We start from the raw sequence: 72,089 nt of genomic DNA, 5'->3' as shown, positions 1-72,089 counted from the left end.
ATTCAAAGTCATATAATTCGGCCATTGTTGAAAAATGCATCTCGACCAGAATATCTTGAAGAACTGCAGACCAGTGTCTGATTTACCTTTCCTATCCAAAGTTCTAGAGCTAATGTTACCAACAGTTATATGATCATCTCAACAGGTTTAAGCAGTTCAAAAGATGTCAGAGTGGATATGGTGCTAACCATAGCACTGACACCGCTCTCCTAACTGTCCATATCGACATTATGCTTGCCCTGAATCAAAAGAAGAATTTGTTCTCGTCATGCTTGATCTGTCCCCCGCATTTGCACACATCGACCGTGGTGTTTCATTACATCGCCTCGATCTAGATGTGGCACCACTCTTACAGTACTTCCATGGTTTCGATCATATCTTGCTGATCCATAGACCTTAAAAACGTTTTTAAGGTCTATGGCTGATCGCAGTCATCGTGTCAAGGTTGGAACTGTGCTTTCTCCTAATTCGCAAGTGAAATATGGTGTTCAGGGATTTGTCCTCGGGCCAATTTTATTCACGCTCTACACAGTACCACCAGACGATATTATAATCGGCCATGATCTTGACTGCATGATGTATGCTGATGATACACAGATGTACATTATCTGTAATAAACCTGACGAAGTTAGCACCAGTGTTGAAACGTGTGTTGATGATATTCGCGGATGGATGAGAAGTAACATGCTGGTGCTGAACCATAACAAGACTGAAATTATTCATTTTTCATAACGCTTAAAAAGATGTAGCAGAACTGAATAGCCTCAGGATTGGTGAACTTAGGGAGCGTTCAGTTATTATTGCCGGGGGTCACCTTAATTTGAAAACTGCTAGGGGGTCAGTATTTTTCCAAACAGCTCAGAGGGAGGGGGTCACATAATTTTCATAAGTATAGATTCCGTCAAAAAGCATTTTCAGTGTTCAAAAATATTCTGGGAAATAAACATGATTCGCTGCATGATTTTATTCTCTGAAGTCATTTAACTGTAAATATGAACAAAGTATAAAGATCGGTTACATGAGCATCCTGCCTTGAAAACTCTGAAGCTTGTCTTCTTGTAATCGAGCTCAGTGAGGGTAATGAACAATTCCTATTACTTACACATTAGAGATATAGCAAGTTTTGCTAGGGAAATATTTAACAGTTATGTGTAGACTCACATGAAAAGTGTATACTTTTAGGTAAAATTCAAAAATCATTATTGATGTCCACATCTGAGCTTCCAAACACCCTATTTGAATGAAATACATTTGTGTCAATTGTCGAACAAGCACAGATTTAATAGTTAAGCATTGTAAAAATATTATTCATAGTTACCTAATAGACTCCAATGCATAGTGAATCAACATTTCAGTGAAATTCCAAAATCGAATGTCTTGCACACACGTAACTTTTAACCATCTAATCAAGTACTTTCAAATTATTTATTTATTTATTTATTTATTTATTTATTTATTTATTTATTTATCTGGATCTATGCTCACAAAAAATATTCAAACAAAGGCAAATGGTGATGCCATGGCGTGAGATATTAGATATGATATGAGAACTTAAGCACTTCTACTGACCTGAGGCAGAACAAAAACAGATCCATATATCAGTTTTCTCGTCAGGTCTGATATGTGGTTCTTCGGTATGAGCTCGTCTGCAATATCTTCAGAAAGTTTCTCTCGTTGGTCTTGTGAAAGTCAGTGCAGAAATTCACTGTTACTAAAATTAAGACATTGCTCTGACTAATTATTTCTCAGTATCCCTTGAGGAAGGATTGTGGCTTCTCATTGGTCAGTAGGTCTGTCGTCTGCTGCACGTTTTCAGGGTCCGGGCCATGTTTTTCTGCACTGTTACGATATCATACTCACTCCTTACATTACACCCTGTATATCTCAAGGAAAGCCAGCTGAAGGCAATAGCTATAAACACGATCTGGAAGTTTCTGTAATTGCCCAAACTATTCAAAAATAATTCGCTGCATCAGAAAACTGACGTGAACCCAACATTGACGCAATAGTGCAATATCGCGTTAGTTGCAGACGATCGTCATGGCGGTGAGACATTTCGGCATAAAGTGCAGACAATGCCAGCCCGATGAGAGTAAAAGAACGTATCGTAGAGAAGGAGTGATGCAAATAAATGAATTCCTACCAACACACTATTTTGCTGGTAGTTTGCCCATGGAAACCATGGAATAGGAAACATATGGCCATAACGGGAGCTCCATACAAAATGGAATACCGTCTGCGTTGAAAAATAGCCAGATCGGAATTGTCCTGAAAATATGCGAACAAGGGGTCATTCAAAGCGTTCCAAATCATATAGATAACTTGGACAACATTGAACCAGTTTTGTGATATTTCGATATCTATTAAGGAATATATTAACGTTGTGGAAAGTGAAAACAGAGTTCATCATGTTGAAGGCGAACTGCGATATGGCAAATGCCAGGACATTCTTGTTGAGAGCCATCGTGGTTTTTCCTCGCCGGTTATCAACTGATGGTTAGATCCTACAGTGCAAAAGGTTATCGATGGCGAGGTCGTTTGAGGTCAGCGGACAATGACATCCTGCAATAGAAAAGTAAACAGTATCACAATAGCTGGACCTTGAGCTCGCCAGAAAAACGATACGAATCACCTTTGACATGCTGATACGATCACCCATAAAGCGCCAGCTGTGGTATGTTCAAACAATTTTACTGAGTGCAAAATAAATTGAAACACCCCTCAGATTGTAACTCTACATATGTCAATTTCTCAAAATTTCCATACGAGAGGGAAACCCCTTCTCGTGATCCCCCCCTGGCGTGTTCTAACAGTTTTACTTAATAAAAAAACGAAATTAGAAACACCTCTCAGATTGCACCAGTCTGCGCCATTGCACACATCAATTTCTCAAAATTTTCCACGCAATATAGAGGACACCCCCTCTGACACTTCCCTCTCAGCTCTCGTGTGTTCTCCCCGGTACGTTCAAATTCTGCCCAGTTGGATATCCTAGTGAAATCCTGTCATGATACCCATCCTAGTTAAACAATGTACTGTATGGTTGGATACTAGTTACTAGTTACTAATTACTAGCTCTTATGTATGTATTTTGTTGTCACTTTGAATTTCATTTTGTTAGTTTTACCTTTTTCAACCGCCATGAGACATGCTATTATAATCTAGCAGGGTACATCAGGATTTGAAAGGTCTTTACTATTGCTGTGTTTATGTAAATTTAACAAATACATGTATCGGTATTAGCTTTTCTAAGTGGGAGGGGGTCAGTCAAAATTTCTGAGTTAGAGAAGGGTTACTCAAATTCATCATGGTTAGCAGGGGGGTGTACTCGAAGTTTCGGAGTTTCCGATGATATTCCTCCGCCCAAACGGCCGTAAATAATTATGTATAATTTAAATCACAGTCCCTCCACAAAAGTATGTACCCGAAGAGCACGCTGAAAACGTACTGAAACCGAATAGTGCAATTGATTGCATGTGTGAGGCATTTAATTCAATTGTAGGATGGTATGAAATGGAATCACTACTCTCTTAAAATTAAAGCACCACATAGAACACCTCGGATCAATTTGTCGCTGCATGTGCATCTGGAACTTTATCTGTATGAATTATTCCTGCAATCCTAAAACGCAGTCCTGGTTTATGTAGAGTCCAAATGTTCCATGTTTTGGAGGGCAAACCCCATTCTGACTGAACACTTAAATACAGAATGCATGCATATTCACGAAAACTTTATTTCTTAAACTATCTCCACTTTGCGTCCCACTATATACATTGTATCTCTACTGATGCCAGTGGGAGCATTTTCAGCAATGAATCAAATATCCCTGGGTGAGGATATTAGAAAAGATTAGACGTTAGCTTTTATTTTAGCTATTTCCGACTCCCATTATCATACCTGATGATATATGCATGTGTCTAAAGTATAGGCGGTTCATGGTACAGCAGAAATAAAATCCTAATTTTCATACTATACCATATAGTTCAGTGGAAGGGTAGTGTCCTAGTGCCTAATTTGCCCCTATACTGCAAACTGTGTATGTTATGGAGTTCTCTCATCATCCTTGGAGAACGCTTAGATGAGCACTCTTAAAGGGCAGTGACTTTTTTACATGCGCCAAAGCAAAATGACCTACCTCCCAGGCCTGAGAAACTGACCTGACACAAAGATATTGATTTTGTGATTACTTGGATATTGTGATAGGCCAAAAAGTTGCTTCAAAATCTTTTCATGCCCTGCTTCAAACATGGGGGGATGTCTTTTTTTTACGTTAATGTGGTAATCGGTCATTCTACTTTCCTCAAGGGCTCAAATGAGTGGACGGAAGTTTAAATTTCCGCAAAACTTGACACAACGTTGTACGGCCAAGGGTGGCATAGAATTATGTATGGTATTGATACTTCATTTTACCACTGCAGCATAAATTGTGACGCTGACAGTTTTCTCCTGTTGATGATCATGAATCGACCAGACGTTATTTCTATGTTGAAATTTCGCGAGAAGATCTTTGTATAGGGTTTCTTAAACTTTGCATCAGTATTTTTTGAGGTAAGATATGTTTTGCAGCGATATTTTTGATGTCCACATTCTATCATCTCACACGTATTAAAAAGAAAATAACAGATCACTATAAAAATATTCGTTCGAGAAATAGGTTTTTATTCATCAACTTTTTTGTGTTGTCAAATGACTATCTCGTAGAGTGTACTTGGTCCACAGCAGTGACTGCACAACACCTAAGACAAACGGCAGCATACACAACACTTGAAACATCGTGCCGTGTAATTGGTCGGCGACGCTGGGGTCAGAGTCCGCCCTTATTTGGCCGTATCCATTGGATTTCAAAATGCCTACCACAAAGACAGGGGCCAATGACTGTGCAGGTTTTATAAAGAGTGCGTTCATTCCAAAGAACATAGATGATAACGGAGACCTACAAAAAGACAGTAAAACGTTGCTGTTGACGAGGTAGACAGGTAAGCGAAAATGAAATAATCGATTATATTATATTGCATTACATTACATTATATAGATTGGATGCTCAACAGTCAGAAAACACAAATCGAACTCCACCACGCCGTGACAATCGATTATGGAAACAAACGACGGCAAAACACTTCCGAAATTTCTGAAAAACACAAAGAGTAAGACTCTTCTTCTCCTGTAGAAAATTTGTCGATCCGCCGCATCCCCTGTTACCATTCCTCGAACACATAGAAGTATATTTCATAAAACAATAAACTTATACAAACACAATTGAATCTGAGAGATAGTGACTTACTTCCTCCTGTGCAATCTCATATCATAGTCAACGCAGTCTGCCATTAGAATACTGAAATAGCTGGATGTTGCGAATGGAAGAGCACTGTAACAAAAAGGACAGTAACTGTGCATATTTGCGATATTGTTTTGTTCAGGAAAACAAGCTTATGAGTATTTTATTCTTCTTCTCCTCGGTGTATGATAAACACAAAGTATTATATACTAGCCATGCCAAGACAACGCATTGCTTACATTATGCGAAGTTATTCAATGACAATGGAAGATAGTCGAAGATGGTTAGTTGTGACACTGTAGACTGTTTTCAACAACTGTAACATAAAGTAGCAGAAGAAAAAACGTATTTTCCCGACAAAAGTCGAACAGAGTACTCATGTACCGTTCTCCGTGATCGACTGTCCATACATCTATCAAGAATAAAAATCGTTTATCCACGATAGCATCGGGCATTAAAAATGGTTTTACGAGTAGAACAAGAAATGAAAAAAATAAAATGGAAATGATGGGAATCAAACGTAGAGTCGATGGAGCTTAAATGATGGGACAGCAGCAAAATTTTCGCTGATTTCATTGTAATACTGATGTCATGAAGAGAGATGTTTGGTTGCAAACACTTTCTGAAAGGAATTTAACTATAAAAACAAAACTATATCAAAACAAAAACGCCATCTTGGGGTTCAACTACACTTTCAAGATACTCTAAATCCTGAGTTTGTTTGTTGAAATCAAACCTTCACGAGACGCAATTCTATATGTGCAGTATGACCTATGAATATTTGTCAGTATGACGCGTTATATCTACACAGTTGAAGGAAGAAATTATACCTTGCACCTTGATTGAATGCTTTTTGATACCCCGGACTTCCTGAGAAGACGAGGAAGCAGTGTTACTTACGTGTCAACCAAGAAAAAGGCAGCCATTACCCACGTGTGTGTTGGTCCAGCTGTGTACATCACTAGGGAGCTAAGTATTTTGATGTAGAAGGCTAACCGATAAAGCTGGTAAGCGCCGTATTTTTGTACAAATTTACTCGATGTGAGCACGACAATCTGAAATGAAAGGTCATGAAAGGTCACAATAACCGAGATACAGAGATAGATATGCATGCATTGTAAGATTAAAATGAGATTCCTCTGATTCAGCCTTCGTCTTCGATGAAATGGTCGTTCCAAGTGGCATTAATAAATCGAAGAATGTACAATCGGCTGACAAAATACCACAAACTCGCAGAAAATTTTACAAGATCTTGTTTCAACTAGAACACATTTGAAGACGTGCATTGCAATTTTTACAATGTCAAAAGAGAGATCTTACGGTGTAATTCAGAAACTTTGTAATAATTGAATAATTTGTTCATGATACAATGCATTGGTGAAACGAAATTCAAACTCACACTCACAAGACAATGTGCTAATAAGTAAATAATGATGTTATAATTAGGCAAAGCGATAAGAAAGCGAACTTTGTACGACACAATGTACTCGGCTTCGCCTCGTACATTATAGAGTTAGCAAAGCTTACTTGAATCCATTATGGGCCGCGAGGGGATATCGATATATTATTTATTATTTTACAGTTTTGCCAATGCCAGTGAATTTGTAGATGAGAAAATATCTTGGGCAACAATATTGGATAACTTGATATAGTATCAGTTATAATTTTGAGGGATGACATCGCAAAATTAACAAAGGTATAATATAATATAATATGAATTATATTATGGGTTTGTCAATACCAGTGAAATTTGCGACGGCATTACCCAAGGTTATTACTGATAATGTACTCAGTTATCGAGCAGTATGGCCCAGGATACTTTCTGTATCTACAAAATTCCCTGGCATTGCCAAAACTATAAAATAATGGCAATTATGTATCCCCTTCTGACCCATAATGGACTCAAAGTGAATTTGCATCCCATAATGTACTCGGCTTCGCTTCCCACATCATGTCGTGCAAAGTTTGCTTTCGTCCAGTATGGGCCGAGATTATTTCTTAAAAATAAAGTTTCTACAGACCTGAGGCAGAACGAAGACAGATCCATAGAGTAATTTTCTCGTTAGGTCTGAAATGTGGTCCTTCGGTATGAGTTCGTCTGCAAATATCTTCAGAAAGTTTCTCTCGTAGGTCATGTGAAACTCAGTACAAAAGTTTACTGTTACTAAAATCAAAACATTGCTCTGGCAAATTATTTCCCAGTATCCCTTCAGAAGGGATTGTGGCTTCTCATTGGTCAGTACATCTGCCGTCTGCACGTTTTCAGGGTCGGCCATATTTTTCTCCACCGTATCATACTCGCTCCTTGCGTTATATCCTGTGTACCTTAAGGATAGCCAGCTGATGAAGGCAATAATAATACATGTGATCTGGAAGTTTCCGTAACTGTTCAAACTGTTCGAGAATAATTCGCACCAGAAAACTGACGTGGATCCCAGCAGTGACGCAATGGTGCCATATTTCGTGAGTTGCAGACGATCTTCATGGCGGTGAGACATTTCTGTATAAAGCGCACACTGTGCCAAACCGATCAGGGTATAGAGTGCATCATACAGGAACAGTGATGCAAATAAATGAATTCCTACCAACATACTGTTTTGCTGGTAGTCTGCCCATGGAAACCATGGTAACAGGAAACATATGGCCATAACGGGAGCTCCATACAAAATGGAATACCGTCTGCTTTGAAAAATAGCCAGATCGGAATTGTCCTGGAAATATGCAAATAAAGGGTCATTCAAAGCGTTCCAAACCATATAGATAGCTTGGACAACATTGAACCAGTTTTGTGATATTTCGTATCTATTAAGGAATATATTTACGTAATAGAAAGTGAAAACAGAGTTCATCATGTTGAACGCGAACTGCGATGTGGCAAATGCCAGGACATTCTTGTTGAGAGCCATCGTTGGTTTATACTCGCCGGTTTTCAGCGGACGGTTAGATACTTCCACGATTATCAATTGCAGTGTCGCTTGCGGTCAGCGGACGATGAAATTTCGCCAAGCAGTGAAAAACAGATGCCATCAGCATGTACAGAGGCCTGGTCGAGAAGATCACCTGAAATACGATAAAATAAATATGACCTTTGGCATCCTGTTATGATGACGTCAGGGTTACAGCTGTTTGCCACATATGTTGGCTATATATAACCAACTGTGAGCCGATGTTCACCACAGTTTACCCAGTTCCTGATCTCAGCTTGACAAAAATTATACATCTGATTCTGTTTGATTTTGAACTTCAAGTGTATGCTGTATTACATTCTGTTTGCACAGTCTGCAGCACAGGCCAAGTATGTAAATATGCTTAAATGTCTTTCACAGATATGTACTCAGTTGTGAGTTAATTATAGCTATGAATGCCACCTGATTTCATTACGGGGCTAAGCTTTTAACTAATTCATGAATGTTCCGTGTACACGCTATGAATAGTCTGTTATCTAACCACATGTTAGTATAAATAGATCCTAGACTCCACGGAATTCTGGTACACGCAGAAGCATAAGGGAGATGTCATTATTTACGGCCTGGGGGTCGGTGAAATGAGAGCGGGGTCTCTCAAAAATTGAAAGCTCCAAAGCGGGTTGCACAAAATCTGGAGAGGAAGAAAGGGGAATACTCATTTTTCGGAAAATGTTCTGGGACATTCGGTGCATTTATGAAATGATACAAATATTAGAGAATAAAAAACATAATAGTTTAAAAAATGGTACAATTTCATAAAAAACATGGTACAATTGTATATGTATGTATACCGAGTATATTGACTATCACCACTAAATGAGTAATTTTTATACTTGCCTCATCAAGCATTAGAAACATCTACACTCTATTCCACAGGGAACTGATTACTTTGGAGAATATGTAAAGAAAGCGAATTCTACAAAGTATAGTGGAGCGCCTCGATAACAAACCCATCTTTTATTGCAAGAGAATTTGTCATCGTCCAAAAATACCTGAGCGATAGAGATTTCTTATATCGTTCAACCAAATGTAAATTGAATCTCTATATTAAATTTTTGTTTTCTTCGTCTTGTTTATTTTCTCTGTCCACTTTGAGACACGTTTTATTTGGCAATCACTTGATAAATATAATATTGCAGAAACAAAAAAGTTTGATATTATATTTATAAAATTCTCTAAGCTGATCATGTCATACCGTTATTATAATACACCTGCGTCTGTAACTATGGTCTCGATCAATAACCTCCACTACACAATGTACTCGGACATAAATTCCGGTATTTTGTAAATAGCCTTACATTAGTGCACAGGGTCTAGAACAAAACTGAACTTTTATGAATTCCCCATCCTTAATTATCATAGAAATATATGTTTGATTGACTTAAGTTCAATGAACATTTTGACATTTAATTATGCCCATCAAAATTAAACAATACTACATGGGTAAGGTTTTATATCGATATTTTGTTGGGACTTAGACTTTTATTTTGTTGATTTCACCTTTTTCAACCGTCATGAGGCAACTAATGATACTTTGGAAGGGTAAAGGATTTGAAAGGTCTTTACTATTGCTGTATCCGTAAATTATAAAAATACTTGTATTGATATTTATTTTTTAATTTATTTAAACTTTATTTAAAGAGGGTAAACATCCTTAACAGGAAACCTGGTTAGCATAAATGCTAATCTTCCCCAGGGCCCTCTATGACATACAAAGTACACAAGAAATAAAATTACAAGGCACAAAAACATACACTAAAAACATCAAACAAAGGGCGGTAAAATGATCAGTACAAACAACGCATGATCTAAAAAGCTTAAAGACGAAAACATTTAAACATTACGTGACGTCAAATATGTCCTGATGTAATTTGTTTTGAAGGTGTTCAACGAAGGTGATGCCCGAACACTCTCTGACAGTGAATTGAAAGTGACGGCACCATGGTGTCTAAGAGATTGTGACGTTACGACAAGTCTCGCCCTAGGGACATACAGAATATCGGTTTGATTGCTGAATCTCGTACTGCAAGATGATACACTGGTTATTTTGGTGAACAAATTTGTAATATATTGGGGTAACATATTATTGACGGCTTTATTCACGAAACAACTTGACTTTTTCAAGCTGGAGTGAGTCAAACTTTCTGTGTTAGAGACGGGGTTTACTCGAATTCATCATGGTTGGGGGTGTCTAATGTAATTCCTCCGACCCACAGGCCGTAAATAATGACGGGTCCCTAACGCCGATTACCGCCGGTAACACAAATACGCTGGACTATACACAGGCTATGTGTTTCCGGCGTAATATAAGGCCTAGCTCCCACCACTAACCCGATCGGGACCGCGTCCACCGGTTTTTCCTATGAAAGTCAGCAGGGCTGTGGTGGGAGGCCGATAACGCCGGGAACACAGCAAGGTACGCAGGGCTATACACAGGCTGTACGTGCGGTCAGATTGTCAAGGGCATGTTTTTACTCATGTGACTTACCAACCGGCCTACCAACCAGTCTGCCCATGTATCAACTTGATAAGTAACCTATAGATACTCACTTGCCCGTAATATGTGCCATACTAACTGCAACGACGATATGTACGGACGTGGCGTCAGCTTCGGTCGGCCCGTTGGCCGGTCGTCCTCACGCTGTCGAAAAGAATCAGCTGATTTGATATCTTTGACCCGGTCGAGTGACCTTTGTGATGAATGGGTTATTGTGTTATGCCTACAAGGTTCTTTCTGGTCATGATGACCTTTCCAAAATGTGGACATGTATTGTGACGTGGCTATCGGCAATTCGTGTATTTTCCTCACACAAAAATATACAATGATTAGACGGATGCTGAAATTTCCGAAAACTTGATACGATGTCTACAAGCACTGTGTAGGGCAGTACAGGATTCTGGTAAGGCTGCATTCATATCTTTGATATCTCGGGGGGGGGGGGGGGGGGGGAGAATCACAACTCTCTCTGATTTGTTCAAGTACCTCCGACTCAAAAAGTTAAAGGGCCTCTCTCCAACTCTATAGTAAATTTGAAGTCCCCTCCAACTCAAAGTATATTTGAAGTCCCCACCTCTAAAAACAAATAATAGGTTATCTTTCGTCTGCTCAGAAAAGGTGGCGACATGTTTCAAATTTGCCTCACAACAGAACAAGTATTACATCTTGTAAAAAACTAGAAAATTGATCACCGAAACAATGGGAACTAGAAGACTTTTAGTCACCAGCTGTAAAAAGCAAAAAACAAAAAAAAATAAAACTGTACGTGATAAACGCATTCGTACGGTGGCCCAAACTACCTGTTCTCCGCATTCAAAGTCTGCGTCGCAATCAAATGTTTTTCTCTCACATATGTCTCTGCATTCAAAGTCTGCGTCGCAATCAAATGTTTTTCTCTCACATATGTCTCTGCATTCAAAGTCTGCGTCGCAATCAATTGTTTTTCTCTCACATATGTCTCCGCATTCAAAGTCTGCGTCGCAATCAAATGTTTTTCTCTCACATAAGCTTATGTCTCCGCATTCAAAGTCTGCGTCGCAATCAATTGTTTTTCTCTCACATATGTCTCCGCATTCAAAGTCTGCGTCGCAATCAAATGTTTTTCTCTCACATATGTCTCCGCATTCAAAGTCTGCGTCGCAATCAAATGTTTTTCTCTCACATATGTCTCCGCATTCAAAGTCTGCGTCGCATTCAATTGTTTTTCTCTCACACATGTCTCCGCATTCAAAGTCTGCGTCGCAATCAAATGTTTTTCTCTCACATAAGCTTATGTCTCCGCATTCAAAGTCTGCGTCGCAATCAAATGTTTTTCTCTCACATATGTCTCCGCATTCAAAGTCTGCGTCGCAATCAAATGTTTTTCTCTCACATATGTCTCCGCATTCCAAGTCTGCGTCGCAATCAAATGTTTTTCTCTCACATATGTCTCCGAGGTATGCCTCAGTGTACGTTATTCCGCGAAGCATAATTTCTATCGAACAGCGCTATTGACAACGACGAACATTGTATCAAGTATTTTCAATAGATTATCGATCGAAAATTTGTTTGGACGGGCCGGGCGCTCGTGTGTTGAGGTCACGTAATAAACATTTCCACAATAACCATATATTGACTTATACACTTAAATATCAACATTGAAGGTATCCGTTGGTTTCCTGTACTGAAATTAAATCGACGACAATTTTTTTAGTTTTGGTGATACTTTTACGTACGTTTCGGCACATTTTGGCGCACCTCGGTGTAGTTTGGCGCCATTGTGAACGGGGGGGGGGACTACACGCGAGTGAGCGAGACAACAATGTATCAATTTCGGACAAAAGGATATCGATCGATAACGTTCACTGCACGATTACAGTGGAGACTCTACGCCCGTTCGCCTCTGTTCTGTGTTATTCTTGCAGTTTACTGGGATTTTCATAGTTAATATTCGCCAAAATTTGGTATAAATTACAACAACCTGACTGGTATTTGGTCTGTATAATTTAAGAGACGCTAACCGATTAAAATGGGTCAATATTAGACCCTGATTCTGCATATGCAAACGCTGTAAGATCGCCATTTTATTGAGGGCAAGAGCAAAAATTCAGCGATCGGAAAAATAAAATGCAACTAAAACAAGTTTCGTCGAGAAATTCAAAAAACTAAAACGACAGCAATTTTGTATATATATCAAGGAAACACCGTGCCACTTTTCACTATAATTGGTTCAGAATTGAGAAATTTGAACGAGCGATAGTTGTACGGTCTGTTCTGTACATTAAACGCAATTGTTTTCTATGGGAAATCGAGCAGAGTAGACACATCGTAAAATGAAAAATACATCTGAAAAAACCGTTGGTTTAACTTTTTCATTTCGCTGTTATTTTTTATAATATTTGGTATGACACATATCATGAAGGGTAACTAAAACTCTATGGTTTTATTTTTTTAGTTTCCCTCTTTTTTTATGAAATGACGAGTTGAAGATCGTTTTGCTGTTGACTGTGTTTTTACTTGATTTTGCATATGTCTCTTATCGCTTACGTATTTTTGGATTTCCTTGTGAAATTCTTCCCAAAATATTATAATTGTAAGGGCAGCATATACGGGAATAGGACCTGTTGCTCTTTCATTAATATTTAGATGTGCAGCAAGGAAATACGGCGAAATTTTCAACATGACGCGGGAGGTGAAATTGACTCTCCGAACGCGCACTCCACGTATGTGTGGCAAAAATTCGGGACGCTATATACCGTACAAAATGGGGCGCCTTTGGCCGTAGTGCACTACGTGGAGTGCGCGTTCGGAGAGTCAATTTCACCTCCCGCGTCATGTTGAAAATTTCGCCGTATTTCCTTGCTGCACATCTAAATATTAATGAAAGAGCAACAGGTCCTATTTCCCGTATATGCTGCCCTTACAATTATAATATTTTGGGAAGAATTTCACAAGGAAATTCCAAAAATACGTAAGCGATAAGAGACATATGCAAAATCAAGTAAAAACACAGTCAACAGCAAAACGATCTTCAACTCGTCATTTCATAAAAAAGAGGGAAACTAAAAAAAATAAAACCATAGAGTTTTAGTTACCCTTCATGATATGTGTCATACCAAATATTATAAAAAATAACAGCGAAATGAAAAAGTTAAACCAACGGTTTTTTTCAGATGTATTTTTCATTTTACGATGTGTCTACTCTGCTCGATTTCCCATAGAAAACAATTGCGTTTAATGTACAGAACAGACCGTACAACTATCGCTCGTTCAAATTTCTCAATTCTGAACCAATTATAGTGAAAAGTGGCACGGTGTTTCCTTGATATATATACAAAATTGCTGTCGTTTTAGTTTTTTGAATTTCTCGACGAAACTTGTTTTAGTTGCATTTTATTTTTCCGATCGCTGAATTTTTGCTCTTGCCCTCAATAAAATGGCGATCTTACAGCGTTTGCATATGCAGAATCAGGGTCTAATATTGACCCATTTTAATCGGTTAGCGTCTCTTAAATTATACAGACCAAATACCAGTCAGGTTGTTGTAATTTATACCAAATTTTGGCGAATATTAACTATGAAAATCCCAGTAAACTGCAAGAATAACACAGAACAGAGGCGAACGGGCGTAGAGTCTCCACTGTAATCGTGCAGTGAACGTTATCGATCGATATCCTTTTGTCCGAAATTGATACATTGTTGTCTCGCCCACTCGCGTGTAGTCCCCCCCCCCCCGTTCACAATGGCGCCAAACTACACCGAGGTGCGCCAAAATGTGCCGAAACGTACGTAAAAGTATCACCAAAACTAAAAAATTGTCGTCGATTTAATTTCAGTACAGGAAACCAACGGATACCTTCAATGTTGATATTTAAGTGTATAAGTCAATATATGGGTTATTGTGGAAATGTTTATTACGTGACCTCAACACACGAGCGCCCGGCCCGTCCAAACAAATTTTCGATCGATAATCTATTGAAAATAACTTGATACAATGTTCGTCGTTGTCAATAGCGCTGTTCGATAGAAATTATGCTTCGCGGAATAACGTACACTGAGGCATACCTCGGAGACATATGTGAGAGAAAACAATTGAATGCGACGCAGACTTGGAATGCGGAGACATATGTGAGAGAAAACATTTGATTGCGACGCAGACTTTGAATGCGGAGACATATGTGAGAGAAAAACATTTGATTGCGACGCAGACTTTGAATGCGGAGACATAAGCTTATGTGAGAGAAAAACATTTGATTGCGACGCAGACTTTGAATGCGGAGACATATGTGAGAGAAAAACAATTGAATGCGACGCAGACTTTGAATGCGGAGACATATGTGAGAGAAAACATTTGATTGCGACGCAGACTTTGAATGCGGAGACATATGTGAGAGAAAAACATTTGATTGCGACGCAGACTTTGAATGCGGAGACATATGTGAGAGAAAAACAATTGATTGCGACGCAGACTTTGAATGCGGAGACATAAGCTTATGTGAGAGAAAAACATTTGATTGCGACGCAGACTTTGAATGCGGAGACATATGTGAGAGAAAAACAATTGATTGCGACGCAGACTTTGAATGCAGAGACATATGTGAGAGAAAAACATTTGATTGCGACGCAGACTTGAATGCAGAGACATATGTGAGAGAAAAACATTTGATTGCGACGCAGACTTTGAATGCGGAGAACAGGTAGTTTTGGGCCACCGTACATTCGGGAAACTATATCTATAGCACAGTGTTTGAATTTAGGCTACACTAAAATACTGAGCATTCAATAGTCGCGGTGAGGGATCAATGAGGGTGAGGGAGGGTGACAGAGGGGGTATGCGGGATACCTAAACGTTCTCATAGCCCCTCGCCGGATACGCCTGAGACCATAACGCCCTCAGAAGTCGAGCTGAGCTCAGCTCAGCCAGAGATATCAAAGATAAAGGCACCCTTACCCAAGTTCCGCTACGCCAGGGGCTGGCTCGGTGAGCCTCGCCTCGGTGAGCTTCATCAGTGAAGCTCGGTGAGCCTCACTGATGAAGACATTTTTTCAAATCATTCATCTGTGCTCAATGAATTTGGCATTCCTTTGAAAGAGAAGTACAAAAAACTGCCTATGTTGTATTGGATAACTTAACTGCACAAAAACCCTTACAAACAACGTTTTATTGCAGGATCAAGCAATTGCACTACCAAACATCTGTCACAATTATTGACTATAATTTTAACAACCATCAAAAATGGTCTTTTTCATTATTGTGACAAAGTGTATGAAACAAGTGGGTTGAATCAAATGTGGATACTAAAAAATTCGAAGGAATTGTTGCTTGATCTAAAAGTCAAGAAAAAAAGTTCAGCTCAATCCGAACATTTGACTTTTCCACATTATACACCACAATTCCCCGTGATAAACTTAAAACAAGGCTGTAATCTCTTGTTAAAGAAGCTTTCCTGCATAAAAATGGCAGTAGAAGGTACCAATACATTACCATCAAACTGTTCGGGTTATTTCAGTAACAACATGAATGCCCAGCACAAATACACAGATGAAGAAATCATTAAAATGCTTAATTTCTTAATCGACAACATATTTGTTAAATTAGGCGGTATGACATTTCAACAATCTATCGGCATACCAATGGGTACAAATTTTGCACCCCTCCCTTCTTGCAGACTTATTTCTGTATACATATGAAGCAGAGTTCCTACAATCTCTCTACAAAGCAGGTCTAAAAAACTTGCAAGGCGTTTTAACAACACGCACAGATATATCGATGATCTGATTAGTCTAGACAATCCAGACATATCAAATTACTTACATCATATTTACCCTGATGAGTTGGAAATCAAAGAAACAACAGAGGGTAGGAACTCTGCTTCATATCTTGACCTGTTCCTACAAGTGGGTACTAATGGGCTACACACTAAGCTGCATGACAAAAGGGATGATTTCGATTTTGAAATCATAAATTATCCCCACTTGTCAAGTAATATTCCATCTGCATCTGCTTATGGTGTGTACGTGTCTCAACTTCTCAGGTATTGTAGGGCTTGTGATTCCTACGCTGATTTTCAACTGAGACACAGCTCATTGGCATCAAAATTACTGAGACAAGGATACACAACAAAAAGACTCGTTAGGACTTTCAAAAGTTCTACGGTCGATATGACGACATTGTGGCCAAATATGACACCTCGGTCACTCAAATGATTAACGACAGCATTCCCGGCTTTGACTTATTACAGTGATTCATATCCTGTATCTTTTCATACAATATTTAGACAATTTTTGGACCAATCCTGACGGGTGTAGCATGCTAGCAGGGTACGCTTAACCATTCCGGACACCTGGTACCACCACTAACTATCAGTGGTTCAGGATGGTCCTACTTAAATTTGTAAATCACAATTGTCCCATGGACCTGGTAATATATTACCTTGAATGGAAATGATTATTGGACCAATTTAATGTCATATTTTAGAAAGACTGTTGAGGGCGCATCACCAATGGTTGAGGTCAGAGCTGTGTAGCGAACAATGGGCTGTGAGAGACTCTAGCGGGAAACCTTCCTTTACTTCCTAAATTAGAGAATTTTGATAATTTGACACATTTTGGAGCAGTTGCATGTATTGTCATGGCTTGAAAACTGGGGAAGACAAATTTCTGTGCATGTAATGATAAACATGACCAGAGATACAGACCATGACACTATCAAAACTGAATACCGGACTTTCTACAAGGGACGAAGGCATAGCCTGAAAATACATCACATATATTTCAGTCGTAGTGAAGTGCTTTGAAGAGCTTTGAAGAACATGAAAACACCATGCTAAATCCCCCTTTAAGTGAACCAAATCTGTGCATTCATACCGGTTATTCTTTATTTGATCATGGAGAGTAATTCAAAGGGAGAGGGACCTACTCGGGATAGCCTAAAGGGTAAACTTATCACACTCATTGAACACGGTTACTTGTCTTCTGTCGTCTACACCGAGAAAAATAATTTCAGATAAAACTCACTTTGTGTCGTGGTTTGAGTATTGGAGGCACTTTGAATTCTTTGAGGGTCATTGTAAACAAGACTTTTGGCGATGTGGTATCGGTTGTCTTTCGCCAAGTAAATATAATAGAGTGTGGGCGATGCGTGATAGGTAGTCTGTGTGTGTGTGTGTGTGTGTGTGTGTGTGTGTGTGTGTGTGTGTGTGTGTGTGTGTGTGTGTTGTGTGATAAATTATACTTTTGTCGTCAGTTCGACCAATTTCAAAAGAAGATACCTTAAATATAATAAGGATAAATATGACAAATAGTCACCCAGTCAGAATATAATGTGCAGTTCGAAATTGTTATGCCAAGTGAAATCATCTACTAACTGATGATGCTTCAATATTGAAAAACAAAAGAAGTCATTCATCTTACTGTTGGAGGCGCTTTATTGCCAACGCAATCTTAAACCCTACACTTAAATTACAATTACATCGTAATTTTAACGCATTCACAGTTATATAGATCTGTTTTATTGCAAATTTGTTGAAATAAATTTATCTGCAAAAAAACCCGAAAAAAACACCTACACTTACACTTAAAAACATTCCCCCTGCATCTTTGTCGGTTTGACCATAGACAGTAGTCTCGCTTCTACCGTTTATGGATGGTCAAAGCCACAAAAAGAGGACCGAAAACTGTACTCCTACATCTTATATGTACAAAGTTCTCCAGTCAGTCGTTTCAACTGAACAAGAATTGTAAGTAACAGATGGTGAGTTGAATTCATTCCACGGCTGCCTGACTCTAGATGAAACCTCTTAACATGTTTTGTTTGAGCGCAAATTTGTACAAGAAATTCGACAGGCTGTATTTCCCTAATTTTAAGGGTAAGAGATCTAAACAACGACACCGCTATCAAAATTAAAATTTAGGGGTAGCAAGAATTGACGATGACAACAACAATACTGCATTAGATATTATCGTTCAAGTAACTCTTCACTGTGTATAAGAAACTCAGCGGAGTAGGTTCATTCATTTCATGCAATATAACTTGAACTGAAAGCCTATTTGTCTTAACGAGTAAATGCTGTGTTCATTGGCTGAAAAACAAATGATTTTGTTGCTAAATCTTCAAGTCTGGACAGACCTCAAGTGAAAGGATGCCTCTTGAACACATTCAGACTATTGTCTCTCACTCCCACATCCTGTTTTCAGTTATCGATCATTCAGCCAAGTTTACGGTGTTCAAATGTGCTCTCGCAGTTTTGAGTAGTTTGACATTAATTTATTCATGGATGTAATACGATAATGTCTCATACCGCCCCCACAGTCATAAAACAGTCTCATCACTTGTTTGCATGCTTACTTCTGATCCAAGAGAAGAATGTCGTATTTATTTCTGTAAATACTTCGCATGTAACCGATAAGTGACTGATAATGTCAAAGCTAGATGACGTAAGCAAGATTCAACTAGCTTTCATGGTAGTGCTCCTTAATCATTGCCTACCCGAAAAAATACTATTCAGGTTTATCAATCAAGTCAGCTTAAGGTACTGTGCGCCTCGAAAGTGAAATACTTCACTTTCGCTCAAACTTTCCTCAAGGGATCTTTCAACCATTCTCTTATAAAATCAAGAACATAAATATGAAATGAATTATGGTTACCCAAGATTTACCGCCGTATTTGATATTCAAAATGGCCGCCATCGCTGTGTTAACTCTACAGAAAAAAAATCAATTTTCAATTTTCAAAAAACTAAGAGGGTGTAAGTTTTTCTTTATCCAAGGTCTTCAAAATGAACCCTCACAAGTGGTAGATCAGAAAAGAATTGTGAAAGTTTGAGAGTCTGAATACCTGTCCCCGAGGCGCATTCTACCTTAAAAGTCAGTGAACGGCCTCGTCTGCTGAGCCAAACAAATTTATGTACCACTTTCATCAATTTCTGTGTTTATATGTACCACTTTTTACTCATTTTTGTATATTTTTCACCACATCATTTACTGTTACGAGAATAAACCGCCATTTGAACAAATAAGTCAAAATCAATGTTTGCTTCATTTGTCTGCATTTCAGGGACAGGCCTCGTATACTATACTGAGCAGAGACCTTGACTGGTAACAAGGACATAATGAGTCAGCGAGACTGACTGTGACATTGACATAGCAGAGAGATCGACTGTCATATAGTCTTCATTGAGAAATGACACCAGCAGGCTAAATCTAGTCAAGGTACATATTATTACCCCAGTGACAAGCCTGGCCATGCCATGATGCTGCACTGTAACGACACTTTAATTCCAGTAAAATGAAATCCCATGCAAACTACAAGCGAATGAACCACAGGCGCAATTAAAAACGTTGACATTTCTGGTTTTTGTCTATATTTATCTTGGATTTTCATCGCTAAATTTCAAGCCTTAACATTTTTTGATGAAAATAAACAACCAAAATAGAGGTGACGCTGACTTTGTCACCTGAAGAACCCTTGACCAGACCCTCCTCCTCCTAACGGAAGATATCAGCCTGTGTGTGTCTGTTTATGTGATATTGCTTTCAATGGTGGAGATGCAAACATACCCCCTAGGATAATCTTAAATTGTATTAGAACTTGACATGACCGCATTACTCCTGAGTTTTCGAGATGTTTTATTTTATTTATTTGCTTTAGCAGTTAACATGATCCAACTGCCGATATAACAACAGAACAGACATAGGGCAATTAATCACGACTGTAAATCAGCGTTGAGAACTGTAGAATGGGAGTACATGTGATCGCAGAAATATTACCTATCTGCCTTTGCAGCAATCTTTGTTCATATGGGGTTTCTTCGACGGAACACATAAAAAAGCTATTGCTGCAAGCTAGATGGTCGCACGCTAGGATGAGAGACATGACCCCTAGTTAATGGTAACAATCGAATCCTCACCCGTTTAAGGTAGAACGCGCCTCAGGGACAGATAGATAGTCGGACTCTCAAATTTCTATCACTTGTTGGGGCTCATTTCAAAGCTCTTGGAGAAAGAAAAAAAATTCACCGTCTTAGCTTTTCGAAAATCAAAAATTTAACTTTCTCCCATAGAGTTAAAACAGGAATATCGGCCATTTTGAATTTCAAATATTGCAAACAAAATATTGTTGTGTTGTTAGGTAATTTGTTTCGCTAGTTCCAAACTTTACAGGTGACCACGATTTGTATTGTTGATCTAGTGAGAGAATGGTTGAAAGTTTCATTCAGGAAAGTTTGAGCAAAAGTTGAAGTCTTTCACTTTGGGGCGCATTCTACCTTTTTATCCAGGCTCAGCTGTCGTGAAACAAATTCATACCGCGGTGCCGTATTTGTATTTGTTGTTGAGTGATTTTCTCAGGGGCAAGTCAGCTGGATGGAGAAGGCCCTAATCCAGGCTTTAGCATGCATGATATGCAAAATTCAAACGTGGTTTTGCATATTCGGCTGGACGAAATATAGCATCGCCTCTGACGTAACCTTTAAGGCTACTTTCAACATATCGGGATGGTACGCAGACGAAAGAAATAATATTATTCGCCTGCAAAATTAATATTTAGACTTCCGCGATATATTTGTAATGGTAGTTTTAAAAAATCACGCTGCACGAGACTTTAAGATATCTTACGTTACTTTCATCATTTCAGGGAGTACTTGCTGATGAAAACAATGGACGCCTTCTTGTGATGAAATAATTGTGGATAGTACCATCTGCAATGAGGAAAATGCACTAAAATCTGTCAGTTCAGATCAGCTTTGCAATGCATGATCACTGTACAAAGGTGGACTTATGGCACACGGTTGGTAACCGACAGGCACATTAAATATTGAAGTCTCGCGAGATCTCGGTAAAGAGTCAAATCGCCATTTCAATAGCCAAAACCAAATCAACTATAACAGCATAGAAAATGACAAATGAGAATTAACTAAAAGTGTAAAATTCTGTTTACGAAACTACTGATCACAGATTTGGTCGCATTTTGAACGTTATAGTCACATCGTGACTGTCTGCAGTGTGTTGTTTCCTTGATGGAAAACGCGATTTTCTATTTATATGCAGTGCTTCCCATAAAAATCAATGTTATAAATTAGTACTGGTACTGAACATACATGCCGCGACTTTAGCTTTCAATGGTAAATTCAATATTGGAACGACTGACAACAATCTCGTCAAAGACAAATGCTATATTTAATGTGTTGCATGCAGGCGGCTCTTGTCTAAAGTACATTCGTATTATATTGAATTTCTCGGGACACATTCTCAAGACAACATGCCTTAAAATACATCCTAGCACGATATCATAACATCGCGTGACATATTGTTGAATTAAAATTTTAATACGGCCCTCTTTTGAATATCCATTTTTAATAGAACTTATTTTAGAAATACAGTATATTCAGAAATAGTCTGACACTACACATTTTTTCCAACGACATTTTCGTATCACAAATGGTAATTTGGTCAACGTCGATATGTTTTGGGTTTTTTTCTTCATTGGCCCAAATAAAAATACGAGTGTTTCCAGAAAAATGCCTCTGAAAATTAGGGTAGGTACTTCAGAGAATTTTTTCTTTTTCTTTTAGTTCGTTGAGACCTATAAAATACAGTAAAACTTAGATAATTTGCTAGAAACTTTTTGAAAACGAGAAAATGACATATAGGATCGGAGGGGTTTTCTATTGTATGTCGCTTTATTGGAAACACATTTTTCTTCATTTGCCCTAGTATAAAAACACAGACCTGAAATTACAATAATATATATTATTGTAATGTCTTTATTCATTATTTACATGTCAAATTATTTACCTACCTATATACTTTGGGAACTCAGATTTTTCTCTCATGAACCTTTTAGCCTGCATAACCGTAATGCAACCATTCAGATAGGAAGGTCATTAATGGTCAGATGTATGATGAATTGACTATACCTGATTATGAAGAATCAATTGTATTGTATGGAAACAATGTCTACTACATCCGAAAGAAATACGAAATGATTACGTACTTCTGTATCGACCCCACTCACTGTATGTATATACATGTAAAACTATGCGCACGCGTCCAAACTTGCTCAACACAATGGAACCAACCCGTTGAAATTTGTAACTCTATTTGCGTCCCATACTGGTGAGCAAGTGACGTTCCAGTGCCAGGCAGCATCGACGTATATCGCCATGTGTCCTTGAAAAATTGTATTTCGAAGGTTTTTTGTCACGGTTGAGCTATTAGATACTTATTTCAAGATGTTATTCTACGGATGACTTATGTGTCGTTGAGACTATGGCTGATATATCGCGGACGAGAAGAGACGTGGCGCTTATATGGGTGTGTTTGGCCAAATATTTTCTGACGGCAGCCTACTCGGTACTAGCACCATTTTATCCGGCTGTGGTGAGTATTTTAAAGTATTGACCTCCATAATGATAAAATTCCCCAAATTGTGTTTAAGCAGGCGACAGTTTGCAAACTTCAATAATAAACTATTCAAGTTGGTAGTTGTTTAATCTATCAAAAGGTGACAGTATGGCCGCTTCAAGGTGGAATGTCGTGGTGCAGTCGTTCCACCCTTGCTTTGTTTATCCAATTCTATTTATGTCCAAAACAGTAAAGTATTCATTATATTCCAAGCGCTATGACAGTTTTTGCAAATACATTATCGCCTTGCACGACCGATAAGACATTTCGTTTCTGTAATGGTTGACTCCAAAGTTAAAACGTAGTGCATTTTTATCGAACTCTGGTCATTGGCGCTTTACCTAATCCGTCAAGGCATTTTCAACGTCAACGATATTAATCTATACAAAGTAGAACGATATTAGTTAATCCAATAGTAAATACGGTCAGTTTGCTTTAACGAATCTATAGTGACCGAAATGTTATTACTGGCAATGATGTCTGGCTCATAAAACACGAGTATATGTACCGACTTTCGATCACTTTTTTATAAAAATAAAAGTGTTCTTAATGTAACTATTATTTTCATTCATGCTTGTGAGAAATTAAGACAAATATTGCAACGGTAATCGACACATCGTTATTTTAAAAACAACAAACAAACATCTCTTTTGTCAGGATTAAAGGGTTAACACCGTCATCGCCATCATGTTGTATGTGGGTAATGGCGCATTTTAGACGCGTTTCATGGGCAAAGGAAATAGTCGAAATTCATTCAAAGTCCTCCCTGCATTTTAAAAAGTGATCGGTTTAAATGACCTGCCAAACTACAAAAATTAAACAAATGATGGCAGACTTTGACTGACTGGATCCTCACATCGGCAATCAAGTGTAACACACTTATCTCACCCACAGCAACTTTATCAAGGGATGCTTCAAGTATACCAGCAATTAAAGCCTTTGACTTTGAAATTATTCAGAATTTACCCAGCTCAAGTGAATACACAGAATGAAGAATAATCAAACCTTCGTAACACATAATTTACACGGTGTATACAGTAGGAAAATCTCTCTCTCTCTCTCTCTCTCTCTCTCTCTCTCTCTCTCTCTCTCTCTCTATATATATATATATATAATGCATACATATGTGGCATTTTTACGATCTGTCATCCTTTCATTCAATATGGTTTTTGCGTTTGTCTGTTTGCTTTCAATATAACAGGCTCTGGAAAAGGGTGTTGATCCACTGACCATTGGTTTCGTCCTTGCCAGTTTTGCTTTGGTCTCCTCAATTGTAGCGCCACCACTCGGGAAAAGCGTAAGTAATGTCCCAAGCTGACCTACCTATGCTATAGTTGTTTTAATAATTAGTAATTATAAATGTAAGTGAGTTTGAACATATTCGCCTTGATTCATAGTCTTCGCTATATATAGCAGCAAGGCGTGCTTGATCTACTAGCATGTACAAATGGCGTTCAAAATTCCTGGTATCTGTCGGCTTTACGGTGGTGACGTCATATGACGGTGAAAGGTTAAATTCACTCTGTGAGCGTACAGAACGACACACACGTATATCTCAGTGCATCCCTTATCTCCAAAACATTCTGAATGAAGTATAATAACGACGCGTACACGTAAACAGGATTCTGGAAGTTGTGTACTATTTATCAACAGCTTACGGTATCGTTAATGTTGGCACACTGAGACACATGCGATTTAATATGTCAACTGTTTCATATAGAATTAGAAAATTCAGAGTAGAGTTGACCTTTTAGCCCCCTCCACTCGTCTACCAGTAAACCGAATATTTGCTTTGTTGTTCTCTGGTAATTGAGAAATCAGAAATTTCTCTGAAATATTTAAACACTGTCGACATACAGTATACTGTATCAGATATATCATATAATACCGTTCCTTTCGATAGAGTGCCATTATAGGAAGCTGTATTGGTCTTAACCGGCCAGGTAAAGAGGGAAGCCGGTCGGTTTTCACTTGATGGCATTTTTTTTTTACATCAGAATATAGGCTTATAGTATCCAACGGTTAGAGTTGACTATAAGAGTGTACAAGGACTTTGAGGAGAAATTGGCAAGGTATTGCATTGTTAAATATGAGGCTGTTCTTTCAAACAGGACGAGTGTTGTCATTAAGAGAAGTACAATGCAATTATGGCTTTCAGCAATAATCAAACCCCAACGATCGTTTTACCACAAAATTTTAACAAGCTTACGACTTGTACGTACTCAATGTCACTCGTAAATGTGTATGGAGTGAACTGATCAAAATCAACTGGTATACCCCGTCGATGGGACAGTTTATTGCTTGTCTATTATAACAGCACATTGAAATTCATTTACATTCACGAGTATTTAGTTTCCCTGTTGCGTAATTCTGCATTGTTGTAACTGACAACCGATTCTTTATTCTCTATTGAATGTTGCACATATAATATTATTCAACTGCCTGCATAAACCTTTTATTTATCGGGGTAGATTTTCTAAAGGTGGGCATTTTGTGACATCCACGAGGGCATAGTTTTCAAATTACCGATGCGTGCACTGTGCGAAAACGGTCATCACTGAGGTTTGGTAGCGGCAATGGTTATTGTTCTGTGTTTATCGCTATGAGATCTGAAGAAGAATTACATGAGAAACCAACCTACGAACCTTCAAATGTCACATGAATCAATTCATACGATTGAAACTCCCCTATGTTTATTTAAAGCCATATGCTGTCCTATATTTATACACTGTAATATGTTGCTCGACATGTACTATTGTGCGATGCAGCAATAACAACCATGATTGTCCTTTCGTAGGATTGTGCCAAACAGATATCATTTACCATCGACTGTTTTGAGAATCACGTGATTTGAGTATAGAATTGCGATTTATTCTGGTGGCGAATACTTCACAAGCTTTGCTGTATATAACCGTTGTCCCTGTTTTAAATTTCTGCTCACTTTATAGGGCAACATAATAAAGTATGCTTTTGTCATTTTTTTAAATATTTCAATGCTGTCGCCCCACATGTTCGACAGACAGACAGACAGACAGACATAAATTATGGGTGTCCAGTGTTTTAAATCTCTAATATTTAATTAATTGGATTAATTGTGTTCTCTTCAATGGTATATGTAACATAAATGTTATCGTACTCATAAAATTATAGCGCTCTTATGAAAACAGCAGACCAAATAAAACTACATGTGTTTGTTTGCTAATTATTGTAAGCAAGCCCGGGAAGTTTGACATTTTATGCAAGGAACTCAGTGACGTCACACAATGAGAGATTGAACTTTCAAGAGAGCGAAGAAAATTTTAAAAGACGCAGCTTCTTACAGGGACGCATGTTAATTGATACCAAGACATTTGGGTCTACACAATGGGATGTAGTCAGATCTAGAGTAATTTTTGAAACCAATGCAAGAATAAAACTCAGGGATCATCGCGCAAAATTTGGTATTAGAGAGACAAATTACTCAAACTTTCCCGATATTTGACATTCAAAATGGCCGCCATCCCTTTGCTAACTCTGTGGGGAGAAACAAGTTTTCGATTTTAGAAAAACTAAGACGGTGAAAACTTTTCTTTCATCAAGACCTTTAGAATGAACCTCCACAAGTGGTAGATCAGAGAAGAATTGATAAAATTTGAACGCCCGAATTTCTATCCCCGAGGCGCGTTCTACCTTAATCATAAATGCATGATTGTGTAAGTGCATTTAAAACAATAATAGGTTTTACTAATAATGGCATCTTGAGATACCTGACCTGTTTTCGTAATGAATGTTGTGATGTGTATTTATTTGTGACCTTGGACATCATGTACTTCATTCCATGTTTGTATCGTTCCATTAAAAATTTTCCAGCAAGTATAAATGGTGAAAAGTGGCAACGCGCTAAGCGAAATGGAACACTTGCGTGACACAAGCAAATCGATGTATTTTTGGTCGATTTCAGATTTCTAAATATGGTTCCAGGTTCACGTTTTGTGCTGGTTGCGGACTTGCCGGGCTTGCGTCACTGGTCTTTGCGTGAGTATGACACAGCAATCCTTTGGCCCTAATCGGGTCATGAATGACCTTTTCTAAGGTCACAATCATAAAATTAACTATATAGATGCGTGAAGCTAAAGTAACAGAAATAATTACTTTGTACTTGAAGTAATTTGAGTTCTTATTTATAACGTTCTGCTTGTAGCATCGAGCACTATAATTTCCAAGGAGGACATTTGTATACTTACATAATATATATATATATATATATATATATATATATATATATATATATATATATAACTGCCATGTTCCTCCTTTTCTAGCTGTTGACTAAGGAATTAGACCAATTGCTCGGGCAGACCAGTTTGAAAATTACTGAACACGGTCAATTCTTCTTGGGCCAAGGCGCATGTGTTTTTTCTATCATAAAGTATTTAATAATGACCTCACCTTAGGTCACAACCGCTACCGACAACCATAGCAACGATGCGTCTGATACGTCATTAAAACCCGTTTAAAAACTTCGAAAAACAACCTGTGTATTATAAATTAAATGACTGTACACATGATATTGACATAATTGATATGAAAAAAGGTGCATGACACGGAAGCCCGAGCCTGTATCTAGAAATATTATACAATATTAGTTTATTTCATAACATACTAGTATATCTTCTTTATACAGGTGCCTTGACGTCATACAAAATTCTATATATTTCGTCATCATGTGTTTCTTGGTTCGCATTATCCAAGCAATCGGTGTGCAGGCCGGAAATACAGCCTCTGTCGTGATTGCATATGAACTTTTCCCGGACAACATCAATTTTATCCTGGTGAGTAGTGTCTTTGAAATCGACGATGGTGAGACTCACCACCATTTCTTGCACTATTGTCGTCTCATCATCATCATCATCATCATCATCATCGTCGTCGTCATCGATCAAGACTAGTGTGACATCGTCATATGTACAACCGTAATAATAATGTACATTACAATTGATACTAGAAGGTATCTATAACAAGTGATATAAAAGTTGCAGCGTCTTTTGTAAAAGTAAGGATTGTATGTCTCTATATTCCAGGGTATCTCCCAAGCGTTTTCGGGACTTGGACTAATCACAGGACCAACACTAGGAGGTTTACTTTATGCGGTATGTAAGATGTGGGTGGTCTTTCACATCAACATTGGATGGTGCTGGTACGGGTTAAAATGGATTAGAAAGGGATTAGATCTAAAGAGATAATGAATTGATGGTAGATTGAGTCTCGGATGCCTCAGAAATTGTCAGCGATATTCTGCATGCAGTCGTAATTTGTTAATAAAGTCATGGAAATGAGAGCGTGTTTTGGCTTATAGACGTCCAGTTGTCTCAAACACGATTATAACTAATTTGGGATAAGATGGTGAAGTAATGTCGATTTCATCTACAAATGTAATCTCATCTGATTTTCTTTTTACGTTACACACTGTTTTTATGAGTAATTTGCAATAATATAACATTCAGCTATACGGCACCTAACACTTTTGAGAAATTTGAAAAATATGAATATCCAATTATCCAAATTAGTTCCAATCGTGTTCTTATGTGATAGATGTTTTGAAATCGACTCAAAATGGTCTAACACAAATATACTAAATCGATAATTCACTAACTGTATACTTCCCTTTCCTATACAAAATCCAAGCTTATAATTTCTACTTTATTTACAGTATATGGGGTTCATGCTACCGTTTCTATTACTTGGTGGGATTCTTCTGCTGTGTATACCGTTTTGTTTATGTCTTCTACCAGAACATGATGGTACGTTATAACATTCTCAGTAAATCTTTCCTCTGAGTTCACTTGCAATTAGCATATTTTAAGGATTCCACCTCTCATCTCTCATAAACGTTTCCTTCGGAAAATGTATTTCAACGAAAGCAAAGTATGGATTAGATGCATTTGAATTAGCCCGATATTTTATGTGTATTTATCCGAAAAAATAATTGATTCGAATGTCCGTTCAGTTTTACTTACATTTATACAATATCCCTATAGACGTTGAATTATACTCGGATTTGATGATTCAATATTATTGCATTTATCTCCAAAAATATCATAAAATCCCATTTTTACTTTATGTCAAATATTAATCATTTGGGAAAAAATGCTAGGATTACACTGTACATTAACACTTGAGAGTTTTTCACGTTGAATAAAAGCTGAATAATTTACAATATTTAGCTCCGTCTCTGTGTCAGAATACAAGTTATTTACTTGACAAGATCTGTGAAGTACATAACATGAAATCAAGTTGTTTTACTATTTATAATTTATTCTCAGCGCCAAACTGCTTATTGGAGACCCGAGATTTCCGACCCTTACTCCTGATGCCTGGGGTATTACTAGGAATGCTTCTGCGCGTGATCTCAGCCATCGAAATAACGTTTCTTGATTCGACGCTAGTGCTTGCCTTGCTTGAGGTGAGTGACGTCATAAACCGGCTTGCGGGTCAGGTCGAAACCGGCAGGGTCACAAGATAGTATGATTGTTAACACAAAGAGAAACATTTAAACATTATTTCTATAGCTGTTTTGAGTCGAGTTGCTATTTTAAATGCGTCTGGAATAGCGATGAATAATGCGGTGAACCATTTTTAGAGAATTACTTTTGCAAGTCAATGATATTAGTCTGTCGACATATATGGAAATATCACCGGAATTTCTGATAACGTTTTCGATATTATTGTTCTACTAGGCAAAAAAAGCTTATTTTCCCTCTCCATAAAGCATTCAAAGTATGTTGAAAGACAAAGTGATAGCCTTGACAACGAACTGTGTACAATGGACAATGTTACTGGTGACAAACCAGTTTTAGTCCGAACTAAAATTAAGTTCATTAATAACACCGGGAACAGCACACGTATAGAAGCTGTAGTGAGTGGATGCGAACACCGTGCATTTCGACAAGACTTCGACATCAGAGCAGGAAACTACAATTTTACACAGAACTTAGACACTAGAAAGGGAAATAAAACAGTCGCTACTGTAACAGCATACATATTGTAATATTACTATCCGAGTCTTTGATGAAATGAAAGTTAATCAAATTCTAACTTTGATTCCAACATTAGGATTTAAAATCTCACACCCATCAAAGTAATGTACAGCTACTGATCCCATATTATCACTTTAGAAGCAGACCCAAGAAGATCCAATGTTTCCCCTTTTTGTTGTATCGCGTTAGAAGTGTACCGAAATTATTTTCTAAGCCGTGCCTTTTTTGACAAAACGTCATTTGAAAATTATGTTTGAATGAGTGTACACATTTTGCGAGGAAGTAGTAAACAAGCTCATCGTAATCAGTCTGATGGTGTGATAATATTCACTCAATTGTTGTCGAAAGATTATTACATTCACAATGAAAGTCGTCAATGTTTCCGTTACTTTCAACTGAATTCTATTCATCTGTGTTTCAGTACGAAACTGCGTTAACAACCGCCGTGGTTGTGGCTGTGATGTTTCTCCTGGCTGGCATCGGCTACGGAGCGTCAGCTCCGTTCTGGGGTCTTATAGGCGATAGATGGGTATGTAGCTTGGCCGTCTTCTAGAATTTTGTCACATCTGCTTATGCTGCTTTTAAAATATGCTCTGCTCGATAAATGATTTATATGAAAAGAAAAATTACTATTTGAGTGGGATTGTACTGAATGATTTCATGACAAGTTTCATTTAAAGTGATATTGAGTACTAAACCGTGAGAAATATTTCGAAAACTATCATCTCATATTGTTGAGTGCGATGTTGACACTAGAGTTTGCGCTATTGTGGGCTCAAATAGCGTACATCATGAACGCAAAACAAGTACATGTTACATACATCGTTTTATGAATAAACTATCAAGCGTACTAAATGCAAGCACAAACTGACTCAGTGAAATAACCAATGAATTTAGCTGTAAGTTTTGAAGATGTTTTCCTTTTGTTTTGATTTGTATGTCAATTGTAAGCTGTTGTTCTATTCGCCAAAGCATGTTGACACACCTAATATTCATCGTGTAAAATGCTCCGTTATTGTTTACATTGGAATTCTAGTCCGGACCTGAATTCATTTATCAACACCACCAACAACAAGGCAGTATTTTTACATGTACAGGCTGGGCTGGCAAACCTAAGTCTTGGTATCTCAACATGCTGTAGGGAATAGAACAACAAATTTCAGTTGACATTGAAAGAAAAGTAGCGAAAAAATCATCAAAAGTTACAATTTCTGGCACTTTGACATCTGATGGTCACAGTTGTAACATGTAGATGAAGATGTGTGTCACCAAGATTTCTTTGTTTCCGTTAGGATATATCTAAAGAACTCAACCTTATAGGACTGGCTATTGGTGCCGCTGGCTACGTACTGATAGGACCAAACCCAAATTTAGGACTTGAACAGTAAGTGTAGTATACTCTATGGATACACCAACGAGGCAGTTAAACTAACCTTTTTGTGGAAAGAAATTTTTAAAATGATGACCTGTCAAATTTTGTAATGTCCACCAAATCCATTTGAGTAAGTTTATGTAACGCACAGATTAACCTCGATGCTAAGGTATCTGGTCTATACATTGCATAGCATAGCTCGCCCAGGGAGAACATTATGTTGTTGTTCTGGTCTTGTCATGTGACCCTATTTATAGGCTGAAATGCGTGCCGAATCCTACTGTCATGCGTGTTTTGGCCCGGCAGCGCATCATTGTCACGTGGTCTGTCTCGTCAAATAAGATGATTTTGATTTTTAACAGGCGAATAGGAAGAATAGCCACTGATTGTCATGCTGTCGATGTAAAGGGATTGCATTTTGATTCGTCAATCTTGGCATGTATAAACGCAAAACATTTCAAAAAATCCAATTGTTTTTACAGCAAAATTTATGTTATACTTATATCGAGTTTAGATAACAAGAATTTTGTCCCTTTTCAACACCACTAATAATATCATCAAAAGATAAAAGTTCAAAAGTAAAAAGTTATCGCTTAATCGATGATGGTGTCATTTCGTTTAGAACTACTGGTCTACTAGCTGCTGGTCTGATAATCATGGGTATCGGAGTTGGTGTCGTGATTACAGTAGTGCCAGAGATGGCAAAAACTGCCATGTAAGTTTGAATTCATTGGTTTCCTTTGTTCTTTCTCAGGTTTGTACAAATAAATCCCAGCTTTATGAACAACGCGAACGTGCAGAGTCTACAAAACAGAAGTTTAAGTTTGTGCGAACACGATTTTTAGATAATGAAATACCCTGCAAAAGTCCACAAACAATGAAAGGATATCATTGCCCTACTTGTGTAATGTAATTGTTCATAATTAATCAGCAGGATAGACCCTGCAAGACCTGAACAGTTTACAGGGCCTAGTAAACGAGATATTTACTGTGCAAGACTTTATTCACATGACTTGACATGTCGTATTGACCTTCGGTGATTTTGTAAATGAAAGTCATTCAATGATTTTAGCAAGTTATTTTTATCTGAAACTGTTCGACCTGAAAGACGGCAATATGACCGTGCGCATCACTATTGTGTGTTCGATTCACTTTTATTTTGTGATTCTATAATCACCACCACCACCATAACCACCACAATCATCATCATCATCATCATCATCATCATCATCATCATCATCATCATCATCATCTTGATATTCCTGTTTGTAATATGATGTTTTTCAGAGAACATGGGCAGGAAGAAAATACGGCTCTGTACGGGTCAATATCCGGACTTTATTACTTCGCCTATAATCTCGGGTAAGATGCTTTGTTTCTGTTTGAATGATACATCCGATAACATAGATATAATAAAGCAGATATCATTGGGCCTATCTGTACATAGTGATTCGTTTTGCGAGGGCAAAGACTCGCACATTTGTCCAATGTAGCAATTAAATTCTTAGACGCGAAATAAGTCTGTGTATCAGATAAAGTCTAACGTTTACAATGTCTTTCCGCTTTAGAATGTTCATGGGGCCGATACTTGGCTCCGTCTTAGCTGTGAAGCAAGGTTTCCAATGGAGCTGCACAACCATCTCTCTCATTGTTGTAGCAACATTCCTACTGTACGCCCTCTACGTCGGCTACTACAGATGTTCGCAGCTGATGAGATCGACAGCCGATGTGCGGAAACACGAACAGGAGGCGGGCGAAGGTCCGTCGTCAGGTCTTTATGAGCCGTTTTACGAGCCACAACCACAAAAAGACATACCAATGGACGATTACGCTGAATATGATGAGTATGATGAATACGATGCTGAGAAAAATCCATTTTACACAGCGCCAACAAACTACGAGGCCACAGACTCTGGCATATCAAGATAGTGATCCTTAAAGAGTTAGATGAAAATAACGTGCCTGATGCACGAACACACTGGGACATCCTCTGTCCGAGTTTACCAACTCTGGACACCTGATCGGTACATACGCGTAGTACTATGAAAGGGTGAAATTTAGCCAATATCGCTCTTTTAATGGTCCAGGACTTCTACGTAATAACAAGGAAAAAGATCCTGACCAAGAGAACACATCTGACGTCACTCAAAATGTACAAATTTATTATAAAAATGTGCATTTGAATTTGCAACTTTTTAAGTGTTGTTTGATTCTTATGTAAATTGTTCAAAAAACAAGGATTGTAATTTAAAGACACTTTCATTTATCGTTCAGATGTTAGTGGTTCGCCAGAATAAGAACAAGAAAATAAGAACAAGAAAAAAGGAAGAAAAAAGATATTTAAATAATATGAGACAGGCTGAAGTAAACAATATAATGATTCTTCAATCAGCATATATGACTGCAGGTCAGCACGTTAGTGTTCTCTTTATCAAAGATATGTTTTGGGATTTTTGGTGTTTAGCTTCAAAGCCCCCTAAACAAAGCAAGTGTTATAAATCCAATTTGAATTTCAAATCGCATGTTTTGGATTTTTTTACGAACTTAAAGATCCATTTGCTGTAACTTTGGTCATTTTTAAATTTTGTTTGTTCTGTGTATCATCTGCAGTTTCTGGTTTGAATCCCTGAACAATGGAGAAATTCCTAATATTTAGCTCATAAATATACCCTATATGAGTATAATCTGTATATTGTTATTGTTTAAATTTTGTATTCAGGTCCGGAATATAATACATCAACAATAACAATGGTCATTTCACATACACAGGCTGTATTGGCAAACAGAACACCGGGCATTGGTCATCAGTGATGATCGGATTATAGTAGTTGATACATTGAAACACAGTAGTGAAAAATTAGTCAACAGTTACAGCTAATGTCCCTTTAAGGAAACATAAACACATTTTTAAAATGCACATGACTAAACTTTCTCCATTTTACGAGAGTCACAGTGGATTGACTTTAAACTTTGCGGAAACTAGTCACATGTATATAAGCAGTTAGTTCATCAAAATTACTATTTTTCACCATTGTTAGGTATCTTCAGAATTCAAATTTGAAATTTGCGACTACATTATTTTGAACTACCGTCGAAATACCGACCGCCGTCGAGTCGTATTCTAATTATCTTTGCAAACAGAATGCTAATGACGTAATGGAGAATATTTAATTTACGTAAAGTTGTAACTGTTTCATCTTACAAATGCAAGCAAATTTTTGATAAGATAGAGTTATTTTAACAGTATGCGATGTGTGTATCTAAATATTTTGTGCTTACCTGCAGCATCGAGTAAATATATGATTCAAATTTTTCGTAAAAATTCTCTTGTGTTTGTGTATCTTCTGTGACAACCTATCGTTTTGATAAACGAAGTGCAGTTCAAATCTACTGGCAGCATTGCGCACTGTTTATTGCGCAGTCTCCAGTGTACATAGCTGTAGTCAAGGCTGAAATTTATGTTCGTCGAAGAGTTATACACGAGTGCTTTTAAAAATTATTAGAGTTTCATGGCATTCACCAACCCGGACCATGTCTATACTGAATATCATTGACATTATAGACCAGATAGATTAACATTTTGTCGGTAATAGTGACTGAATACGTATTCACTGATATCTTTTGGTCTGTTATTTGCTTTGAACCATTGTCAGTTCTACTCGGTCAAAGTCACAGCGAGATAATATCTTTCCCTTCGTGTGCATTCTACTGTGTCGTCCGTCATGGCTTATATGCTTGTCGCGTTTAGTTTAGTTACATATATTCGGTGTTTATAACTGATACTATTATCATGATAAATTTCTTTATTTCAAGCCATCGATCCATACAATAAAAAGAAGAACACTAAAATGTGCCACTGTAAAGAAGGAAAAGTTGAAATAATCCATAAATATCACGATACGCCTCAACAGCGGGGCATTTCTGAAAGTTCAATCATTTCAGACGTTTATTGGAGTAACACAAATGGCTGGGGTTTTTTAATTGAGTAGATTATCACGTGAAAAGACAACGATAACAGCGGGCATACCAGTAAGAGAGTAACTAGCATGGCTGTGCTAATTTCATCTTCAGAGTAGTCAAACCAGTAGATGCTAATAAGCAACTCGATTGGTGAAACAGTAAATTAGCAATTAAAAGCTCACAATAAGTGAGATTGACACTCAAAACTATGATACACACTGCAGAAAGAGTTTTTATATATTCTTCATTTGGACGAAATTGTTTCAAATTGGTGAAAAGGGCTGCGCATAACGGTCCTCTGTCAGTGACATTTTAGCAACCACCTATCAAACAAGCCACCGAAGGCCGCTAAGCCATCACACGGCCAAGGACGTGTACAATTGCCGTAGCTTCTAACTAACTTCACCCGCTAATGTAATGCACACCGTATAGAACTTGTTCCATTTTATTCTGGAAACGAATGATTTGATATTGGTATACACAGAGATGGTCTCTGAGTTGGTTGTCTTAGTTTCGACAAACATTCGTGTTGACAATCTTTCATGTCGTTTCAAAACACAATATTGACGAAAACCAAACCGATTAAATTTTGACACTATGTCAATAGGTTAACCCTGACATATTTACAAAGACAAAACGACGCTGATAATGGTTTGGTGTGTGTCTTCAAACCTGTCAAGTTCAGAGTAGTGATGTGTAAAAGTAGCCAAACCGAAGACCAAAAAATAATGCAAGAAATGAAAGTAAAATGCACGTAAATGAAATCCTGACTGACTAAAAAGTCCTCTTTGAAATCAGTGTGATTTGAAAGAAGGACCAAAACGTCCAGAGGACATGGAATCCTCAATGATAAAAACAATCAAACAAACAAAAACTTACGCATGCGCAATACGCCATTCGCATGGGTGAGATTTTGTCAAAACATGATTAGTCTTTTTCCTTTCAACGAGTCCTCAAATGTCCTCACGTATCGAGAATAGAATTTCAGTTATATTATCAACCCTCCAGTGACCGATGAAGTCAAAGCATAAAGTCATTGCTTTCAATAAGCAGAAGTGTGGGTAAGGCCAAGAAAAATAAAAAGTTTGTTTCTCACCCTAGACATATTGCAAAAATGATGCTGTGACGCGAGGTTTTTTTCTCTCAATTTTTTTTGTATTTTTCAACCAACAAGAAGGCGCAAAAAGTATGAAAACAACATAGGAATGCACACAGAGATAAATGCGCAGCAGTGTTGCTTTATTATTTGTGTATAGCAACAGTTCTGCGGTTTGACGTTCAGTACAGCAATGCGTATGTGTACAGTTCCAAATGGAATGTTAGTGTCACTTATTTTGTTTACAGTTCTGTTTTATACAGCACTGTGTTATGCACTATCGTCGCGTTTTTTTTGGTTTTTTTATTTCCCCACGAACAGAAAACAAAGATTGACGCGGCGGGTCTAAATTGACGTGCGCGAGGATGAGAAACAATTTTTTTATTTTCCTTGGCCGCGCCTTATGTCACAATTTTACCAAAAACACACTGTAGCTCAAAACATCAAGGCCATGTTCCTACCTTTATTGTTATCGTGAGTAATTCAACTCAGGAGAATTAAGAGATGACACAAAAAGGCAGTTTTGCGTTACCAGAATGTGATAATAAAAACATGTGAAAAGATAAGTTTATCAGAAATTTCAATAAACACATGTTTCAGCATCTGGGATTTACAGTCTCTTGTCGCTGGATCGCTCGTTTTACATGTATAATCAACGTACTAATACTTAGAGACCTTAGAATGTGTTATCGTCCTCTAGATGGCGTGATACTGCAGCTGTCATTATCTGTCTTTGTTTGAGTAGATGAGTTGTGCTCTGGTTGAAATGGGGACATGTTTATTTTTGTGACACATATTTGTTTAGAGCACATGACTGTCAATAATTGACAGGAAAAGGTCGGGCAAGGTAAATCATAGTCCAACTGTTTTATCGACTTATTGCTAGCGAGCATATTAGGACAGTAACTTTGGAAAACCAGTCCAGTCGGCGATACGTTGTCTGATATATCGTACATATAAACTGTCCCAATCGTCCCTTCTTTATCCGCCATGATGGCTAAGCAGTTCACGGCGCTATGCTGTATTGTGGCAGCAATCTTACTGTCGTCTGCAGCCGAGGCACAGAACATCATGGACGGCACGTTTGAAGAGTTGAGAAAATCACTGACACCAAACGCTACCAATCCTTTCAAGAACGTAACAGAGAAATGTTACTGGGACACCGTACAGTACATGTTTGATTTTACGCTTTTCAAGAAACCATACTCAAGAGAAAGTGAGTGTACTTATTTGGATGTTGTCTTGACGTAAAGTTTTAGCAGAGATTCAATGCATATTTCAATGCATTAACAGCACTTAATATCAACAGCTTGCAGTGATCTCTTGCTTGCATGACTGGGCGGGGTAAAACATGTAGGTGTATCTGGGGTCGCTGTTGTTAAAATGACTATCAAGAATGCCATTATTATAAAAGGAGAACAACTGTCCAAAACTATTCGAAATTGTCATGGGTGTAGCATATTATTCACTACAACACGGCTGTATATACAAGGTGACTGATTAAGCTTGAATATTTAGGTCCAATATCGTGGGTATAAAACGTTAGAGTTATTGGTCGATATACGAGACCGACATACTCGATAGATAGAGTCATTCTGTTCCAATGCTTAACCTTCGGTCTGTCAGTTTTGTGTATGTATGTATGTATGTATGTATGTATGTATGTATGTATGTATGTATGTATGTATGTATGTATGTATGTATGTATGTATGTATGTATGTATGTATGTATGTATGTATGTATGTATGTATGTATGTATGTATGTATGTATGTATGTATGTATGTATGTATGTATGTATGTATGTATGTATGTATGTATGTGTGTGTGTGTGTATGTATGTATGTATATATGTATGTATGAATGCATGCATGTATGTGTGTGTGTGTGTGTGTGTGTGTGTGTGTGTGTGTGTATGTATGTATGTGTGTATGTGTGTATGTGTGTATATATGTATGTGCATTCGCCATTCAAGAAAGGTGATTTGAGAAAGGTGATTACGATCCCCTCATTGTCATTGGTCTTCATGTTGTATTGCTATTTTAATATGCGCAATTAAAATCGCGTGTTATGTTGTTACCTGGAAGATATTACTTTGGGAGTTTAGAAACATGTCACCGTTCTTAAATAAATCAATAAAGAGAAGGAAAAGTTATACATGTATAAGGCAGTAGGTTCCTCGAAACCGAAAGACTTAAACTATTGCTCAAAATTTCTTTGGGGAATTTAAACCACGTCCTTTCGAAATCAAAATCAAAATCACGAGTCACCATACAAAATGTTGTACTAGTGAAATAAATGACTCAATATTTATCGACACTTTAAATCCAAAATGGCCGTCATTTCCGATTTTCCAAAAATAAGCAGGGAAATTTTGTTTATTTTATGAGCTTCAAAACTAGCCTCTGAAAGTGGCAGGCCTAAAAGTATGTTAAAGTTTTAAAGTCAGAATATCTATCCCAAGGCGCATTCTACCCTAACTTGGACGCACATGTTTGTCACAGGTCGCAATAAACGGCACGCTGGTTCTCCTAAATAGCAGATCCAGATTCAGAGTGCCACATCCTGAAGTCAGATGTGTGTTTTCATTCAGAGTGCCCTTTGCTGAACCATTACAGATGTGTGTCATCACCAGGCTTAAGATAAACAGATAATAAAGACAATAGATAAAATGCAACGAAAAGGTGTGACGTCGACTCTAAGTCATTGTTACAGATGAGTGACAGACAATGGTGACGTCAGGTTCGTATCGTTTATAAGATCGCGTGACAGACTCTTGACATGACATATCATTGTTGCATTCCACATGAATCAAGCATAGCTCTGTGATGAGTGCATTTCAATAAAATTGTGAAATGTTGTTACTTTTGACTTGGTACTTTAGGACTTTCCGTTCAAAAGAGTCATGGGGTTATTGTCTCAAAATAGCTAATTTGTCCTGTGCAGAAAGATTTTTAATTCGGCCTCTGAAAATGACAATATTTCTATTGTCTTATGGTATGAAAATTTGTGTGATTTACTTAAAGGGGTTTGAAATAGCCTTTACCCTGTTTTTGTGACACCTTTACGGGCTCTTCAAATAGGAAGGCATTTTCATCACAAATATTCGTTGACCTAAAACCCTACACACGAATTGTTTGGGTATGTTTGTCTAGGCGTGAAACTCATGCTGGATAAGTGTCAATGTGCACGTTTCGAATGCAGCCAGCATATAGACCTAGAGGGGAAAGCAAGAACAGAATGTAGAGTACATTGAAGTGTGAACAGACGGGCAATGTGGAAATCCTACAGAGAGAGAGAGAGAGAGAGAGAGAGAGAGAGAGAGAGAGAGAGAGAGAGAGAGAGAGAGAGAGAGAGAGAGAGAGAGAGAGAGAGAGGGGGGGGAGAAAGAGAGAGATACATGGACAGACTAGGACAGCTGAATCGTGACATGATATGGCAGAATACAGAGATAGAATCAGATAATTATTTGAGGAGTAGCATTGTGCGTTTCCCATAACATTCCCTCAGGAAATAAGGTAAGTTGGATGGGAACACTTTTCTAATTTTAATTTTTATTTTAATTTGAGTGTGACTTATAAAAACACAATAAAATTCGGAAATGGAAGAAATTTAGGGTCGGAGCGTTTTGAATGGGTATGGGCGGGTTACCGGAAACGTTTTTTGTTATTTTTGCCTAATGTACTCAGTCTACTGTCAAGAACACAACCGTATGTTGTACACAATAATAGTTTTTTTTATTTAAAATGACGATAAAATCGATTAATATCATTTCTTCTACAGTGTACTATTCCTCAGCTTACTTTCGAGAAGACTATGACTTGACATGGAACACCAAAGACCCCGGCAACTTTCACATGTGTAGACAGGTCAAACCAGGCAACGAGACTACATTTGAAGCCACTTACTGCTATACATTAACTATATTTCCCGCGGTTAGTATGCTGATTTTGAATACTTTGTTATGAAAATGTTTTTTGCAACATGTAAAGATGTTCATATTTCTACAAAAGTGCAAGAATACTATATCGTTCACGTCATGATTGCTCACGAGCAAATTTATTTGCTTCTCTAGAACAACATGTGGACTGATGTTATATTGACCGTGGCGAAGGCACAAACACAAACACACACAGAGACACACACACAAACAGTCTGTTTATACTGTTCTGTGATGTATACATTTATATAATGTAATATATAATATTGATCAAATATATATAATATATATGGATATATGAGAGAGAGAGAGAGAGAGAGAGAGAGAGAGAGAGAGAGAGAGAGAGAGAGAGAGAGAGAGAGGAGAGAGAGAGAGAGAGGAGAGAGAGAGAGAAGGAGAGAGTGTTTAGATTCGTCATAAGCTTATCAAAATGACTCTTAGAAACACCGGGCCTCCTGCAAGTTATTCAACTCATCGGCATCTGGCCCCACTCTCCGTCTTTCAACGAAGATTACCAACATTAAAATCCCACTTTCTAAAAAATATCATTCTGCGGTCGTATTCTCTCTTCTGTCCTTGACGCGCGCACTTAAAGGGTCTGATGCACCCGTAATACACATCTCCAAATGTTAATCGAACGTCCCAACACCACTTCCTTGCTCGACGCTACGAAATTCACGTGTCGGGAGCAGAAAGCAAGATAGGGGACAAAATTTTGACAATCTTCAAATACACTATAGGTGGAGTTGCGCGGCTCATCAGACTCGTTGGCCTTCTGAATACGGGGAGGGGAGTTGCATTAAATGGCTACCAAACTTTTTGCTTTCTGAATTCCTGTAGAGAGGAGATACATTGTCTAAGGGAGTGTGTTATCCGAATTCCTGCACACCGGAAGATATACAGATACTTGTTCGACAAGGTACTGTGTTTAAGTCAACATTAAAGTAGTACGCGCCTCGAAAGTGAAAAAAACTGAAACTTTTGCTCAAAATTTCCTCAATGGAACTTTTAACCATTCCCTTACCAAATAAAGTATAAAAATTAGGGGTAAACTCGCAAAGTTTGGAACTAGCGAAACAAATTACGCAACATTTTGCGATATTTGAAATTTAATATGGCCACCATTTCCATGTTGACTCTATGGAGGGAAAATTAAGTTTGGGATTTTCGATAAACTAACCTGTGAAAGTTTTTCTTTCTCCAAGAGCTCTAAAATGAACCCCAACAAATGGTAGATGAGAAAAGAATTGTAGAAATTTGAGAGTCTGACTATACCGAGTCCCCGAGGCGCGTTCTACTTTAAGTACTGGTATAAAATAGTCAGTATTTTTGTTTACTTTATCAATTGTTTCATTCGAATTAAATGTTTTGAAAACTTTGATGTTTGCGATAAAATCTGCATGTAGCTTTGTCGTAGTTTTTTAGAGTTCTGTAATTAGTCCTCGTTAATTTACTTCCAATCCAGGTTTAATCAGCTATCCTACCGTACCACCATGGATCATCCTGATAGCTTCCTGCGCCGAAGAAAGTTATGAATTGAGAACAAGCGATATTGTAGCAATGTGAGTCTACAAATCTCCTTTAGCAATCATTTAGTGTCTGGGCTGTATAGCTTAGTTGCACAACATTCTCTAAGTTGTGTACCTTGAGATCAACTGTTTTGAATTCTGTATGTCTTCTCTTCAGCCTGTGTATTTGTTTTTTGTTTGCAAGTTGAATTTGCAATAGAGCATGATCTAGTGTCAATAAGCCCAATAGGCTCCATTGATGTACCGTACTCAGTAGCTTACAGACAACCAACTATATTTGGCAAATAATTCGTCACAAAGTATACTTGCAAAGCAGATGTAAATGATATGCAAATTAGGAAAAACTTGATACCCTTGGTATATTGTTTCAGAGATTTTAATGAACTAACACGATGAACCACACTGTGATATTTTCCGATACAGATAAAGCTAGGAAAGTTACAAAACTTCCTTTCTATAATTTTAATTTGTATGAGCCTCTTGGGATAGTAGTTACGTTCGTGTGCCAGTGGCTGTAAGTTTGGGTGATTTTTCTTGTTTTGTATGTCAACAGCACTGTCTTGTTCTACTCCCCAAAGCATGTTGAGATACACATTATTCAGCTTGTTTGCCTGTACAAGTGTAAACTTGCGTTGTTTTTGTTGATGGGTGAATTCTGGCCCAGACCACAATTCACATGTCAATACTAACAATTCACATTACACACATAAATGTTGTGTCGAATACGTGGAGTTTCGACATGCTTTGGAGAGTAGAATACGAAATTCCAGTTGACGTACACAACAAAACTAACAACGAAAGAACGTCAAAATTTACATCTACAGAACGTTTTATTATGATGTTAGGTCATGCTATTATAGTAATGATTATAGTTTATTTTCAGTACACTGTGTGCAGTTTTAGCCGCTGTTCTCATATCCGGAACCACCTATGATCTGATACAAAGACACAGGGCAAAATCAGATCAAACGGAAGCCACTGAGCCTGTTGACATAACAAGCAACAAAATCGTCGATGAAGCTGAAGCTGAAGCTGAAAAACCGCAAAATGGCTACGTCATAGACACTCCACATCAGGAAATCTTAGAGGTGGTCGATTCCGAAGAGGAGAGGCCGAATCGAGCAGCAAAATGCAAAAGTAGGATGTTTAACAACAGAATAGCAGCATCACTTACCAACATTTGATAGTGATGAGGTTGTCTGTCATTAAAATAATTCATTTTGTTTTTTCTGTGAAGTTTCACCAAACAACAGACAGATGAGTGCTTTGGATATAATATACGATTGCGTTAATTTTAAAGTTATGTTCCATAAGTAAGTCAATGACTATATAAAACAAAACTTACAATATAGAATTAAAGGGAGAAAGTTATTTAAATTTCTTCTAGTTACCCACTAATCTATTTCATTTTTCGCTCATTTAACTTTTCTCAGTCACCACATTCACGTTAATTTAAAACGTTATTTTAAATTACTTTTCATAAGTGGGACTTTCATTTTGAATGACTCGACAGAAATTAGCCCATTGTCTCCTAAACGATGAGTTAATGTTTTTATTGAATTTCATGACTCATTATGGCAGAGTTCCTTAGCAATTGTCTGGTGGCATTCTCTGTCCTCAACGCTGGACGAAAGATCCTGAGTCCACCAAAGGGAAGTCGCAGCATAGGATGTTTGAACGGAATTCGAGTTCTGAGCATGTTTTGGCTGATCCTCTATCACACCTGGTTGTTCCTCGGATCATCATGGTCTTACCTCGGTAAGTACATGGCGTAGAAATGTTACATAGAGGGCAGTGATCCACTGACAATCACGCTACATGTTCTTTATTCTCACGTGAAAATTCACCACTAGTCAAACAATGATCGATTTTCTCAAAATATACATGTAGTTTGACATTGAACATATGTGTTTCGTGAATGCAAATTTATCTACAACGTGACTGACTGACCGCCTCGGATCGTTTGGTTGGACCACATCCTCTAGAAAGACACACAGTGGTTCTACAATTACCATTGCTATTAAATTTATAAAAAAGTTTGACGTGCAATCCGATGTAGCAATTGTCTACTAGAGGCAGGGATTGGCTGTCTCGATCATCCTTCGAACTGCAGTGACTATCGTGTAAGTGCTGTGTTACAATGTTTCAACGAGGCAGCATAATGTAATCGGGACACAAATGATGCTCATATACTTGCGGCGGGGACACAATTACTGTGGTGCAATATTATCTTCAGGTAAAATGTGATGAAATGTGTGGAAAAACATCTAAAATGTAAAACACAGATTTCTATCACCTTGTAGCATCATAAAGTTGACCCCGAATACTTCAAACCATATTGAATACAAAAAAAAAAGAGGACAGATTAGCATGGGGAGAATATTTGAGGAGGAGGAGAAACTGAATGCCGAGAGCACAATTACTCAATTGAATAGAAAGCACGTGAAATCAGGTGAAGAAATTGGTCAATGGAATGAAACACTTTCTCTTTCTTCTTGATACACTTAACACGATTGGAACTAATTTGGGATAATTGGATGGTGAAGTAATGCCGATTTAATGTTTAAATGTTATCTCATCTGCTTTTCTTTTTAGATTACACACTTGTTTTTATGAATAATTTGCAATATTGTTACGTTTTGTTATACGGCACCTAACAACTTTGAGAAATTTGAAAATCCAATTATCCTAAATTAGTTCCAATCGTGTTACTTTTGAGGAAAGATCAGAAGAACATTGGAAAAGAATAGTCGCCACGTACCAAAAATGATAAACTGTGGACATTCCAGGGTTCCCCGGACCGTATTGCGCCTCTAAATAACCCTGAGATTTTAAGTTTCCTCATAATGTATACTGTGCATTAAATTAAATTGAATCAAAAAATCAACTCAGTACAATTTTCTTCGACCTTCGGTTGTTATGGCGCCCTCTATTTCTTACATATCATTACACATTTGCTACATCACCAATGTACTTTTACAGACAATCCAAGGTATGTCACTGAAGAAGTACGACGACGTTTGGCGACACAAGCCCTTGTGGCAGGAGATCTTGGAGTGGAAGCGTTTCTTGTTCTCAGGTTGGACTACGTCCTCTCTCTGTATATCTTTGTGTCTTTGTGTGTGTGTGTGTGTCTGTGTGTGTCTGTCTGTCTGTCTGTCTCTGTCTGCCTGTCTGTCTGTCTCTGTCTCTGTCTCTCTCTCTCTCTCTCTGTCTCTCTCTCTCTCTCTCTGTCTCTCTCTCTCTCATATACACACACCAAAACTGGCTTTTATATTACAATAAAAATGAGATCACGCTTGTCCGAAACATACTTTATCTGTTCTCATTATTATTTATATATATATATATATATATATATATATATATATATATATATATATATATATATATATATATATATATATATATATATATATATATATATATATATATATATATATATAATTGATTTCCTGTTTTGCATTCATTTTACTGTCTCTCAGTGGCCTTTTGGTAACTTACTTAACTTTGAGACAAATCGACCGAAATGGTGGTCCACTTCGCGTCAACTGGGGGCTTTTTTACCTGCATCGCTATTGGAGACTGACACCAGTATATGCGTTTTGTTTGATGATGTACACAACATTAACTCTACACATGGGGAATGGTGTATGGTGGAACTCCTGGCTTGGTGCCCAGGAAATATGTCAGGAGCGATGGTGGGCTAATATGTTTTATTTTCACAATCTTTATCCGTATCCCGGAACAGTGAGTGAGGTATGTAGATAGAATAGATCGCTCTTTGCATTGTCACGCTTGTCTTATGTATCCTCGAGTGTGACGCGTTCGTTCAAAACCCATTTATGGATACATTGGTCACTTTGACGATGGTGGCGTTCTGCTTCAAAAATTCAGTGTGATAATAAACTGACTAATAATGTCGTCTGCTGTACTTGTTATCGAGGGTTGTACAGAAGTTGCTCATAACGACAAACTCTTTTATGAATACTTGGTTTGGAGTTGGCAAAGTAAACTTATTTTCCCTACAAAACATTCCTAAACCAATATACTAATACATGAAAAGTAAAAGATAATGGCGCTTTTAAATTCTCGACAGCATAAAAATAATATAAATGGTTTGTCGACGATTACATAACGTCACTAGTCTTTATTATAACACCTACACGGCTGGTGTGGTAGAAATCACATTCTGTGTGCCCTAAATATTCCATATTTCATATTTAAGAAAAATTCACTCGAGACAGTTGGTTTTTTTTAAAATTTCTTTAAAACCATGAGCGTTCTGGGACAAGGAACATACTGAGTTCTCATCTATTGAATTTGTGTGTGTACATTTCTCTTGCTGTTACAATGTAAGCTCTAATCTGTCGACGTCTTGGTCGAAAGTACGTACGTCAGTGCTTCGCCGTCACCACTTCAACATATAAATGGTCACGGCTTTCCATCCTTTAAACAAAATAAACATGCTATATTTGACTGGATTCACACCTTCAGTTCATTCTTTGGTGACATAAATGAACAAACAAACACTGGACATGTTTCTGCATCTCGAAAAATTAATGTTCTGCTCCTATCCTTGTGTTATGCTTAGTGTATGGGCTGGACGTGGTATTTATCAGTGGATATGCAACTGTTTATTTTCAGTCCGATATTCATACTTTTGTTCTACAAGTAAGTTTCCTTTTCCCTTATTTTGCAGTTTATGGATTAAAGGTATACAGTCGCCTGTAATCTAAATATGCCCATATATGGTCAAAGGGGCGTTCCTTGGTATTCAAAATGCCCATGCAAGGGCGCTGTTTTTAAAAAGCGGTAACCCGCTTAAAACCTGTGATTGGTTAGATTTTCTCTTTACCATGGTAACTGTGGCAAAAATTGGAACAGGTGACAGTATACCTTTAAACCTTAAACAGGTTTTGAGAAAAAAAAACCGCATCTCTTCACTTATAATGGTACTTACTAGTAAAGTGGTAGGGACTCGATATGAAAGAAAAAATCTTGATTAAGGAACTCTCTGTTTGTTTGTGTAGGCTATTTGGTTTTTCTAGAATCATTAATCTTCCTACATTTATCCATTCCACATTTATTGGCATTGCAGGTCATGGATAGGCGGAACTGTTGTCTCCGTAATTTTATCTCTCGGTTCGTTCACTTACAATGCGTACATATCGTACGTACAGGGCAGGACCATCGGTGGAGACCCCGAGTAAGTTTCGTGATAACTTCAAGATACTAATGAAGTGACAAAAAGAGTGTCCATCGAGTATCAAGGAAGCAAATACACAACTTGAAACTTGACGCCCTTCACCTGATGACGCACAATTTAAAATAGTCGTTCCTGTCTGTATGAGAAGGAAACTTTGTGGTAAATCTGTAAGATCGACCAAAATGTACAAAAAAGTATAAATGTTGATTTTTGTAAGAATACCAGTGAGATTGTGGCTTTATACCGTATTAGCAAATGCACAGCAGTATTAAAATGTATTGTCTTCTCTATTATGGCTGTCTGTAACGAAATATCTTACTTAAAATCTGTTTCTGTCAGGCTGTATAACGAGCCGAAGTACGACGAAGGAGCTTGGCTGTACACGAAACCATTCTATAGACTTCCTCAATATCTTGTCGGTGTTGCCCTTGGATACGTGATATTCAGATTGAAAGGGAGAAAAATTCATATTAACAAGGTAAGAAAATAACTGAGGACATTTGAATTGAAGGATAGTGCGAAGCAGAATAGAAGTACGCGGACAAAATCGACAAGATTTTACATAAGTCGATACTCAAAAAGAAAGGACAAAACACTGGCGGACAAATAGGCAGACCAATAAATATACACCGTACAAGTTTTGAATTATACATGAGAGACAATAAGAAATTTAGACAAAGTGATAGACAGATAGATAGACAGATAGATAGACAGACAGACAGACAGACACAGACAGACAGACAGACAGACAGACAGACAGACAGATAGACAGATAGATAGATAGATAGATAGATAGATAGATAGATAGATAGATAGATAGATAGATAGATAGTTGTTGTACTTAAATTTCAAAGAATCAAGACTAGGATATTCCTTTGCCACAATTTTTTTCTACTTTTTTCTTGCTCATTGCAGATTCTCAACTTGTTTCTATGGTTTTGTGCGGCAGCTATTGCAATAGCTGTTGTATATGGACCCTACTCACCTTCTTATCGTGTACCGCAATGGGCCGCCGTTCTCTATCAGTCCGTGTTTCGCTTTGCTATGTCGCTCTCCATTGCTTGGGTGATATACGCATGCGTCACCGGAAATGGAGGTGGGTTTCATATCAAAGTCTTCCTGTCTCATTGGCTGACACAATGAAACATCAATGGCCGGATAACTCAAAACCTTTGGGAAGAATTCCATTTGCAATTGATGTGTTGTCACCAGAAATGTTACTACGTATTTAAAACTGGAAAGTATGGCGAAAGAAAGAGCCCTGCAGAAAATGACGCCGTTTCAGTATGTTGTGTTACAACCGTGAAAATTTAGAAATCCGATAACAAGTATCGGCGACATGAACTAGTCTAACCAATTAACCTCAAGGCAGCGTTAATTTACTATGCATCTTTCAATTTGTATTCATCTTCTCTCTGCCAGACCATGCATTCTGTAAGTTTCTATGCGAATTTTATCTCTACTTCTGATATATTATCCTTACTTTTCCGAATCTGTGTGTCACTAGGACCAGTAAATAGTCTGTTGTCATGGCGTGGTTGGTTACCACTGGCTCATATGAATTACTGTGCTTATCTGTTACACCTGGTCGTGATCTTCTTGTATACGTTTGGCTTCGAGACTCTGTGGCACTACTCAGACTTCAACTTTGTAAGTATTTGTCACGTGATATTGGGGATAATTAATTAAGTACGTGTAATTGATATTTCGATATATTTAGTAACACTGTGTCTTCAACCGTTTCGTACAATACCGATTAGGTTCGTGGTATGGAACAACACCTTGCTTGTCACAGTATCTACTTCTAGAATAGTTTTAGTATATTGTGTCGATTTTCTGGAAAAAAGAAGTGAAAGATTACATATTACGTCATGAGTTTGTAGTATTATCAATGAACAGTTATATTCGCTCTTTGTAGCTGTAATCATAAGGAAAGTTTCAGTGCAATCGCCAAAGGGAATACTTTTGAGATTCTCCTAAAATAATCTGTCATAGCCTGATGACAAATATCAAGTGGTTTGTGACAAAATGATTGCCTTGCAAATTGTTATAATGTTTGCAATTTGACTATACGAATCTGGATAAATTTAGAAAAAGGTATGCTGCACTAAAGGCATGATACATTAATTGTCACTCGACATGTGATAGTAACAAAATGTCTGCCCTTCCCATTTCAACTCATCCAGGGAATGGATTATGTGGCGATACTGGTGATGACATATTCCCTGGCATTCGTTGTTGCCACTGCAGTGGAAATACCTTGTCTGAGTTTCGAAAAAGTCGTCATTCCGGACAGAAAGAAGAAACTAAACAACTCCTATCAGTTCAGCCAGGGATGATAGGATTTACTGCTTTTAGCTTTGACTATATATACTAGGTCGTCAATGTGGAGAATTTAGGAAATTATAGCTGTACCAGTGTTATTTCTCCTTTTACATACAATCTGTATTATATGGTAGCTTTGTGATACTTGTGTCTTACTGTTATATCATAAGTATAATCAGTCGATAGCGGCAATAGGTGCGTGACTTTGATAATATTGTATTAAATTTATTCTATGAAACAAAGACATTGATCTCTGTCTCTGTCTATTGTGTTTATACAAAAACAGCCTTGCTACACTGCGCTAAGCATATACAGCCTTCCCCTCCACTGTCTTTGTGCCAACTCAAGGTGCTATCAAATCGTAAAAGAGTGTTCTTGGTGTTCGGAATCACGATTAAGGGGAACTTCAGACCACAGTACGCGTAGATGGAGTAACTGGCGACACGGGAATTAACGTTGCGCTCGAAACTTTATTTCCCCAGGTCAGCCTGATGGCTGCCTGGGGCAACTCTTAGCTCCGAGAGCGTGGAGATATGCTCACTCCAAGGCCCCCAAAGTCCGACTCTCAAAGTTACAATACTTTGTCGACAAGAAAACTTGCCAACGCTAGTTTCACAATGATTAATTCGTAGTATGTATGAGACATGTCACAACATCATTGTTTTAAATCCAAGCTGTGAAAATATGAAAAGCGATACTTAACAGCTACAGTTCTGATAAAAGTTCGTCTACATTGTCTTTCTATTGTCCAACCTTGCGTGAGACATTTCATGCATAATCATAGGAATTCACGATACATGAGGGTGCCAGGAATGGTGCTGCCATTGAATTTGAACACAGGAGAGACTTGCAAATGTAAATTTGCCGCCAATTTTGAAGAATTACACCTCCGGCAAATCGTGGAAATTCAAGCCCAAGTGGCGAAATGTTGAAATTTGGCGAATTACTAGAATGAAGATTTACAGTAACCGGTACAAATTATAGAAACATGACAGTGCCATGCCGTGTACGACGTTATCGTTGACGAGGAATTCTAGTCCGGACTGTGATTCAGTCATCATTAACGTTGTACATCACACAAATAAAGGCCCTATCGACAAATTGAACAGATCAGCTTTGAACACGATTGGAACTAATTTTGGATAATTGGATGCTGAAGTAATGTCTTTAAAATCTGCAAATGTAAACTTATCTTATTGTCTTTTTACTGTTACACACTTGTTTTTATGAGTAATTTGTAATATTGAGACATTCAGCTATAGAGCACGTAACATTTTTGAGAAATTTGAAGAATATGAAGATCCAATTTTCCCAAATTAGTTTCAATCATGTTTTTAAGTGAAATTGAAGTGAGGTAGAAAGGGTATTAGCAAAGCTATAAACAATCGTTAGTGTGAAGGTACATACTTGCGTCTTCCCTTTGCTGTTTACTAGATTTTACTTAATTTTGAGGCAAGATAAGATGTGTGTCTAAAATATATTCACAATGTGTCACCAATCACGTCACAGCAGTGTTTACTCAAAGTAATAAACCATCGCTACATTCAAGCATCTGTGAGTCTCGAGTCAATGCGATGGCATGGCTGTGTATACGCATGGCGTACTTAACGATCGACATCAGTACTACACATGGGGAGAGTTGATTTTCCTAGCAATGTCGTTGATTGAGATGCTCGTTAAATTATGGACATTGGTTATATAACTTTGACTATATTTTATATAGGCAGTAGATTACTCGCACCGCTTAGATTATGCTTGTATCTCCAAGGCATGTATGCTGTCGGGCAAGGCTGGCGTTGAATTGACGGAAACGTTATCGAGGTCATGAAACTATCAGTACGACTACAAATATGATAAAATTTAGATGCCACAGTGAAACAGATATTTTTTTTTTTCAGTTTATTTTTTTATTTTTTTTTCGCTAGAAATATAAACTTACATTCACTCAAAAGACACATTCACTCAAAAGATTTATTAACTATCAGCTGCAAAGTGTTTTCCGTTACCGAGTAAAGATCGAGTAATTTAAGATGTCTGACCGATCGAGAAAATACGGAATGAAAATGACCTTTTTATAATCTGCTAATAAAATAAACACGTTTCAAGTATATCGATCTATCTCTTTGTAGATTTGGTGACTTGAACGAAAGAAACACTATTAATGCTTTTTTCGATGTTTTTACTTCAAACTACTCTGTTTAACTGTTTCAAATACTTTTGTAATGTTTTCAATGTAAACATCTTGCAAGATTGTGCTTGGGTTATTATTATGAAAGCAATTTTATTCCTCATCAATGACTCAATATCGGCTTTTAAAAACTTGCCCAGCTCGTGACAGATTATAAATAATGCAACTCAATGAAAGCAGTGGAAATGTAGTAAAGGAATATGGAAACCTGGAATTAATTTTTGAGGGAAATTATTAAAATTTTACGATAAAGTGCTTCAATTGAAAAGGACAATACTTTTACCGTTGGCCCGAGAACTTGGGTCTGTAAGTTAACTATACAAACCCATGGTTATGATATTCGGAGGTATTGTATGCCATCTCCTTCCTAGCTCCATGATATCAAATCTGTAAAGAAAATACAAATTTTTTGAAATATATGTAGATTCTTGGGATTTTAATTTGCCCTTCAAATAAATTTCAGGTGAGATAAAAATCACTATTTTTATGGCACCTTGAGAAAACGTGTACAGGAACCTCCCCTGTATATGCAAATGTAAAAGTCACGCAACTGATCGGACGTGCTTGGTCCAAGAATCCCGTAATTTTGTTGTCTCAGGCGTGTATTGTCATTGAATCTTGCATATGATGTCTTTTAATATACAGCGACTGAACTTGAGTAGAAAATAAACTAAAAAAAAATGTTCTGGTTTTATTTATCAGAGAACACATATGTTTCAAAGGCGTATTCCCTAAACGATCATTTGACCCACATTCGCAAATATGATGTCACGAACGTGTCAATCAAAGAGATAAAAATGTACAGATGTAGCAATAGTTTGAACAATTGACTCCCTTGTATTATGATTTAATATTTTTGGGCGAAGCTCTATAACGACCACGTTTTGCCTTCTAATGGTTGTGCAAAATTGTGAAACTCCCCAAAAGGAAAGCGTGAAATTTCATGACCCAAATGCTGGTGCGAAACATTGCGACGTACCTAGAAAACATAGCCTTCCCCCGCAATGTGTGTGTGTGTGTGTAGGTGTGTGTGTGTGTGTGTGTGTGTGTGTGTGTGACCATTGCAACAGTTGCCAACCATTGCATACTTCACCTTGGTATTTGGTGGACAGTGTATCAAACTGTGTTCAAATGCACTTGGCATAATGAATATCACTAATTCGATCGATGAGCAGAGAATCGATCGATCTAGCAGACAACTCAACACACGGTCACCTGTGGTTGGGAAAGAGTTGTATTGGGTCAGTTACTGAAAGTGTTTCTTATGACATCTACATTTTATGTTTGAAAGATTAACATGACATAAACAACAACATAAATAACAACAACAACAAGCAGATTTCTTTGTTCCTGGCATTCAATATATATCAGAGATTTTACTACGTACCTAGATCAAACAATTCTAATTTCAATGCTGTATATTCTGGTAGCTATGAATATCCAATATCATATATTATTACACCTCACATATAGTACAGATCTCATGATTTGCTATTTAGGGAGCCTTCAATAATTACAGTGGGGTGGGCGGGGGAACTCTGCACAAACATATACTGTATCCTCCTGCCTAAAATGTGACCCTACCCTCTTTCAGACATTCTTAAACTTAATTGACCCTCCCCAAACCACTGCAGTATTCTCCCCAGGAATAACTGAAACACTATCTGCTAATTTACATAACATATGGTTAAATTGTTATGTAAGTTAGAGACAAATTACAGGGGGGAAGGTTCACAATTTATTATGCAAGCAGTTTTGAAGGAACATGATATTTCATACATTTGCAGGAGGGTCACCATATTTTGTGCAATTGTAAGAATTAAAGGCAAGCTGTGACTGATATAGTATTTCATAAAAAAATATCAAATTATACATGCAGTCTACCAGACAAACTATTGACAATTTTCCCCCACAAAACAATCTATATCTGTACATTTATATATGCTTGGTAGTATATGTAAATGTATTTTGCTTGAAGTTGGAAGTAAAACGCACATTGGTGTACAAGAAATTAGATTTTCGGATTTCATCGAATGTTGATTTACTATACATGAACTATGAGAAAACTATGAATAATTTTTTATCAATAAAAAACTAGGTAAATCTGTGTATTTATGTACCCTTTATCATTGATATTACTGTTTTTGATCAGACTAGGGTGGTTACAAGTCCATGTGTGCGCAAGAAATTTGATTTTGGGATGTCACCGAAATTTTGATTCACTATGCATGGCAGTCTATGAGAGAACTGTAAACATTTTTTTCCAAAATTTAAAATTTAAAAAATTCTCTTGCTCGAGCTCCAACCTGATGTAAATGCCAGCTTAAATTTGAAGTGTGTATGCTATAGGCCTTAATTCTTAATTATGGTGGCATCTCTTGTACAGCACCCAGTTGTTTGTATTATATAAATTATACACCACGCTTTCATTTCACACAGTGTGTGCATATCAGACATCAAAACTGGAAAGTAAGGAGCTGTAGGGTACCGGCTCTAAGGACCCTCCCCCCCCCCCCCAAAAAAAAATAATTCTCTTGCTCCAGCTCCAATCTGATGTCCATGTCCACTTTCACACAATGTGTGCATACCAGACATCAAAACTTGAAAGTAAGGAGCAACAGGCTGTAGGTACAGCTCTAAGGCCCCCCCCCCCCCAAAAAAAAAAATTAATTGTCTTGCTCCAGCTCCAATCTGATGTGCATGTCCACTTTCACACAATGTGTGCATACCAGACATCAAAACTGGAAAGTAAGGAGCGACAGACTGTAGGGTACCAGCTCTAAGACCCCCCCCCCCCCAAAAAAAAAAGATTAATTCTCTTGCTCCAGCTCCAATCTGATGTCCATGTCCACTTTCACACAATGTGTGCATACCAGACATCAAAACTGGAAAGTAAGGAGCAACAGGCTGTAGGGTACCGGCTCTAAGGCCCCCCCCCAAAAAAAAAAATTAATTCTCTTGCTCCAGCTCCAATCTGATGTCCATGTCCACTTTCACACAATGTGTGCATACCAGACATCAAAACTGGAAAGTAAGGAGCAACAGGCTGTAGGGTACCGGCTCTAAGGCCCCCCCCCAAAAAAAAAATTAATTCTCTTGCTCCAGCTCCAATCTGATGTCCATGTCCACTTTCACACAATGTGTGCATACCAGACATCCAAACCGGAAAGTAAGGAGCAACAGGCTGTAGGGTACCGGACACCGGTATCATTATCAGAGGATGGTGAGTCTTAATCCTGTACATGTAATTCCAGAGTAACAGACTCACTGTCAGTGGATGGTGACTCTAAGGCTTAAAAAAAAAAAAAATTCTCTTGCTTGAGCTCAAATCTGATGGCCATGCCAGCTTTAAATTTGACGTGTGTATGCATAGGCCTTATTTCTTAATTATGGTGCCATCTCTTGTACAGCACCCACTTGTTTGCATAAATGTAAAATTACCACATTTTTTTTCACACAATATGTGCATACCAGACATCAAAACAAGTCTTGGTCAGAGTTCATGTCCTAAATGGTTGCAGAGATCTGACTTCATTATATTTATATTCACCCATCATTTATAATAATGATGGATGTTGTGTGGGGTTGTATGTGTTTGTGTGTGACAATCACTTTGCCCATCATTTATAAGAATGATGGGTGTTGTGTGTGGTGTGTGTGTGTGTGTGTGTGTGTGTGGTGTGTAAGTGACAATCAGTTTGCCCATCATTTATAATAATGATGGGTGTTGTGTGGGGTTGTGTGTGTGTGTGTGTGTGTGTGTGTGTGTGTGTGTATGTGTTTGTGTGTGACAATCACTTTGCCCATCATTTGTAATAATGGTTGGGGTGTGTGTTGGGGTTTGTGTGTGTGAAATAGTCATAAAGCGGAATCGGCTACTTTGTCCATCATTTATGATAATAATGGTGGGGGTGTGGGTGTGTGAGATAATCACAATAAAGTGGAATTGGCCACTTTGTTGTTTATCATAATAATGGTTATCACCTTCCCATTCTCAAAGACAATGTCCGGTATATGAACATTGTAAATGTTCTTTATGAACTAGCTTCACCAGTCCTGGGCATGTAGTTATCTGCTGATGCATGGATTTTACAAAATTATCCAGTTTACTTCAGAATCTCTGTTTTGTGATTAGGTTTTTTAAAGCAGAGCCATTTTTATCAACCAGATTCCATCAAACCTCATACAAGGACTTTACAGCTTTGTATATGCAAAGACATCTCATGATATCATCCAATGTTTGTACGATAAGACTCTTCAACTGAAAATATTTACAATTATATGGTGCCAATTGTGCACCTGTATTTTGATGTCCAGAGCACAGAATTTTAAAGATCCAGATCACTTACAAAATTATATCTGATCAAACCTGAGACTGCTGTTATTTAAAAACACATTTTCACAAAGGGTTGTCTGACTGCTATTTCAATTTTGATATAATAATATATCGTTTTAATTTTTGGTATTTGCATTCAAACATGAATGGGTTTGTTTGAGGGATTTTATGTTTCTGAAGCTTTGATATTAGTGCAGTAATATCAATGATTCTGTTGATAGCCAAATAATGATGTATTTTGCTGGTGTTAAAATATAACAATATAGCGGAACTGGCCTTTTTGATATTTATTCATATAATAGACCCTTTTCATAACTCTAGCGCCCTCCTGTGGCCACTGTGAATTTGAAGTCAAAGCGAAGCCAATGGAGAAAACCCTCCAGCTGCTGCCCAGCACTGGGGAAAACCCTCCAGCCGATGCCAAGGTTTTTCCCCAGTGGTCTCGCTTTGACTTCAAATTCACAGTGGCCACAGGAGGGCGCTAGACTTACGAAAAGGGTCTATAGTTGTCATATGGCAATTTTTAAAGATTTACAGGCATTGTTGTTCTTTATCAAGTGCCTAGCAAAATTCTTACTCTCCTGGCGCTTTGATTGACATATTAACCCTTATCCTAAATAGTAAAATCGAAAAAAAATATTAGGAAATAAAATAATACAAAAAAATAATACAATAAGAATAACAATAAAACAATAAGAATACCAAAGCAATATATATGAAAAATATCAAAAAACAATGTATATGGGAAAAGAAGAAATACAATATATCTATAAAAAAAGAAAAAAGTAATTATTGTAATAAAAAAATTGGGAAAAAAATATATATATATAAATATCAAAAAACAATGTATGGGAAAAGAAGGAATACAATATATATTTAAAAAAACAAAAGTAATTATTATAATAAAAAATGGAAATAATATATATATATATCAAAAAACAATGTATATGGGAAAAGAAGAAATACTATATATATATAAAAAGAAAAAGTTATTGTAATAAAAATGGAAAAAAATATGTTATTAATATATAAACATCAAAAAACAATGTATATGGGAAAAGAAGAATACAATATATATAAAAAAAGAAAAAAGTAATTGTATAAAATGGAAAATATATATATATATATATATATATATATATATATATATATATATATATATATATATATATATATATATATATATATATATCTTTATTATAAAGTTTTGTCAATGAACTTGGCAGGATAGGGGTTAATGCATGTCAGTTTATTTTGCAATGGTTTGCCTATCCGTTGGCGCTTTGTCAGGAGTTGTTAATGCAGTGTCTTGATGAACCTCTAGTAGACTTTTATGGCAGATATCTGCCAGAGTGCCAGCCATTAAATGATGTTAAATTGGTCACAAGGACAAATACAGTATGTGCAGTACCCTGTGTATCAGGAATATTACTGGACGTATTATGGTGTGATGTTGATAATTCTTTACTGTATAGAAAAATGTATATTGTATATGCACATTATCTGTTGGCAATGAGATGTACTTTACTAAACTGAGTGGCAAAAATACATCATGCTTAACAGTAGAACAAACTGTCTTTCACTTTGGTACCATTTGCAGCCCTAGGTTCCGGAGGCCTCTGTGAGGAGTTGGAGGTCTCGTCCTGAGATCCACTTGGCTTTGAGGAGGACAGTAGGGCCATTGCAGGGTGGAGTAGTCCCATTCTCGCTGGATCTTCAGTTGGATATCATCACGTGGTCAGCTGTGGCAACTAGGTTTGCAGCTCTGGCGTTAGGGGCTGTTATTTGGTACAGGAACACTGTCTTATGGGGATGTCTTTTCACACACGATGCTCAATGCTCATTTCATTAACCATTGGGGAGCATTTTTTAAGATTTCTGTAGGGTAATCGTCCAAGATATTGGTGCCCAGTATAACTTTAAGGAATGTCAACTCAGGATCCATCTGTAAGGTAATCAGTAAAGTTATAGTGTCTCAATGTGTTTTGATTACCTGCAAGTCAAAAGTGTGGGGCCCATAATTTTGGTTAAAATCCCTTGAAACAGTACGGGTAGATATATTTACACTTATTTGATTTGTTTGGAGTTAATAAATTCATAGTATGCAAATTTCATCTTGTTTCCACATTGGTCATCTGAACACTTTGGGATATTATAGCTTTAAGTTAATACTGAATGTCATCATCATGTTGAGAGAACAAAGTGGACTACCAGACATCTGATGTGATAGATGAAACAATTTCTGACAAAGTTTGGCAATATTAAAAAAGACTACTAATATGCATTATTATGTTGACCTGTTTACCCCTGATGTCTGGTACTTTACTTTGTTGTTAGGACAGTTCAATGTATTGTAAACTGGAACATTTTTGCAATGAGATGTTAATAATGACTTTTTGATGTACAACAATTTGTGACCATTGATTTTTTACTTTTTCCAGATTGTTGGCAAAATTTTGATTTTATCACAAAATCATAAGTTTTGCAGTACATAATTTCATCACCACTAATTCAGTTCATTCGCAAAATTGAATAATCGCAAACAATAATATAGAAAAGCAAAAACTATATTGATATTTTTGTTCCATTCACCAGTCTTGCAGTTGTTTCACAAATTGTCATCCAGGACAACTTACAATACCATCCTGAATTGATGATGTAGAATGTTTCGAAATGTTGTGCTCCATTAAAATGTATTTATATCAAAATATGTTGTAGACTTTTAGAGCAAATGGAATTCATTTGCAAGCATTTTCCAGTTTACAGTATGTGACATTTCAGATCTATTGTAAAGTTGTTCACACTGTATTGCTTGACTTACTTTTATAAAGGTTTTACACTAGCTGTTATTAGCACAATTTTACTGTAGATTTGTCATTATCTACATTTGGGGGGGGGGAAGTAATTTATTACTGACTGAAAATCTATGCCTCTTTTTATCATACTGACATAATCTTCTCCTGCCAAGAGACCCAGTTACAGAAAGTCAATCTGCCCTAATAAAGAGAGCCCAGGTTATGATGTCATTGGCCAGGGCCTCCCCATGGAGCCCAGTCATATGACATCACAGGTATCCCTAAGCTTGCCGTAATTCCTCTGCGTATCCCTGCCTCTCATGAATGGCAGGTCATCAAAACATCATATTAACATGTCCTTTTCAGTTGGAACAGTGAGTTATTGTACAAATTGCACCGTTAAAATGTCATGTTGTCAAAATTTCCATAACATTTTCTAATAATTTACTCTATGTACCATTAAGTACATGTTCAGATGTGCCTGGTTTGTTCAATTTCCACCGAGGTATGGCTTGGTTTGTACAGTACATTCAGATGTTGATAGGGTGGTTTTATCATACTATGGACATTGCTTGTTGTACAGTTTACATGTCTGTCATTTCCTCACAGTGTAAGGAGACAGTCCTTTCCTAGTATAGTGTTGCTTTCATTGCAAACTTTCCAGCTGTCAAGTCTTATAGTGATACTGAAGGATTCAACATGCACATAGTTTCTAAATTTGCACTCTTGCAGTCAACAATTTGTACCATTTTCACAGCTTTTTGTACTGCTGTGTTTAGATTGTATTTTGTGTTTTTTCCTCAGTGCCAGAGTACACTAGCTTGCACCTGATTGGATGGAGCTGTTTGATAAATTGCAGATGACATCATTAGAGTCCATCAATGAATATTCAAACAGTACTGATCACAGTTACTGTGGCTAGCACATTGCTTTCACAAATTAACTTTTTTTATCAGATAATTTTTATCAGATAATCTTTTATTTTTTTTTGGTCATCCCTGTAAGTGGCACATCAGGGCAACTCCATGACACCACAATCTCTCTTTGAGTAATTCAAAACCAACATGCAGTTTTCATCTCTGCAGTTTTGGAAACAAATTTCTTTACCGAGTTGCTGAACTTAAATTCTACCACTTTTGTATGCACATTTTTGCCTTCTGTTATTTTGATGTGCTTTATAGGTTGCATACATTTAGAAAATTTTTGAGATGTTTCCATCTTTCTTCTTCTTTAACAATCATTCAGCATGAAATCTAGAGGATGTTTTCAGGTTAAGTCCCATGTCTACATTTGCCACTGTACATTTCTGCTGTTTTCTGACCGTATTGTCCCAAGATTGATTTTTCATCTCAACGATAAAGCATAGTTTACCAAAAGAAACTCAATAGCAACAAAGCAGTCATCATGACTGTACTGTCCAATTCTCTTAGGGATAAACCATTTTGTTTTTAGGGTTTCACCACAGAAAGTTGTTCCTAGGAGTCCTGGTAAGTTTCAGGTATGGTTGCCTCTCTTATTTTTGGCTAAAAACCTGTTTCCTCCAGGATGATGACTTGCCCTCTGGTCTGATCGACAATTCCATTTTCAGTAGTTGTTTTCTGTTGAAAGGTTCCCTACAGATTTAATATTTATTAATTTGGTGTCCCTTGTGTGGTACCAGCACATAATGTCAGTTTTCTCTCCCAATACACATGTAGGCTTTCCTCTGTTCAGCCTACTCCTCCTTGCTATATGGTCTTTTTAGCTTCCCTGTCAGTGATGAATTATTCTGATTGGCTGAATATTTAGATTTTAGAGCCTTTTTGTCATATTGTAGTAAATTTCACTGGACATAATGCTTGATATGCACTTAGCATATTTACGTATATTGATGTATATGGAACAGAATACTAATTGCATACGCAACGTATATCTTTGTATATGGAACATTCCAATACGTTCATGTGCGTAGCGTATATCTATGCAGATCATGAGTATACGTAATGCAGATCTTTGTACACTAAGTGTACACTGTCGTTTTGCATTTTATTAGCATACGTACTGTATACTTAACGTATTTGACACATGTACAGAATCAGCATATGTGTAAATATTGTTGTATATCAAGCAATTTGTCCAGTGTTTGTTCCAAATTTCTTTCTACAAAAGAGCATCTGACAACTTTCATACTGGATGCTTAGAATCCTTGTGACACATTCACATTTTATTTTTATCAAGGAAAGGTTCCAGTCCTAAGTTCCAAGATAACTGTCTATTGCCACTTGTGGTATTGTGAATACCATGTCTGTAATTTATTGTAGCTTGCCTTGTTGTGGATTATCAACCAACAAATCAGACATTTACATGGAACAGTAAAATGTTTTTGCTCTTGCTGCAAAGAACAGCTGTCTAGATTTCTGCGCTTGTGCTCTACATTACATGCTTGCTGGCTTTTACTTTTTGGTGAACCAGATAGTTCAGACCGTTACGCTACCAAGTGTTCGAAGTTATCGGGTGTCACAGCTGGAACAGCCTCAGACTGGCTGCCACGCAATCACAATCAATAAAGTCAGTCTCGCTGAAGTTTTTTCTCCAAAGTTTGGTGCATTACTGGTACACACGACTAGTCTACTATCATGTCTTACTATACAAGGTATGTTCTAATTTTATCAATTTTTATACACTATATCCAGATACATTAGATCAACCTGAGTCTCAAGGTCAACAAATGTATTGTTTGATGATGGTGAGATGTACAAGTGATATATAACAAACAGTTACAAAATGGAAGAAGGTTGACTTCATTGTTTTAATGATATAGGGGAGCATGGAAATAAAGGAAAATATTGTTGTGCTTCACTTTCGTGCCATTTAAGATTTCAACGGACATACATGTACTTGATTTGTGATAAAGAATGGATGTTCCATATTGACAGAGCTGTCTTCTTTTACAGGTCAATGCATGTTGTTTCCAGTGTAGAGAGTTGGATTACACAAACTCCCTGGCCCAGAACAGTATGAGTGTAAATATACTTATACAACAAGCCACACATCAATTTTGTGCTCGGTTTTTCACAGATTCAAAGTTTTACCTTCATGTCAGTTTTAAGATACAATACCTGCATTTGCATTTTGCCATGGACTTTTGAATTGTCTGTTTGTTCAATAAAAGTTATGCTTTATTATGCTGATACATTACCACCCTCCATAATTTTGTTCCAACACAAGACTAACACCAACGAACTTATCATTTCACTCATTCCAATTACACCATTGTAGCATCAATGTCATGATGCATGCAGTTTTTTATATATGATTACATACTTACATTTCATTGCAAATCGAAAGGATAATTAGTGAATTATTAAACATTAAACTATTTCAGATAATGAAACTGACTAGAAGGGGTTTTTTGTTTTCTTTTGAGTTTACCTTTTTACTGGTATGTGCTTTTTCATCATTGCCAATATGACCGAAGGAGGCAAGCAATAGTGTCTGTAGGCAAAAAAAAATTCTTCAAGGAAATAATTATAAAATACAGTGTGAATGACATAATTCTTTCCCAAAAGTCAAGTATTCCAAGGGATGCTCTGTTACAGCTTAAATGGAGGGGTGGTCAGGATTCCAACATTTATTTCTTTGGGATTCAAATCTTTAAAAAATTTCTTATCTGGATTTTGAGGGATATATCTGTTACATTCCATTTTTCCAATTCTTTTAGGGGGAAGTTGAATTTCATATGATAGAATATTTTCATTTCAAAAGACAGTACAGCAGTAAATTGCAGACATTTTCCCAATTTAGAGCACCCCTCCCAGGTACTAATGGTTCATCCCTACTTGAACATAATGATGACATTCAATCTTCATAGTGTTACTTTATTATGGAATTCATCAGAAAGATTTTCTTGGCGTATTATTCTCAACCCAAAATAAAATTGTTTTTCAAATGTAAATTGAGGTTTTTACATTGTGCTAAGTTTGTGTAAATAACTTGTAAATCTCATACCGGTACATGCTGTATAATAAAATATAACGAAGCATGATTGTTCTCTTGTGTTATTTCAAGGCATGTTTCAAAAGCATACGTGTCTTTTCTCCATTAGTCTGTATGCCTTTTAGTCTGTCCGTTCTCTATACATGATTATTAAATAATTTATGGGTACAAGTAGGTGTATTTCCATACACGTTTGAACACACTGGTTTATTTGTACCACCATCATGTGCTGGTGTCTGAGTCTACAGAACTCACATATTCTCTTCAATTTAGAGGAGAACCATTTACTTGGAAACCTTTTAACAACCATGGTTTGGCTCAAACTGGGTATTTTTACTTAAGGTGAGTGTAGTCCTTTTAAAGGAACATAAGCTGTAACTTGTGGCAAGTTTTTCAGTATTCTGCTTCTGTATATCAACTACTGTGTCTGACCCTAATCCATTTGTCATGCTGAAATTTCGAGTATTCGTTTTGTCAAAACAGCCTGTTTGTGCGTAGTGATCATCGTTTATTGTTTACAAATGAATTCTAGTCTGGACTTGAATACAATTTTCAACAATAACAATGGAGATTATAGTCATATAGGTTGTGTTGATATACTTGGTATTAAATTACAATTCAGGGCCCATGTAGAAAGTGCAGGGAAACCACGTAACAAAAGTTAAAAAAAAATCGCTAAAAGATACAGCTTTATGGAGCTTTAAAAGAACGTAAGGATGAACAGATCAAAGTACCAAATCTGTTGATTCTAATAGGGTTATAAATTTGTAAGTATTTGATGTTATTGTTTTTAGTAATTTTCATATGCTTTACTAATATACATGCAAAGCTAGATTTCACCATGCATGTCACTTCCTCTTCAGTTTCCTACATTTCCAAGATCGTTTATGAATTCACAATTCATCAGAGAACAGCATGTAAAACATCAAACCAAGTGAAACATAATTTGAGTTTACATGAGAAGCTAAGGAAAAACAGGCCTTGTTTTCACTTCATATCCTTCATTAACAATGTCAAACTGAAATCATATCTTACAAAAAATGTTCTAAGACAAAAGGTAATGTTAATTGCTTCAGTCATAGGTGGAAATGAGTTCCCAGATTAAATGAACACTGTGCAATGATCAAAGACTCTATGCTAATGTCTTCTTGCAGACTGCAAAATTTTATTACTCTGCAGGATCAGAAGGTTGTGTGATGGTAATGATTTAACTGATGTTGGAGTCCAAGCAGGTGACGGGCCATTTCATTTTGTTGTATGTAAGTATCAACTCAGCTGTCAGACGAAACCCACTAACTGGTTGAAGTTCGGCTTTATTGAATAAGCAACTTAAAGGTATGGAAATCGATCCCAGGGCCTAGGAGTGGCACATGTAAACAGTGTGTATCTTTGCTTCAGAGGCGGAATAAACTATGAGTGTATCTATTTATCCAGGAAATCTAAATCCCGACTGCTATGTTTGAATGCACATAGTGCCAGTCGACGTTAGGGACACAAAATACAAACACAAGGAACAAACAGACAGGGTTTTGAACAAAATGTAGCCGGTACTTCACCGATGTCTATAACTCCATAGGCCTACATGAAAATATTCGTAGCTTGACGCACTTTGAACATAGCTCGTACAAGGGACTGTGGAAAGCCAGTAGTAAAATAAGGTGTACAACTGGATAAAGTAAGAATTTTTACACCCATTTTATTCATTTATCTACATGGAGCGAAGGAAAAATTAACCATCCATGTAACTAAAGTATGACCCTGACCTATATACGAACTCACGCACAACAGCTTGCGCAGCAGTGCATTGTCCTGAACTAAGCGGGGAAATTCCCTGCTGAGTCAGGTCCTGGACTTGCGCAATACACTAGCTGGGGACAACTGATGCTGGGACATGTAGAAACTTGTTCTGTCTGACCTAAACACACAACATGTATAGACACGTTCCGAAGGTGTACGGGAAATTCCGTGTGAGTCATCACCATCAAACTAGCCTATATAAAGGAACTTTTACCCGTGTTGTCAGTCAGTCGCGGAGTCTAGCTGATGTGAATTTTTCCTACTGCATGACTGAGGTCTGAATTTCCGGTAGTTTTTTTTTTGAACTCGGAGTTCTTATCGGTGCGAACTTTGTTCACCCGATAGATAAAATTTTAGTAATTTCCTCTGAACTTAAAATATGTCGGAAGACCATTACTTCAAACAAAATGAGTCGTTTCAGATGAATGGTACTGATATCTAAAGTGTTCACTCTTTTATCTCTACGTACAAATGTAGTTCCTAAGTCGTTCTCTACTCTATTCCCACCAACAAAACATTCAATACTCATTTCATTGCGATCTTTATCAATACTTATGATAATATCACAAGTTGTTCTGTTATCTGTTTTCATAGCATAATATCCAACCAAATCGTCAAATTCATCTCCAGTAGCTAACTTTACACATCTAATGAGAACTGTACCATGTTGAAGTATTTTCATATTATCAGTCATCTGTTGATTTACAGTCTGTAAAGTGAGAACAGCTGCCTCATCACCGACACTTTTAAGACCCAGTTTCTTTAAAGTTGTGTCCCAAAATAATCTAACTGGAACTCCGCTAGCTGTATACGAGCAATAATTCTCCCCCTCGTTTATCCACCTTCTTAGTGTATTATCTGCCTTCATTATTGTATTAAGAGGACTAATTTTAAGGTGAATCGGTATACCAAGAAGTGCAATGTATGGATTCGTAGGAGTAAGCCAACTACGAAAATCTAGCAACTTGTACTTGTTAACATTGCTATCGAAATAAATAACATTTGGAGTTCCTGGCAGTTCAGCAACTCCACCACTAATTTCACTATCCAATATATCTAAGATGTTACGCGGTACATTATAAGGCATGAATTTCTGACTAGTCGAATTCCATGTCAGTGCAAAAGGAGTAGGATCGTTTGAAGCCTTTGTGGCGTCAATTACGGTTTCATCAATGTCTGTAAGTTCAGAAAATTCTACGGCATGTTCGTGGGGCGCCGCGGCTAAAACGAAATATTTTTCGCGGTCCTTGTAACGAAGGACATAATCCTTATTATGATTAGTAGCTATCTTAGTATTATTGTTCACTTTAACATCACTCAGATCTTCAAGCTCAAGATTTTGTACACGAATTACACCTAGACCGGAGTTACTTGGACCAGACATGATTTACTCCGTAGGGACCTATATACAGTGAAAAATAAATAATACCTTGTAATAATATACAACATACAACGATGATCATTAAGATTGTAAGCAAAACAGGCAAACCGGTTACTATGTATTTTAACCCTTACATTGACATATCACAGTTTACGAAGATAAGACTGCTCGAGTGTGGACTGTACAATTCATGGCATAACATAACATCGACGAATAATGTATTAAAATACCAAGAAGGCGACCAAGCGAAGAAGACTAAATCAATACGTCCAGGTAACTACAATATCGATACGTTAAACAAAGCAATCGGGTTGCAGCCGAAAATCAAATTTGAAAAACATCTGCCGACAGGTCACGTTCTTCTAACTTTGGCTAAAGATATTAAAGTCTATTTCAATGCCACAGGTAGCTTCGCCAACGTAGTTGGTTTTTCAGATAAACCTGAGGACAACCCCGTGATAAAAAGTACTATGAGTCCAGGTCTAGCAGATTTCTTAACAGTCACTGAATATATAGTTCATTCAGATGTTGTTGATTTTACTGGAAGTTATGTTGGCTTGGGCTCTGACGAATACATACAGGGAGTATTATCAGACTCTTTAAAAACACTTCCCATTCAGGATACAAAAGAAATAGGTGAAAAGGTCACCTATAATTTTAAAAACTGGGGCTCAATTTCCATGCCATTGAGAAAAGGCTCAGACCATATGAGTTCAATGCGTATTTGGATAACAGATCAGGATGGAAACATGATCAATTTCAATAACTGGCCAACTAGCTTTTGTATTGAATTATTGTAGTCGTTCCGCCTACCGGTGTAACCTATCGGAAGATAAACCATCCACGACCAATCCTCCAGCAATATAGATCATCTCATATTTTTTTTGCTCTTGACTTGGCTGATAATAATCTGAGAATTGAACTGCTTTGCTTTGCACCGCTTCTGCTTCTTCCAGGATTTTTTCTGCATCTGTATCTCTTAATTCTGCCGCAGCATGTGCATCCTTTGCCTGATTTTCTCTTTCCCAGTCAGCCTGTAGTAATCTTTTTTCTGACCAGACGTTGCGATCATGTTCAAATTTTTCTAATGCTTTATCATGTCGGACTTTCTCTTCAATAAGAGCCTCACCATTCCCAGAAAGCTTTTGTCCGATAATATTTCCTCCTGTGAATGCCGTTGCATTTAATACAGCACCGAGAACTGTCATTCCTATAGCTGAAGCCATAGCTAACTGTATGTTGATATATATTACAAAGTATAAGGTTCTGCAGGAATAATATTTTTCTGTTCAAGGAGATCTTTGGTCGCAACCGCGGCAGCAGTCGCACCGCCTAATTTTGCTAATCGAATTAAATTTGGTCGACTTGGATCGCCCATATCCATTTTCAGAAATTTGCTGGAGATCATTAGATATCCCATCGTAAGTCCTGCGATTACAATACCATCGTACATTGTGTTTACAACTGTTTTAGTATCCATGATTGCTGACTAGTATATAAAATAAAAAATAAAATAATTACGGAGTTAATCCATCTCATACAATGTAGAGGAGCTGGGTCCCCCCTCCCCCTCCCCTCCCCTCGGAACCCCTGTCGGAACTGTTCCGGATGGAGCTGCTACGTGCTCTGTTTTTTTCGCTTTCTGTGGAGGATCTTTCCGGAGGGAACAATTATGCCGAGCACGCCCCCAATATAGCCCTAATGCAGTCAATGAAACTCCCACAATTCCTAAAACAAGATAACATTTATTATACCAGCTATCGCGTGAGCTATCACACTGTTCTTTCATTATAGGCGGTACCATCCCCCCGGAACTGTCTCGAAAGGGACTCGCTACCGCATCACTCCCCCCCTCCATTGCTTGGCGTTTCTTCCACTTGTTTTTCCTGTTCCATTCCACTAATTTGTTGCCCGAAGCAACTCTCCCTGGATGCTTCGGCGGTAACGTCACTTTCTCTATGTTGCGCTGTGGCGTAGGGAAGGTCGTCGTTTCCGTTTGCGGTGTGGGCCCCGTCGTCGTTTCCGTTTGCTGAGTCGGTGCTTGAGAAGTTGAATCCATTTATTTCAGGTACTATATTAAACCCGATTTTTTTAAAATTTAAATGTTTACCCGTAATTAAACCGGTGGAAATTAGAGCAATCAGGGGCCCCCACGTGTAAGCTATCCGTCCTGATAATCGTTTTATTTCACTGTTTAGTATAAAATCCTTTTTAAGATCAGTGGCATAGTTATCTCGGTCATCGATTGGAACTACCTGACTTATTGCACGGGCTCCTAGATCTATGAAACTTTGAGTGATGGTATCACTTATAAGAGAACTGTATTTCGCTTCGTACATTTTGAAGGCTTTATCCACCGTTTCATCTCTCCATTTTTCTACGTCAGCAACTGAAATCTCCTTACCAAAAAATAACTTACTTTGACCACTTGCGATGACACAGAGTATTTTTTCACGTTTAGTCTCTATTATGGATCGAGCGTCCGACGCTGCGGTTGGCCCTTCGGAATGCGCTGCCATATTTGCCGCTGCCGATGACATTATTAAATTCTCCATTGTTTGCAGTATGTTATCTATTCTTAGTAAAAAATAAAAAATTCGTTTAAACCTGAATCCGAAATAAAGTATTAACATAGTCTGGAATGTTAGTACGATTCCAACAGGGATTCCGGGAAAATTCTCCTCCATTTAAATCTATATGTATATAGAAACACAAATAATGAGTACAGACCTATTCCCAGTTGCTTTTCAATTGAATAAGACGAGCGTACCGACAGTACAGCATGCTGATATTCCTACCAAACCGAATGGAGGAATAAAACCTATTCTCATGGACTTAGAAATATATGTAACGCCGACAGAAAAATTTACTTTTCATCCACGGGATATATTTAAAGATAATGTAATCACTCATCGATCAGCTAAAGAAAGTAATGTCTGGCTGGGCAGCCCGCATATGAAATATTGGGACCAGCAACTGAATTTCGCTGTATGGTGTAGCACTACTGGTTGCGGTATATCATTCGCCCATCTCGTCGATAAGAAATTTCCTCCGCAAATACGATCATTCTGCCGTTTCCATGTATTTTTACAATACGTCGTATCCTTCACGAAATGGGCGTTGCACTTCCAGACGATACCCCCACCTTCAAAGCCGGCGACAATCCGTACAATCTCGTCCAATATGAACTTCTATGTACAGAATTTGGAAATATAAGCCCAACGAAGTCCGACTTTCGATATCGAAAAGGCCAAAATAAGGGTCTTGGTTATGGTTATGAATATTATACTAATCGTGGGCCCGTTAGACAGCCAAAAGCGATATACAACGGTCATGACTTTTTCCTCTCCGCCGACGGAGGCGTTTTCTATACACATACAATTTTTGGAAAGAAAAAACATGTACTGCCCGACAAAGAACGACCGCACTACTATTTCTTCCGAAATGATGGATCGGAGGGACAATATAATAGTTTCATTCCTCTGAAGGGAGACTCGGGTCTAACAAAGGCTGGCCTAGCCCGCCTAAACGAAAGTCTTGAAGCCTACGTATATTGCATACTCGGCGCACAAGCTAATATTCGCAGTACCATTGTGGGCGATACTGGCAGTGCAGAGCAAGTCCGAAAAGAATTCGGCGTTCTCCTCGAAGATGAAATTCGTAATACAGACAAAGTAATCAGTTATAGGCGATATCAAGACACAATAATGAATACTGGTGTCAAACTTGATATGGCAGTCTCACCCAATTTACTTCTCTTACCGTCTGAAATGGTCATTCTTTCGGGCCCGGCAATCTCAGGTTATAATAATGAATTGCAATACGCAACAGAATCTATGGTCTTCGGGGTGAATGGTGATATAAACACGGAAGTTCGAGAAAGTGCTATACATGAGATGGAAGGAGGGGGTCCGGATCCTGTTAAGTGGCGCACGAGCCCTCCGGAGCGTTCCGAAGGGGAGCGACTGATACGAGTCGGGGGATCCCCCTCCCCTCCCCTCCCCTCCCCCCGCCTTCGGAACGGGCAGCATCTGCAGACCCTATTCACGAATTCGGCAAAATTGGTTTGTTATCTTTAGCAATATTCATTACATTTATGTACAGTATATAGATCCGATCCGATGCAATGTTCGCAACCCCACCATTCAACATGATTATAACTGGACCGATAGGTTCTGGCAAAACAGAATTTGTAATGGACCTCCTCACCGTCCGTACTTAAGGAAATTCGAATATATAGTTTTCATTTGTCCGACATTCATGAACAATGAAACGTACAATAAAAGATTCATTTTCACAGATGACAACGTATTTGTGTTTCCGGTCGGACACGATGCTGTGAATGATACACTAGCCTTCGTACATAAGGAATGGGCCGGTACAAACACTTTAATAGTACTCGACGACTGCGCCGCGTGCAAAGATATGAAGAAGCGCAGTGACAATTTAGTCAAAATTGCTTTCAGCTCAAGACACGACAGATTATCTGTCTGGGTTCTGACTCAACAATATACTAGTATTAGTAAACCATTCAGGGAAACATACAGATGTTAGTACTATTTTTCACACCGAGCGAGATAGACATCAACTCTATTATAAAACAATATGGAATGAGGATGTCAAAACAGAAGGCAGATTCACTAATCAGTCGATTGCAAAATACACAATTCAGTAAACTAGTATTTCGTTTACGGCATCCGTACGGCATAAAATTTTTCGTATAATATAGCAATTATGGAAGCTGAAGGAACTCTTAGAGAATTATATTACAACCCGAAAACTGGTTTTGGAGGTGTACAAAAATTGTATGACGCAGCACGGGCCAGCGGACTCCACGTTACTAAGAAAGAGGTACAGGACTGGTTAAAAACTCAGCTAACTTATAATCTACATAAACCGGTACCTCGTACTCGTGCTACGGGCGGCCGGCGCGTTTTCGTAACATCGGTGGACGAGTTTTGGCAGGCTGACCTCGTGGAATTCCCTCCCCCGTTCGCAAAAGAGAATCGTAACATTCGATACATGCTAACAGTAATCGATGTGCTCAGTAAATACGCATGGGCCAGACCGATACAGTCAAAAACAGCTGATGATACGTTACAGGCACTACAAGACGTGATTAAGAAATCCGGGAGAAGGCCCGACAAACTTCAGACAGATGAGGGACGGGAATTTACTAATCGAAAAATGCAGGGGTGGCTCCAGGAGTCAGGAATTCACTGGTTTCACACCTACAGTGACAAAAAAGCTAGCGTTGTTGAACGTTTTAATCGGACCCTCAAGACGATGATGTGGAAATACTTTACATATAAACAGACACGAGAATGGCTTTCTATTCTACCAGAACTTCTTGAGAATTACAATAACACCGTACACGGAAGTATCAAAATGAAACCCGTCGACGTAACAGAGGAGAACGATTGGCAGGCATTTTATACACTTTACCCTGAGTTGGCAGCCGTGGGAGTTGACCCTGAATTCAAGCCGGGAGAACGGGTTCGAATTACAAAATACAAGACCACTTTTAAGAAAGGATATTTACCAAATTGGACAGAGGAGATTTTCGTGGTTTCAAAAGTTGTGTATGCGGCTGGACTGGGAACGCCACCAGTTTACAAAATAAAAGATCTGAATGGAGAGGAAATACTTGGCACTTTCTACTCCGATGAACTTCAGAGCGCCCTTTCGGAACGGGGTGCCGACGAGCTGTACAGAGTAGAACGAATTTTGAAGGCGAAAAAAATTAGAGGAAAGAAATATTATCTGATAAAATGGAAAGGTTATCCAGAAAGTTTCAATAGTTGGGAGCCGGAGGAAAATGTTATTAGTACTACGTAAGTACTTCGTAAGTTCCTGTGCTGGTACTTGTCAAGTACTTACGTAAGTACTTCGTAAGTTCCTGACGTAAGTACTTCGTAAGTTCCTGTGCTGGTACTTGTCAAGTACTACGTAAGTACTAACGTAAGTATTTACGAAAGTTATTCAATAAGTACCATGGGAAAAGTCTTAATTTCTTGAAAGCCGAAAGTGTCAGTTTACCACCTCGCTTCCA

General features: G+C 37.7%; 3 protein-coding genes across 3 annotated transcripts; 2 read left to right on the top strand and 1 right to left on the bottom strand.

Moving 5' to 3' along the window:
* Positions 1-4,638: 4,638 nt before the first annotated feature.
* Positions 4,639-10,886, bottom strand: LOC139116129 (transmembrane protein 180-like). Its single transcript, XM_070678672.1, has 5 exons — positions 10,730-10,886; positions 7,297-8,335; positions 6,176-6,330; positions 5,282-5,365; positions 4,639-4,933 (listed from the first exon to the last, which is right to left on the bottom strand). The coding sequence occupies exons 2-5, from the start codon at positions 8,179-8,181 to the stop codon at positions 4,666-4,668; spliced, it is 1,392 nt and encodes a 463-aa protein (XP_070534773.1). The 5' UTR covers positions 8,182-8,335; positions 10,730-10,886; the 3' UTR covers positions 4,639-4,665.
* An 11,881-nt stretch (positions 10,887-22,767) lies between these two features.
* LOC139116128 (MFS-type transporter SLC18B1-like) lies at positions 22,768-34,829 on the top strand. Its single transcript, XM_070678671.1, has 12 exons — positions 22,768-23,095; positions 24,321-24,416; positions 27,060-27,133; positions 27,783-27,930; positions 28,180-28,248; positions 28,809-28,899; positions 29,422-29,561; positions 30,557-30,664; positions 31,428-31,519; positions 32,130-32,222; positions 32,795-32,869; positions 33,076-34,829. The coding sequence occupies exons 1-12, from the start codon at positions 22,985-22,987 to the stop codon at positions 33,434-33,436; spliced, it is 1,458 nt and encodes a 485-aa protein (XP_070534772.1). The 5' UTR covers positions 22,768-22,984; the 3' UTR covers positions 33,437-34,829.
* A 2,590-nt stretch (positions 34,830-37,419) lies between these two features.
* LOC139116127 (nose resistant to fluoxetine protein 6-like) lies at positions 37,420-49,800 on the top strand. The gene is made up of 14 exons (XM_070678670.1): positions 37,420-37,779; positions 40,346-40,497; positions 41,343-41,421; positions 41,968-42,064; positions 42,915-43,168; positions 43,613-43,789; positions 45,014-45,110; positions 45,517-45,790; positions 46,626-46,705; positions 47,133-47,240; positions 47,580-47,718; positions 48,156-48,336; positions 48,748-48,890; positions 49,427-49,800. Exons 1-14 carry the CDS (start codon positions 37,554-37,556, stop codon positions 49,577-49,579), a joined length of 2,160 nt encoding a protein of 719 aa, XP_070534771.1. The 5' UTR covers positions 37,420-37,553; the 3' UTR covers positions 49,580-49,800.
* Positions 49,801-72,089: the final 22,289 nt, after the last annotated feature.

This window comes from Ptychodera flava, chromosome 17 (genome assembly GCF_041260155.1).
Source record: "Ptychodera flava strain L36383 chromosome 17, AS_Pfla_20210202, whole genome shotgun sequence".
Lineage (NCBI taxonomy): Eukaryota > Metazoa > Hemichordata > Enteropneusta > Ptychoderidae > Ptychodera > Ptychodera flava.
Note: the sequence above shows the minus strand (reverse complement) of the source record. Positions and strands in the feature narration are given on the sequence as shown.

Excerpts from the sequence above, each read along its gene's own strand:
- LOC139116128 (XM_070678671.1), top strand. The coding sequence starts at position 22,985 with ATGGCTGATATATCGCGGACGAGAAGAGACGTGGCGCTTATATGGGTG. Across the intron at positions 27,134-27,782 it reads CTTGCGTCACTGGTCTTTGC|GTGCCTTGACGTCATACAAA; the intron begins GTGAGTATGACA and ends TTCTTTATACAG. Across the intron at positions 32,870-33,075 it reads TACTTCGCCTATAATCTCGG|AATGTTCATGGGGCCGATAC; the intron begins GTAAGATGCTTT and ends TTTCCGCTTTAG.
- LOC139116129 (XM_070678672.1), bottom strand. The coding sequence starts at position 8,181 with ATGGCTCTCAACAAGAATGTCCTGGCATTTGCCACATCGCAGTTCGCG. Across the intron at positions 6,331-7,296 it reads CTGTCTTCGTTCTGCCTCAG|ATTGTCGTGCTCACATCGAG; the intron begins GTCTGTAGAAAC and ends CTTTCATTTCAG. Across the intron at positions 5,366-6,175 it reads GCCTTTTTCTTGGTTGACAC|TGCTCTTCCATTCGCAACAT; the intron begins GTAAGTAACACT and ends TTTTTGTTACAG.
- LOC139116127 (XM_070678670.1), top strand. The coding sequence starts at position 37,554 with ATGATGGCTAAGCAGTTCACGGCGCTATGCTGTATTGTGGCAGCAATC. Across the intron at positions 43,169-43,612 it reads TCGAGCAGCAAAATGCAAAA|AGTTCCTTAGCAATTGTCTG; the intron begins GTAGGATGTTTA and ends TCATTATGGCAG. Across the intron at positions 47,241-47,579 it reads ACCATCGGTGGAGACCCCGA|GCTGTATAACGAGCCGAAGT; the intron begins GTAAGTTTCGTG and ends TGTTTCTGTCAG.